The 72,089-nt window shown below is 42.3% G+C and overlaps 1 protein-coding gene across 1 annotated transcript; it reads right to left on the minus strand.

Moving 5' to 3' along the window:
- Positions 1 to 29,448: 29,448 nt before the first annotated feature.
- LOC139380296 (rho-related GTP-binding protein RhoE-like) lies at positions 29,449 to 39,618 on the minus strand. The gene is made up of 5 exons (XM_071122880.1): positions 39,151 to 39,618; positions 38,952 to 39,039; positions 34,046 to 34,155; positions 32,370 to 32,495; positions 29,449 to 32,236 (listed from the first exon to the last, which is right to left on the minus strand). The coding sequence occupies exons 1-5, from the start codon at positions 39,253 to 39,255 to the stop codon at positions 31,994 to 31,996; spliced, it is 672 nt and encodes a 223-aa protein (XP_070978981.1). The 5' UTR covers positions 39,256 to 39,618; the 3' UTR covers positions 29,449 to 31,993.
- Positions 39,619 to 72,089: the final 32,471 nt, after the last annotated feature.

Consider the following 72,089-nt stretch of genomic DNA (forward strand, 5'->3'; position numbering starts at 1 on the left):
TGTGTGTGTGTGTGTGTGTGTGTGTGTGTGTGTGTGTGTGTGTGTGTGTGTGTGAGTGTGTGAGCGTGTGTGTGTATGGGTGTGTTTGTGTGTGTGTGTTTGTGTGCGTGTCTGTGTGTGTGTGTGTGTGTGTGTGTGTGTGTGTGTGAGTGTGTGAGCGTGTGTGTGTATGTGTGTGTTTGTGTGTGTGTGTTTGTGTGCGTGTGTGTGTGTGTGTGTGTGTGTGTGTGTGTGTGTGTGTGTGTGTGTGTGTGTGTGTGTGTGTGTGTGTGTGTGTGTGTGTGGTTGTTTGTGTGTGGTTGTGTGTGTGTGTGTGTGTGTTCTCCGCAAAATCCCCAAAAGGTTTGTGTGAATATTTACTTGACCGTGTTTGTTCTTATAATCTCTATAAAAAACCTAAACAGTAAACATTTAATGCAGCTTTTTATTGTGTTATTGTATATGGCTTCATAGCCTATAGCATTTCAGGTATATTATTACAAAGGTAATGTATGTGGTCCCTGGCCCCATAGTGAGTTCCTGGACCAGCAGTCTTTTATGGCTAATGCATAGCCCAAACAAATAACCCTCCTTTACCATGCCTCCCCAGACCTTGGGGCCTATGTTCAGATTGTGACCTGTAGCAGCCAGACCTGTTGACATGTTTTAATGTCTCGCCTGGCTCTGTCTGTGAGTGTGTGTGTTTTTGGTTGTACTATCATTGTGGGGACCAGAAGTCCTCACAAGGATAGTAAAACAAGGACAATTCAGACAAGTGGGGACATTTTGCTGGTTTCCACTAGGAAAAATGTTATTTTAGGCTTCGGGGGTTAAATGTAAGGTTAGGGTTAGAATTCAGGTTAGATTTAAATATAGAGGTTAGGGGTTAGGTTTAAGGTTAGAGGTTAGGTTTAGAGTTAGGGGTGAGGGGAAAATGGGATTTTGAATGGAAATCATTTGTTTGGTCCTCACAAGGATAGTAAAACAATTATGTGTGTGCATGTGTGTGCATGTGTGTGCATGTGTGAGTGAGTGTGAGCTGTAACAGCCGGCCCTGTTGAAACATTCTAAAGGCTAGCCTACAGGTCTCAGGGGGGGGACTTCCCCATGTGTCCCTGTGCGCTGCAGGAATGTCTTCTGTTTACTGGAGATTGAAATCGCTTGGTTTTTACCAACCAAACGGAACTGAGCAAATGTTAATTTAAGACAGGGTGACAGGGGCCTCCGGTCTTCATTATCTTCTGAGATGGGAGCAGTAGGACAGTTGAATTGTCTCTCTCTCTGGGGGAAGCGACTGGGCGATGTTTAGCAGCTGTGCTTTAGATGTAGAAATGAATCTGGTCTGTTCCAGCGGGAGAGGAAGTGTTGAAGGGCAAATAGTTTCTCCCCAGAGGAGATCTGTAGATTTACTGTATGTGTTGCCTGGACCATGTGGACCAGTGGAGGCTGTTGAGGGGAGGACGGCTCGTACTAACGTCTGAAACACAGTAAATGGAATGGTATCAAACACATGGAAACCATGGAAACCATGTTGGATGTATTTGATAGCGTTCCACCTATTCCACTCCAGCCATTAACACGAGCCCGTCCTCCCCAATTAAGGTGCCACCAACCTCCTGTGGTGGACTAACGTGCAGAGTGTATACTCAAGTGTGTATTCACATATGAAGAACACAGACAGGAAGACACACACATCAAAGTAACGTGATATCTGACAGTGTTAGTGTTTGTCACTGTCCAACAGTGAAATCAATGTTACGATTCAGGTTCTATTCACCCACATGCAAGAATACTGTAGAGGTTAGACAATGGATGTCAGAACTCTTTTTGATTTGGTGGAATGTAATGTAGAGTAGACTATAATCTTCGTATTGTGCAGAATGGATCCTAGGGTAATAAACAATATAAAGAATCTAGGATTCACGCTGTTGTTGTAATTGCCCTATAGCCCTCAAACTCAACTCTAGCCCTCAAGCCAGTACCACTGCATGTTTTCATTGTTCCCTTCTAATCAGGGACTGATTGAGACCTGGGACACCAGGTGGGTGATTCCCCTCTATTCAGGGACTGATTGAGACCTGGGACACCAGGTGGGTGATTCCCCTCTAATCAGGGACTGATTGAGACCTGGGACACCAGGTGGGTGCAATTAATTATCAGGTTGAACAGCAGGCTCTGAACCTTGTAGGGTAAGAGTTGAATACCCCTGCTCTATACACGCTGAGAAAAAAAGGGTCATTTGGCTGTCCCCATAGGAGAACCCTTTGAGGTACCCTTTTTGGTTCCAGGTAGAATCCTATTGGGTTCCATTTAGAACCCTTCCGCCAGAGGGTTCCACATGGAACCCAAAAGGGTTCTACCTGGAAGCAAAAAAGGCTTATCTAATGGGAACAGTCGAACAAGCCTTTTTTCTGAGTGATTTTACTACAGCATGTCCTGAACTCAGTCCGGAGGACCCTAAGAGGTGCACGTCTTGTACTGAACAGCTTATTCAAATAACCAACTCATCATCAAGCTTGAATCAGCTGTGTAGTGCTAGGGCAAAACTCAAAACGTACACCCCCTTGGGGTCCCCAGAACCGAGTTTAGGAAGCGCTGCTGTAGCAGCATTGCTAGATAAAACAGTGTTTTCAGAGTAGGTTGGATCCCCCTCAGGAATCCTTCTTAGCACTGCCTCCACCTGCTTAATGAACTGGGTCATGTTTCGAACACAAACACCTCCTATCAGCAGCTCTGTGAATATGAATGGGCTGTGTTTGAACAGCACAGCTTTGGGACCGCACTAGGCCTCTCTGTAACGATGGTCCCAGTCTTATCATAACGTTTACCTGCCTTACAGCTGAGTCTAGTCACACCTGGGGATGTGTGTCCTGAATATCTCGAACTGGGCGAGGTTTTCTTTCCTTTGGGTGGTGATGGTTTATCATGTTTATATAGACAGGCACCCATTCGCATCAGTTTGCTTGGAGAGGTGTGTTGATTGAGGTATCAACAGTGACACACCAGTCAGAGCACTCATCCCTCTGACCCCATGCGTTTCATCTTCTAAATAGGTTTTAGAGCTCACATCTAGATCAATGAACTACATTCCTGAAGTACATGTCATTTAATAAATATTTCATCCTGTCGTCTGAAATAATCCCATATGGATTGACATTTTCCATTGGGGTCTCTAAATGTTGTTGGGAAGTAAGTAAGCATTTCACTGTTCGTCTACACCTGTTATTTACGAAGCATGTGACAATTTTTGTTTTATTTTATTTGAGTATCTGGTAACCTGTTGGTGGTAACCTGGGAACATACAGTAACAACTCACAGATCTAGTCGTCGGTTGTTGTGGAGCTCCCTGGAGCACATGAATAGCACCCTAAACTAGTTAGTCTGCAAGCCAACTGGAAGGCATGTGGTTTATGATGCATCCTCACTGGGTCACTGGTCTGGAGAGGAAGGGAAAGCCCTCATGAAATGTACGACTTCTCTCATCTCTCTCTGTCTCTCTCTGTCTCTCTCTCTCTCTCTCTCTCGCTCTCTCTCGCTCTCTCTCTCGCTCTCTCTCTCTCTCTCTCTCTCTCTCTCTCGCATTATATGGGTTCATGTTTCTTTTAGTTTTTTTGGGGCCCATCCACAACCCCCCACCCTCTTCGGAGGACAAAAATAAACATAGTCTTTATAGCTTTTTATTTTGTTTTAACATGTACGTTCAACACATTTTACATACATGGCTTGTAACAATTTTTTTGGGCCATTTATGGTCTTTAATAAAGGGCACACAAATAAGTTCCCTACCTTCTCCCCATCCACTTGTCTCCTCCATTTTTGCGGTAATGCTACAATCAGTTTGTCATTTTAGATGGAGCAAACATTTCCATATACGGTTGTTAACATGTGACATAACTCCACCTTTCCTATTCATAACACCATTAACAAAGGTCATTCCTTTTCTTTTTTTTAAGATTATGTATGAATAATTTTTTTTTTTAAAGTATATTAGTATATTTTAATAATAATATTAGTTGCAATATTTTTTCTGTCTTTTCTGGAGGATGAAACTGGAATTGCAACCAGCGATATTTTGAAAAAGGTTCAATTTTCAGTTAACTGAAAGTGAGAGGTTTTAATCTGGATGAAGGGAAATGGGCCATTTTCAGTTAACTGAAAGTGAGAGGTTTTAATCTGGATGAAGGGAAATGGGCCATTTTCAGTTAACTGAAAGTGAGAGGTTTTAATCTGGATGAAGGGAAATGGGCCATTTTCAGTTAACTGAAAGTGAGAGGTTGTAATCTGGATGAAGGGAAAAGGGCCATTTTTGAACAAGGGATGAGTCTTTCTTAATGATCTACTGGAGAACCAGTTTGGGTTTAAGAATAACTTTTGTATGACCGTGTCACGTTCTGACCTTAGTTCTTTTGTTATGTCTTTGTTTTAGTATGGTCAGGGCGTGAGTTGGGTGGGTTGTCTATGTTCCTTTTTCTATGTGGTGATTTTGTGTTTGGCCTGGTATGCTTCCCAATCAGAGGCAGGTGTCGTTAGTTGTCTCTGATTGAGAATCATACTTAGGCAGCCTTTTCCCACCTGTGTGGTGTGGGTGATTATTTTCTGTTCAGTGTTTTTTTCAGCACCATACAGGACTGTTTGTTTGTCGTTTTTATTGGTTTGTTTCAGTGTTCAATTACTTTATTAAAGAATATGGACACTACCCACGCTGCATATTGGTCCTTACCTTCTTCCACCGACGACCGTTACAGACGGATGCTTTTATTGTGAGGTTTAATGCTTTAATATTTAATCATTTTAGCAGCCCAAACTCATAGTCATTATATAAATAAGTATGTTTAATTTTGGCTGGCTTGCCTTTCCAAATAAAGTGAAATATTTTTTGCTCCAATAATTTAAAAACAAATCGTCATGTTTCAGTTTGATAATGTGTTATTGCTTGAGAGGGTTTCAGTTCTCTCCTGGTTTGACATGGTTGTTAAAACCAGTGAAAGACAAGTTGAATGAACTTCTCTCAAGGTGTTGGAGTGTCCCTTCGATACTATGGTGAATATCACCTCCCTAGGGTAGAAATTCTTCCAGTTTTTCCCTTGATCACGAGTAAATTCAAGCATTAACTGGAGTTACAGACTCTTCTTGTCATAGTGTCTTGCTATCTGAGCTGTGACTTTGCTTTCACACTCTGTTCACTCTTCTCTGTTCACATGCAGTAGGATCTGAGGCCAAGGGATGCTTGAGTGACGATGGATACTTCATACAAAGTGTGCTCTACTTAACCAACTTCCGGTATGACTGAAGCCTGTAGAATAATGTATTGATAGAACAGTGATAGGGAATGGATAAGATTCTTGCATGGTATAATCTGTCACACGGTTCTATAGAACATGTGAAATCATGAACACCTCAACACAGGAAAAAAACATTCTAGAATGAATCTGTAAAACAATGTTGTCATTCCCTTTACAAAATGAGAATTGCTGATCTGTAGTCTCTAGCGGTCTCTGTGTCCTGTCTTCCATTTTCGCTCTAGTCAATAGCAGTGTATGATTGACGGCGACCTTCCAACTTCCCTGTTTCTCCCAGAGGCCTTATGGGTACCAGCTGAGTCCCTGCCCTCCCAGTAAGATCACAAGTGACTCTGGATACGTCCCAAATGGCACTCTATTCCGTATATAGGCCACTACTTTTGGCTCAGGGCTCTGGTCAAAAGTAGTGCACTATATAGAGAATAGGGTGCCATTTGGGATGCATATTCTATACTGCCCAAGGCCCTCTGCTACTGCTACCAGCATCTCACTGGAGACCAGTAAAGAATAGTGAATTTCCAACCCACAAACATCCAACACAGTCTTTGATCTGGTGATACCGCAGTCGGGCTAGAATCCTAGCCTTCTCATAAAAAAGACTTAGAGATATGCATCCCCACTGTTGTCCAATATTGTGCATAGTGCCTGTTTAATGAAGGATGGATGCTTTGGGGAATCTTCCAGGGAGAAGGAACAGCGTATTGTCTTGGGGTGACAATGGGATTAGGGCCACATTCTTTTGAATGGATTCTTACAATGGCAATATTCTCCTCTCAATAGACAGAGCCCAGTGAACGGAGAAGAACGTTCCAGAAAAGAATAGAGAATATGAATATCCCAAAGAAACACCGGGATGGTCAAGCTATTAAAGCATGCTAGAAATGGTTAAAAATTGACAAAGAAAAAACATTGTGAAAGGACTGTGCATTTCACAAGATTGTTTTGATGTAAACATATGTAATCCTACCCCTTCAACATTCTTTATCTTTAGGTTTTGAACAGATTTTAAACAGAGTGTGAAACCAACATAGACAGGGCTCTAACTCCTCTAGCTCCACAATGAAATAGGGTGCAGGCCAGGCAGCAGGCTGTTAGCCAGCCTGCCAGCATAGTGGAGTCTGCCACTAGCACAGTCAGTGTAGTCAGCTCAGCTATCACCATTGAGACCGTGTCTGTGCCTCGACCTACGTTGGGCAAAACTAAACATGGCGGTGTTCGCCTTAGCAATCTCACTAGGATAAAGACCTCCCTGTCATTATTGAAAGAGATCATGATACCTCACATCTCAAAATAGGGCTACTTAATGTTAGATCCCTTACTTCAAAGGCAATTATAGTCAATCACTGATCATAATCTTGATGTGATTGGCCTGACTGAAACATGGCTTAAGCCTGATGAATTTACTGTGTTAAATGAGGCCTCACCTCCTGGCTACACTAGTGACCATATCCCCAGTGCATCCCGCAAAGGCGGAGGTGTTGCTAACATTTACGATGGCAAATTTCAATTTACAAAAAAACAATGACGTTTTTGTCTTTTGAGCTTCTAGTCATGAAATCTATGCAGTCTACTCAATCACTTTTTATAGCTACTGTTTACAGGCCTCCTGGGCCATATACAGCGTTCCTCATTGAGTTCCCTGAATTCCTATCGGACCTTGTAGTCATAGCAGATAATATTCTAATCTTTGGTGACTTTAATATTCACATGGAAAAGTCCACAGACCCACTCCAAAAGGCTTTCGGAGCCATCATCGACTCAGTGGGTTTTGTCCAACATGTCTCTGGACCCACTCACTGTCACAGTCATACTCTGGACCTAGTTTTGTCCTATGGAATAAATGTTGTGGATCTTAATGTTTTTCCTCATAATCCTGGACTATCGGACCACCATTTTATTACGTTTGCAATTGCAACAAATAATCTGCTCAAACCCCAACCAAGGAACATCAAAAGTCGTGCTATAAATTCACAGACAACACAAAGATTCCTTGATGTCCTTCCAGATTCCCTCTGTCTACCCAAGGACGCCAGAAGACAAAAATCAGTTAACTACCTAACTGAGGAACTCAATTTAACCTTGCGCAATACCCTAGATACAGTTGCACCCCTAAAAACTAAAAACATTTATCATAAGAAACTAGCTCCCTGGTACACAGAAAATACCCGAGCTCTGAAGCAGGCTTCCATAAAATTGGAACGGAAATGGCGCCACACCAAACTGGAAGTCTTCCGACTAGCTTGGAAAGACAGTACCGTGCAGTACCGAAGAACCCTTACTGCTGCTCGATCATCCTATTTTTCTAACTTAATTGAGGAAAATAAGAACAATCCGAAATTCCTTTTTGATACTGTCGCAAAGCTAACTAAAAAGCAGCATTCCCCAAGAGAGGATGGCTTTTACTTCAGCAGTGATAAATTCATGAACTTCTTTGAGGAAAAGATCATGATTATTAGAAAACAAATTACGGACTCCTCTTTAAATCTGCGATTCCTTCAAAGCTCAGTTGTCCTGATTCTGCACAACTCTGCCAGGACCTAGGATCAAGAGAGACGCTCAAGTGTTTTAGTACTATATATCTTGACACAATGATGAAAATAATCATGGCATCTAAACCTTCAAGCTGCATACTGGACCCTATTCCAACTAAACTACTGAAAGAGCTGCTTCCTGTGCTTGGCTCTCCTATGTTGAACATAATAAACGGCTCTCTATCCACCGGATGTGTACCAAACTCACTAAAAGTGGCAGTAATAAAGCCTCTCTTGAAAAAGCCAAACCTTGACCCAGAAAATATAAAAAACTATCGGCCTATATCGAATCTTCCATTCCTCTCAAACATTTTAGAAAAGGCTGTTGCGCAGCAACTCACTGCCTTCCTGAAGACCAACAATGTATACAAAATGCTTCAGTCTCGTTTTAGACCCCATCATAGCACTGAGACTGCACTTGTGAAGGTGGTAAATTACCTTTTAATGGCATCAGACCGAGGCTCCTCATCTGTCCTCGTGCTCCTAGACCTTAGTGCTGCTTTTGATACCATCGATCACCACATTCTTTTGGAGAGATTGGAAACCCAAATTGGTCTACACGGACAAGTTCTGGCCTGGTTTAGATCTTATCTGTCGGAAAGATATCAGTTTGTCTCTGTGAATGGTTTGTCCTCTGACAAATCAACTGTAAATTTCAGTGTCCTCAAGGTTCCGTTTTAGGACCTTGAGTATTGTTTTCACTATATATTTTACCTCTTGGGATGTCATTCGAAAACATAATGTTAACTTTCACTGCTATGCGGATGACACACAGCTGTACATTTCAATGAAACATGGTGAAGCCCCAAAATTGCCCTCGCTAGAAGCATGTGTTTCAGACATAAGGAAGTGGATGGCTGCAAACTTTCTACTTTTAAACTCGGACAAAACAGAGATGCTTGTTCTAGGTCGCAAGAAACAAAGAGATCTTCTGTTGAATCTGACAATTAATCTTAATGGTTGTACAGTCATCCCAAATAAAACTGTGAACGACCTCGGCGTTGCTCTGGACCCTGATCTCTCTTTTGAAGAACAACCTTTACGTAACATTGCAAAAATCAGAAACTTTCTGTCCAAAAATGATGCAGAAAAATTAATCCATGCTTTTGTCACTTCTAGGTTAGACTACTGCAATGCTCTACTTTCCGGCTACCCGGATAAAGCACTAAATAAACTTCAGTTAGTGCTAAATACGGCTGCTAGAATCCTGACTAGAACCAAAAAAATGGATCATATTACTCCAGTGCTAGCCTCCCTACACTGGCTTCCTGTCAAGGCAAGGGCTGATTTCAAGGTTTTACTGCTAACCTACAAAGCATTACATGGGCTTGCTCCTACCTATCTCTCTGATATGGTCCTGCCGTACATACCTACAAGTACTCTACGGTCACAAGACGCAGGCCTCCTAATTGTCCCTAGAATTTCTAAGCAAACAGCTGGAGGCAGGGCTTTCTCCTATAGAGCTCCATTTTTATGGAATGGTCTGCCTACCCATGTAAGAGACGCAAACTCGGTCTTAACCTTTAAGTCTTTACTGAAGACTCATCTCTTCAGTGGGTCATATGATTGAGTGTAGTCTGGCCCAGGAGTGGGAAGGTGAACGGAAAGGCTCTGGAGCAACGAACCGCCGTTGCTGTCTCTGCCTGGCCGGTTCCCCTCTTTCCACTGGGATTCTCTGCCTCTAACCCTATTACAGGGGCTGAGTCACTGGCTTACTGGGGCTCTTTCATACCGTTCCTGGGAGGGGTGCGTCACTTGAGTGGGTTGAGTCACTGATGTGATCTTCCTGTCTGGGTTGGTGCCGTTGTGCCGTGGCGGAGATCTGGGCTATACTCGGCCTTGTCTCAGGATGGTAAGTTGGTGGTTGAAGATATCCCTCTAGTGGTGTGGGGGCTGTGCTTTGGCAAAGTGGGTGGGGTTATATCCTTCCTGTTTGGCCCTGTCCGGGGGTGTCCTCGGATGGGGCCACAGTGTCTCCTGACCCCTCCTGTCTCAGCCTCCAGTATTTATGCTGCAGTAGTTTGTGTCGGGAGACTAGGGTCAGTTTGTTATATCTGGAGTACTTCTCCTGTCCTATTCGGTGTCCTGTGTGAATTTAAGTGTGCTCTCTCTAATTCTCTCTTTCTCTCTTTCTTTCTCTCTCTCGGAGGACCTGAGCCCTAGGACCATGCCTCAGGACTACCTGACATGATGACTCCTTGCTGTCCCCAGTCCACCTGGCCGTGCTGCTGCTCCAGTTTCAACTGTTCTGCCTTATTATTATTGAACCATGCTGGTCATTTATGAACATTTGAACATCTTGGCCATGTTCTGTTATAATCTCCACCCGGCACAGCCAGAAGAGGACTGGCCACCCCACATAGCCTGGTTCCTCTCTAGGTTTCTTCCTAGGTTTTGGCTATTCTAGGGAGTTTTTCCTAGCCACCGTGCTTCTACACCTGCATTGCTTGCTGTTTGGGGTTTTAGGCTGGGTTTCTGTACAGCACTTTGAGATATCAGCTGATGTACGAAGGGCTATATAAATACATTTGATTTGATTTGATTCGATTTTTTGGTATTTGCTGTTATTCATTAGAGTAAGATCACTATCAAAACCTTCCTGTCTCTGTGAGTACAGTATGCTTGCATTGGCCTTTTCAAGCAACACAAAGAAGCACAGCAGCAAACCCTTACATGTATTCAATACCCTTACATGTCATATTTTGATCAAGAAAACCAAACCATTTGAATTAAATTTAGGTTGGATGCAAAATGTATCATACATTTTCTCCTCACTGTTCTCAGCTTGAATTGGTCTGCAGACGCCCTTTCCTCTGGCTGGGAGACTGGAGTTGAGTCAGACTGCACCAGCCAAGAATCTACAGCTCTATACATACACATGGACACGAACAGAGGTACAGTACAGTACATGAGCTTCAAACTTTCACAGTCAAAGGAGACAAAGTTCTTTGCCTTATTAGAAGCATAACGAAATGTAAAAATACATGTGGAATGCAATGAAATGTTAAGGATTACAGTTATTTTCATCTACAGTGGGGCAAAAAAGTATTTAGTCAGCCACCAATTGTGCAAGTTCTCCCACTTACAATGATTTTTCATCATAGGTACACTTGCACAATTGGTGGCTGACTAAATACTTTTTTGCCCCACTGTACATACTACATATTCTGCCTATCACCATAATGAAACATTGTTATTAACAATGTAGACACACTTGTTTTGACAAATGGAGTTGTTGAGCATTTAACAAATTAGGTTAAGTGTGTCGTCAGCTCGGATATTCGAACCAGCAACCTTTCGGTTACTGGCCCAATGTTTTAATCGCTAGGCTACTTGCCACCCTAGAGGTCAGGCTCCATCAAAGGCAATCTGATTTGTATTAAGGTCGTGGTGGAAAAGTTTGAAACTCTCCTGACCCGGTCAAGTCCTTAGACGGTGCGGCATATCCCATATACTCCAGGGCTGGGCAGGGCCGGTAGTGTGGCCCCAGACTCTCTCTGGCAGAGAGAGGAGCTCAGGTCTGGAGCTCAGTCAAGTCATGTCATATAATGGCATGCATTATGCAGACAACAGTTAAGATATGGAGTGAGATAATGAGCCCAGAGCAGCTGTGGGGACTTGTGGTTGGTTGAGAGACCTGAAGGGTATGGCAAACTCTGAATAACTCACACAGGAATACACACATAATGCAGATTCATTGAGTAAGCAGATAGTCCAGTAGCCAGTCTTTTCAGAGGTTAAAGAGAATATAGCTGCAATGTCATTTTCTTTTAAATATTTACTCAAATTACTCAACTTTTAATGAAGAGTGTCAGCAAATCAAGAACAGACCCCTAATGGATTCGCTAACAGAGAGAGAAACAGAGAGAGGGAGAGAGAAATATATAGAGAGATAAATAGAGGCAGAGGAATGTAGAGAGAGAGAAATATTGAGGGAAATAGAGAGAGAGACAGAAATAGGGAGAAAGAAATAGAGAAAAAAGAGAGAGAGAAAAATATATATAGAGATAAATAGAGGCAGAGGAATATATATAGAGAGAAATATAGAGAGCTAAAATTAGGGAGAGAGAAATAGAGAGAGAGAAATATAGAGAGAAATATAGAGAGAACTAGAGAGAGAGAAATAGAGAGAAATATAGAGAGAACTAGAGAGAGAGAGAACTAGAGAGAGAGAGAACTAGAGAGAGAGAGAACTAGAGAGAGAAATAGAGAGAGAACTAGAGAGAGAGAAATAGAGAGAGAGAATAGAGAGAGAGACATAGAGAGAGAGACATAGAGAAAGAAGGAAAGCAAAGTGCTAGTGAATGACACTCAACCTGTCTTCATCATAAGGGAGGTTTCTGAGTCAAAGGTGAACAAGGTGATTAGCTCACTAAAGAACTCTAAAGCCAAAGATGTGTTTGGGATGGACTCTACCTTTCTTAAAAACTACAAAGAGTCACTCATTGGCCCCATTACTAAGGTCACCAACACATCTATTGGTCTCGGTGTGTTTCCAAGGGTATGGAAGTCGGCCATAATAACGGCCATCTTTAAATCAGACGACCCTGCTGACGTGAGTAACTACAGGCCCATTAGTATACTACCTGTGGTGTCAAAGGTTGTTGAAAAGTGTGTAGCAGAACAACTGATTGCCCACCTCAACAACAGCCCCTTCACATTACACTCCATGCAGTTTGGCTTCAGAGCGAAACACTCCACAGAAACGGCCAACTGCTTTCTTCTGGAAAATGTGAAGTCCAAGATGGACAAAGGGGGTGCTGTTGGGGCTGTGTTTCTGGACCTAAGGAAGGCTTTTGATACTGTTAACCATGAGATTCTCATCACAAAATTGTCCAAGTTCAACTTTTCCCCTGATGCCTTGAGATGGATGAAATCATACCTTGAAGGCAGAACTGTGTGTCAGAGTGAGCAATGAGCTGTCGCCCACTCGTAGCTATGATGTGGGCGTGCCCCAAGGGTCAATACTGGGGCCCCTCCTGTTCAGCCTGTACATTAATGATCTGCCTTCTGTCTGTACTGGGTCTGAAGTTCAAATGTATGCAGATGATACAGTGATATATGTGCATGCAAAGAGCAAACAACAAGCTGCACAAGAACTCACTGCTGTAATGGTCCAGGTTACAAAGTGGCTCAGTGACTCATGTTTGCATCTCAATGTGAAAAAAACTGTTTGCATGTTCTTCACAAAGAGGGCAACAGATGCTACTGAGCCAGATGTCTATGTGTCAGGGGAGAAGCTCCAGGTGGTATCTGATTTTAAGTACCTTGGCATCATACTTGATTCCAACCTCTCTTTTAAAAAGCATGCGAAAAAGGTAATTCAAATAACCAAATTCAACCTAGCTAATTTCCGATTTATACAAAATTGTTTGACTACAGAGGTAGCAAAACTGTACTTCAAATCTATGATACTCCCCCACTTAACATACTGCTTGACTAGTTGGGCCCAAGCTTGCTGTACAACATTAAAACCTATTCAGTCTGTCTACAAACAGGCTCTCAAAGTGCTTGATAGGAAGCCCAATAGCCATCATCATTGTCACATCCTTAGAAAGCATGAGCTCTTGAGTTGGGAAAATCTTGTGTAATACACCGACGCATGTCTTGTATTCAAGATCCTTAATGGCCTGGCTCCCCCTCCACTCAATATTTTTGTTAAACAGAAAACCCAGACATATGGCAGCAGATCCACAAGGTCTGCCATGAGAGGTGACTGTATAGTTCCCCTAAGGAAAAGCACCTTTAGTAAATCTGCATTCTCTGTGAGAGCTTCCCATGTCTGGAATACACTGCCATCAGACACACATAACTGCACCACATATCACACTTTCACAAAATGCTTGAAGACATGGCTAAATGGTCCCTAGCTGTGTGTTGCCGCTTTCCATGTTGTCTGTTGTCTGTAGCTTGTGAGGTGTGGAAACACTTTGTTGCTTTTATGAATTTTGTCTTGCTGCTTTTTGTTTTATGTTGCTCTGTCTGTATGCTACGTCTTGCTTGTCCTATGTTGCTCTGTCTGTATGCTATGTCTTGCTTGTCCTATGTTGCTATGTCTTGCTTGTTCTATGCTGCTATTGTCTATATTGTAATTGTTTTTAATAAACCTGCCCAGGGACTGCGGTTGAAAATTAGCCGGCTGGCTAAAACCGGCACTTTTACTGAAACGTTGATTAATGTGCACTGTCCCTGTAAAAATAAAAAATAAACTCAAACTCAAAGGAACACTAGAGGGAGAAATAGAGAGAGAGAAATACTGAAGAGAGAGAAATAGAGTGAGATAGACAGAGAGAGCGAAATAGAGAGAAATACTGGAGAGAGAGAGAAATCGAGAGAGAAGGAAAGCAAAGGAACATTAAAGAAGGGGAAATGGGTTATTTCTATATTTCACAACTAGCAGTGGACCGGAAGAGAACACTTCTCTTGGAGCAGCATCACTCAAATGAAAACATGACATCTGTAATTGGCCTTTTTACTGTGTTGAAAATTGCAGCCTGTATGAACACTGTGCTGATCTGGAATAAATCTATTCAACTTTTCAAGGAATGCAAATTATTACAGTATTGTAGCCTACTATTCAGTTCATTCCTAAATACTTAATTAATGTTACTGTTCTCCTTAACATTTACATTTACTGTTCTCCTTAACATTTATACATTTACTGTTCTCCTTAACATTTAAATGTACTGTTCTCCTTAACATATAAATGAAAATATAAAAGGTTTCCTGTGGCCAAAGGTTATAATACAAGGGTCTTTAAGAGAGTTGGACATTAATATTTCAGGGTTGATGTCACATTCCACCTTCCTGATGATTTGTACTGTATGATTACTATAGAACCCCTTAGACAGCACACTCTCATTTCCCATAAGCTTCAGATCCTCAGACTCCCATGGTGCTTTGGGGCTTGGCAGAGAGTAGCCTAGACATCTATCTCTCTTCTCCTCCTTAGGATCATCAATACCATGACCCAGAAAATGCCTCGGGGAGGTTCACTGAGGTCGGCGCACACCCACACACACACGCACAAATGCATCACACACACAAACACACGCACACATGCACGAACACACACACGTACGAACACATACACGCACAAACACAAACACACACACTGAAAGAGGTACAGGGCCAATTGGCTAATAATGTTAACAACTGTTAATGTGTTTCCGCTTCCTGTGAATACTTAAATGTATATGCAGATAAGAGCCAAACTGATGATGGTGATTTCCCCTTCTGGTCTGTTGGTCCCAAATGGACCGTATTTAGATCATATCCCACTAAACACAGGCTTATAACCCTATTGGCCACACGTCAAAATACAGTGATTGTGGAAAGTATTCAGACCCCTTGACTTTTTCCACATTTTGTTAAGTTACAGCCTAATTTTCTAAACACAATACCCCATGATGACAAAGCAAAAACAGGTCTTTAGAAATTGTAGCAAATGTATTTAAAAAAAAAAAAAACTGAATTATGACATTTACATAAGTATTCAGACCCTTTACTCAGTACTTTGTTGAAGCACCTTTGGCAGCGATTACAGACTCGAGTCTTCTTGGCTATGACGCTACAAGCTTGGCACACCTGTATTTATGGGATTTTCTCCCATTCTTCTCTGCAGATCAGCTAAATCTCTGTCAGGTTGGATGGGGAGCATTGCTGCACAGCTATTTTCAGGTCTCTTCAGAGATGTTTGATCAGGTTCAAGTCCAGGCACTGTCTGGGCCACTCAAGGACATTCAGAGAATTGTCCCTAAGCCACTTCTGCGTTGTCTTGGCTGTGTGCTTAGGGTCATTGTCCTGTCGGAAGGTGAATCTTCGCCCCTGTCTGAGGTCCTGAGCGCTCTGAAGCAAGTGTTCATCAATGCTCTCTCTGTACTTTTCTCTGTTCATCTTTCCTTCAATCCTGGTTAGTCTCCCAGTCCCTGCCACTGATAAACATCCCCACAGCATGATGCTGCCACCCCCATGCTTCACCGTAGGGATGGTGCCAGGTTTCCTCCAGTCGTAACGCTTGGCATTCAGGCCAAAGAGTTCAATCTTGGTTTAATCAGATCAGAGAATCTTGTTTCTGATGGTCTGAGAGTCTGTAGGTACATTTAGGCAAACTCCAAGTGGGCTGTCATATGCCTTTTACTGCGGAGATACTTCTGTCTGGCCACTCTACCATAAAGGCCTGATTGGTAGAGTGCTGCAGAGATGGTTGTCCTTCTGGAAGGTTCTCCCATCTCCACAGAGGAATTCTGGAGCTCTGTATGAGTGACCATTGGGTTCTTGGTCACCTCCCTGACCAAAGCCCTTCTCCCCCGATTGCTCAGTTTGGCCAGATGGCCAGCTCTAGGAAGAGCCTTGGTGGTTCCAAACTTCTTCCATTTAAGAATGATGGAGGCCATTGTGTTCTTGGGGACTTTCAATGGTGCAGAAATGTTTTGGTACCTTTCCCCAGATCTGTGCCTCGACACAATCTTGTTTCGGAGTTCTACAGATAATTCCTTTGACTTCATGGCTTGATTTTTGCTCTGACATGCACTGTCAACTGTGGGACCTTATATAGACAGGTGTGTGCCTTTCCAAATCATGTCCACTCAATAGAATTTACCACAGGTTGACCCCAGTCAAGTTGTAGAAACATCTCAAGGATGATCAATGGAGTCGAGTCTCATATTAAAAGGGTCTGAATACGTATGTAAATAAGGTATTTCTGTTTTTTATTTTTTATAAATTTGCAAAAATGTTTAAAAAACCTTTTTCACTTTGTCATTATGGTGTATTGTGGGTAGATTGATTGGGAAAGAAGTAATTTAATTAATTTTAGAATAAGGCTTTTTATTTTTCGAATGCACCGTATGCAGTTTGAGGCTTGTGACATGGCTGCACATTGTTTGTACCTCGGATAAGGCCCTAGGGAGCTGAAATGGTTCGCTTACTCAAACAATGTTTATCAATAAATCCAATTTGGATTTCCCCCATTTCAACAATAATGTTGAGGGTGCTATTTATCTACATTTGTCCATGTCAATAATTCCACACTACACACATTAGATTGAACATGGTCTGAACATGGTCTCACTAGAGGTGCTGCTCAGAATACTGCTACACCTCTTTGTGCCATGGAGGAATGCCTCAGTAATTATCATTTGACAGTGGTGGAGATTGATGTCATTACAGTGGTTCTGATGGAACAAGCCCATTCGGATGCCCCCAATGTTACTCTGATGGCATTGTCTCGTGTCAGATTGCGTCACTCCTATGCGATGCTCGTCCCTCAAACAATCTACCTTGTAGGATGTGGAACCCGTCAAAGAATAAATAGATTTTGCTCATCCGCCTAACACTAGTTCCTAATTCTGAAAATCACTCCACTCTCGGTAGCTATGACACACTGGCTACTATGACAAAACATTCTTGATTAGCTGAGCGAACTTGCTCCAGCTCGTTTTCCAACTTGTTGATGAAGTTGTACGGCACCCAAAGTTATCGCACTGGGCACAGATGTCATTTAAACGTTTAGTTCTGATTTACATGCGATTGAGTTCTCAACTAATGTGAATTTAACGTGAAATCAACAACAAAAATGACCATATCATTGGATTTAGGTTAAAAAAATACAATGAAATGCCCTTACATTAATGCCTCTTTGTTAATATAATTCGTTTTACATGTTCTTTTAACATCATCACATATATTTATGTTGTTGAAATGACCCAGAAACAACATTGATTCAACCTGTTTTTGTCCAGTGGGATGGGACTATTCTCAGAAATCAGCCTGTATCTGACACTGACAACTGGCACTGTGCTTCGCTAGTTTGTAACATTTGGCCAACGTGATGACATTGCAGAGAGCAGTCAGCTGTGCTGTACAACTCGGAGCACTAATCACAGCAGAACAGATGTCATGACAACTCATTTGTGCATTAGCTAGAATATCACTGCACTGCTAGTTTTTGTGCATATTTAAAATGTCATAAATACTGATGCTATCACCACAAAACACCTTAGCTAGATGTATAATTAGGTAGTGAAGACTTGCTCATGAAAAAACATAAATATTAGTTACAGGTTTATAGTTTTTGGTAAGATTATCTCAGGTTCAGCGGACGATATCACCTTGGTAACATTTTAGAATTTTAGGAAGGCGTATTGTAGCCAAACTTCTTTTTAGCTATCAAGTGTTTGCTAGTTATCAGACAGATCAGTGCAGACCTATAATGTATACTGTATCTGCGGACTGCGGTTACTGCATTCCCCCCACACTGCATGCCACGCCCACTACGCATCACTACATGCCACGCCCACTACGCATCACTACATGCCGCGCCCACTACGCATCACTACATGCCACGCCCACTACTCATCACTACACGCCACGCCCATTACTCATCACTACACGCCACGTCCACTACGCATGACTACATGCCGCGCCCACTACGCATCACTACATGCCGCGCCCACTACACATCACTACATGCCACGCCCACTACACATCACTACATGCCGCGCCCACTACACATCACTACATGCCACGCCCACTACGCATCACTACATGCCACGCCCACTACGCATCACTACATGCCGCGCCCACTACACATCACTACATGCCGCGCCCACTACACATCACTACATGCCACGCCCACTACGCATCACTACATGCCGCGCCCACTACACATCACTACATGCCACGCCCACTACACATCACTACATGCCGCGCCCACTACACATCACTACATGCCACGCCCACTACGCATCACTACATGCCGCGCCCACTACACACCACTACATGCCGCGCCCACTACGCATCACTACATGCCGCGCCCATACGCATCACTACATGCCACGCCCACTACGCATCACTACATGCCACACCCACTACGCATCACTACATGCCGCGCCCACAACGCATCACTACACGCCACGCCCACTACACACCACTACATGCCGCGCCCACTACGCATCACTACATGCCGCGCCCACTACGCATCACTACATGCCACGCCCACTACGCATCACTACATGCCACGCCCACTACGCATCACTACATGCCGCGCCCACTACGCATCACTACACGCCACGCCCACTACACACCACTACATGCCGCGCCCACTACGCATCACTACATGCCGCGCCCACTACACACCACTACATGCCGCGCCCACTACGCATCACTACATGCCACGCCCACTACACATCACTACATGCCGCGCCCACTACAAATCACTACATGCCGCGCCCACTACACATCACTACATGCCGCGCCCACTACGCATCACTACATGCCACGCCCACTACGCATCACTACATGCCACGCCCACTGCCATCTAGTATTTGTGTCACGGATTCCCCTGGTACTGCTGATCATTCCATGCACCAGCTCCTGAGGTGTACGTTTCCAGCCTCTAGGCATCACTGAACTGGATCATTATGCACACCTGGTTCCCATTCCCCTGATTAGTAATTGTATATATGTGCCCTCTGTTCCTCATTGTCTGGTCGGTTATTGTTGCCAAGTCCGTTGGTCCTGTGAGTACCTGTGTTTTGTTGTTTCGGCTTTTGTGCTGCGTGTGTTGTGTACTTGTGGATGGGAATGTGCTTGACATTAGCAGTTTTAACATATGCTTGAGCACCCCCTTACTCGCTAAACATGTTTTTCTTGGATTGACTTGTATGTAATAAATTGATTCACACTCATTATAATGACATACCAATGGACAACATGTCATTGCATAGCGAATGATTATTGCAATGCGTTGACTGAATTTACTTTTGATAGCATGTGTGGTATGTATTTAAAATCCATAAAGATGTCAGTTGTATTTGTTTATTTTGGACAAGGGGGTTATGGGATTAATTAATCAATAGTCTTTGTCTGAGCTGTATGTTTTAGACTGCTCTGTCAACCTCAAATGCCACGGACCCTTTTGCATTTAAGCAGGCAATTTAGATGGTACTCTAGGGAAAGGACCAAAAGCAGTTTTCGGACCTTCCATTGGTCGTATTCTCGCAGGGCAGAAATCTCAGAGACCAATTGGTACACTCTGATTTACCACCAAGATATTCCTGGACAACTTCTATTTGCGCCCCTACTGGATGGAAACTAAAAATGTAATGGCTGTGCTCAATGCAATGGCACTTATAAATGTAGATCCTTCAAACACCCACAAACAGGGAAATCGATCCCAATAAAAGGTGTTATTACGTGCTCCACTAAGGCAGTTATTTATCTTATAACTTGTCCTTGTGGTAAATTTTTTGGGGTAAAACAAAGCGCGACTTAAAAGTACGTATCTCAGAGCATCGTAGCACCATTAGGTGTAAAAACTTTACTTATCCAGTTGCGGCCCACTTCTTGGAGGCAGGCCACTCGATTTCATCTCTGCGTTATATTGGCATCGAACATGTCACCCTCCCTAGGAGAGGGGGTGACCTTGATAATTTATTGTTAAAACGAGAGGCTGCCTGGATCTTTAACTTAAAGACCCCTGCGCCCTTCGGTCTCAACGTAGACTTTGATCTGAAGCCATTATTGTGACGTTGCCATTGTAGTTGTTTGTAAGCTTTTATCGTCAAATTAATTTATGATCGTATGCTATCCATTTGTTTGTATGCCATTTTAATATTTGATAATTAACCAATGATATTAGGCCACACTTGGCCATGATTACAGACACCTGTGTCTTTTGACAACATAAACGAATCATCCCGCAGTGTTTGTGATTATACCCTGATGAAGACACCTTGGCTGTAGAAACGTTGGTAATAACATTTTTGCATCTGAGCTCCTAGAATGTGCTGCTCTCTTTAATTTTCCAAAAAAAGGACCAAAAGCAAACATACCAATTCTCTGTTTAAGGATGTTCGTCGGTTTAGTCTGAAAACATTCCTGTGAAAACTGCCGTCTCTTGATTTCGATATAGAGCTCTACCTACGTTATGAGTCAGGGAATGTACGTGAGGTTAGTCTATGAAAATGTTGATGATAAAGCTGTAAAAAAATGCTTGATATTTCAACAATTTCTTTCACAATCTCTCATATCTGCGAAATAGGATCTGTTATCCACAAGTCTGTTAGATTCTCGATCTAATGAGCCTCTCAACTATGTCCCTCTAAAAGCACTTTTCTCACAGAATTGTGCACTACTTTTGCTCAAGCGTTCTTGATCTTGTCTGTTCGAGACGCATGGAGAGACCGCTGAATGAAAGATGAATGGCTCTTGACTGGCTTATGATGGCAGTGTGTTTTTTTAATTTTTTAAATTCCAGCAGCAGCCTATAGAAAAGCCTTTCAAACAGACTGCTAATTATATGGGAATGGCAGGTTTGATTGTTTGAGATGGGGCATGAGATCGTGACCAGAATTTCAACCCCCTGTTTCTCAACACAGATATTATGGCCTTATTTCTATTACAGCATATTGGATGACTGTCATTCATATTCCATTCACCCAGTTTAATGTAACATTTAAAGTTTTTTAGGCTACTATACAAAACTCAAATTTTCCCAATAGCCATCATGAGGTTGCTACAACCTAGCCTATGAATGAAAGTTTACAACGTAGGCGCACACAGGTCACAATACCGCCTTGCACACTCTTGCTTGCATCTAGCTGATATAGGGTGTAATCATTAGTCCAACAGTTAGACAAGTGTTTCTATTGGCTAAATTCAGTTATGTTTATCCCCGTTTGCTTCCATTTAAGACAGATTTTTCAACAGAATCGGCAGAATGAATACACCTGATCACACGTAAACACGGTTCACTTTCATAGCAGCCACATTGTATTCCGACTTGCTCTCCTCTCTCTTTTTCCCTTTGCTTGTAGACTTCAATGCGCAACACATCAGATGTCTGTAACTAGGCGTAAAAAAACTTTCCAAGCCAAACCATATAACTGCTGACCGCTATACACAGCCTACGTCATCCTCACCATATTAGCTAAAGTAACGTCTTGGTCAACTTAGTTAATAGATCTAACACATTAGTAGACCCGCTACAATCATGCAGTACAGTGTACAGTCAGTTAGCAGTTTAGCAGTTACAGCAGCGGGCCCCAGTGGCAATACATTTGTAAAACCAATTTCCAGTGTTGGATAGTCATAAAATTTCTTGCTTCATTTTTGAAGAACTTAATTTGTTCAAAACTGTTCAACTATTGACTTTCTCTCTCCTTTGAGTCAACTACTCAACACATTTCATGCATTGTAGTGCTTGCTAGCTCATGCTTTCAGTACTAGATTAATTCTCTGATCCTTTGATTGGGTGGACAACATGTCAGTTCATGCTGCAAGAGCTCTGATAGGTTGGAAGACGTCCTCCGGAAGTTGTGGTAATCACGGAAGTGGGTGAGAACCATGAGCCTCCTACAGTAGGTTTTGTATTGAAGTCAATGTACCCAGAGGACGGAAGCTAACTGTCTCCGACTACATCATGGTGCTACACTACAGAGTGCTGTTGAGGCTACTGTAGACCTTCAATGTAAAAGTGTTTTGAATCAATTATTTGATGACGTGAATATATTTAGTACATCTTTTTTTATGAAGGATACCATTTAAAATGTTTATTTTTGTTGGTATGAAATTCACTGAGGATGGTCCTCCCCTTCCTCCTCTGAGCCCCCACTGATAGACATTTTCTGAATAGCAGAACCTTTATCCACATTGCTTCAACATTATCAGATCAAGTTTCACATGATAGATGTAGATTGTACTTCATCAAATGAGTGAGTTATGTATGAAACATCATCCATTCATTTGGAAACAGATGTAATTATAATTTAGTAATGGTTGTTTTCATTTAGATATTTTAGTAATCGGTGCATAAAATAATAGACATACCATGGATGGTTATACATGTGATGGTTATCCAACACTTAGGATATCATCACACCCATGGTGCATTTCACTGTCACTGTGTTATTTATCTGCAGATCCCAGGACTCCTCTAGCCTGGTCCTAGATGTGTACTGTATGTGCTTTAGCCAACTCTCCTGACTATTGATGTCATACAGATCTGGGACCAGGATAAACCTCAGAACTCCAGAGCATTCCGTAAAAGCTGATTGACTTGTCACCTTCTGTAAACATAAAGACATTCTAAAGAGCACCAACCTGGGAGAATTAGCACCAACCTGGGAGAATTAGCACCAACCTGGGAGAATTAGCACCAACCTGGGAGAATTAGCACCAACCTGGGAGAATTAGCACCAACCTGGGAGAATTGTCCCTTTACTGTTTGCTTGAGTTCTAATGCTGTCCAGTGAGGAAAAATCATATTTTCTTCAACAGATCATGTTTATTTGACATATCTAGGTCTCCACTGTGGAAACATTTCAGAATTATCAACCCTACTAAATTGCTACTGCAAATCTGTATATTCAAACCACCAAATGAAAGGATGTGCTTCTGGAATGTTTTAATCTCAGGCTTTTTTTGTTAGATTTATTGTGCTCGTTTGATACAGTCAAAGGTTTAGCATTTACAAAAAAATGTATATGTACTGTATAGTCCTCTAAAGTATAAAATAAAGGATTATTTAAAAAGATTTCTGATTTAGAAATGTCTGAGCCATCTTTTTTTTATATTTTTTACTTAGAAAATAACTACACTACGTACTGTTTCATCCTAGTCACTCAATTTCCTCCCAGGTCCTCCTAAGACATGTTGATGACAAAGTGGACAGTGATTTAAAAAATATAATTTAAATCTGAGAAGCAGGAATCGAGGTACATGGATTTACATCTAGTGACAGACAGGCAAACCTATTTTGTTCTTTTGATGGTGAATGCTGATGGGATATGGCTTGTCCTTTTGATCCTCCAAGCAAGCATCCCATTTCCCCTAAGCTAATAGGGTCATCATTATAGGCAAACAAAGGGTTACCTCCAATTTGGGGGTCGAGTCAGAGTACATTATTCTTTGTCAACAGATGGGAATAGAGGCTGCCTTGGGCAACGATTCAAAGCAAGCTTGTGTCAATCTTTTAAACAAAGACAATATTTATGCATTCTGGCTAAGAAATGTGTGAGCTAACAAAGCTAATAATGGATATGGAGCAAGCTGGCAGTCACTAGGCTGTGTTTTATTGAACCTTTAGGCAAATCAGTTAAGAACAAATTCATATTTACAACGGTCTACCGCCGACCAAACCATAACCCAGACACTGGGCCAATTGTGCACCGCCCCATGCAACTCAATCACGGCCAGTTGATACAGCCTAGAATCAAACCAGAGTCTGTAGTGACGCCTAATGCACCGAGATGCAGTGCATTAGACTGCTGCGCCACTCGGGAGCCCATTACATGATACAGAACTGAAAACAATGTGGTGACGTTGAGTACCTTTAACTAGGCCAGCCAGTTAAGAAAAATCTTATTTAGGAACACTGGGTTAACTGCCTTGTTCAGGGGCAGAATGACATATTTTTTTTTACCTTGTCAGCTCAGGGATTCAATCTAGTAACCTTTCGGTTACTGTCCCAACGCTCTAACCACTAGGCTACCCGCCAGCCCCTTTACATGCATACTACTAACAATGTAAATGTTTTAAACAAACTACATTAATATGACTGCCACAATTGTATTATTGTGTGCATGTACAGTAAACTGTCACAAACCGGCTCGAAGTTGGTAACAGAAAGGGAGACAACGTGGAGATAATTACTAAAAATAAATGTATTACCTGAAGTAAATGAAATACAATTAACAATTGTGTGTGTGTGTAGTCTAATCAGTAGTGTAAGTGAATGGTTGCGTGCATAAATGTGATGGAGGGGTGTTGAAAGGTGCCAAAGCATACAGATATGCCACAACCAAACTACGTGTTTCTGCATGGAGAGTCTCCTCAATGAATGGGGAAGCGGTGTATTCATCCAGGGACACACCCGGGCCCAGGTGTGTCCCATGTCACTGACGACCCTCCCGGCTCCGCCCACCAACATCCTAATTAGGAAAACAAGAGCAAAGAGAGAGAACACGGCAGACAGAGTAGGAGGGTTGTCACAAACCGTACTCATTATCTTCAAAAACATGCACACATCCACAGAACATGCAGGCATGTACAGATCTATACTGCACACTAGTGTAAGGTGAAGGGACTCCAGAATCTGTGTAGTGGGTAACAGTGGAAAGCAAAGCAACCGATGAACAACCTAACACCATTAAGTTTAATGTAACACATCGTTCATAAAGTTCCTGAGGTATTAGACAACTTGTACGGTATGTTCTGAAACTGATGTCAGCTCTCACGTACAGTTCCTGTATGGCCTCGATGGATTTAGTCTCACAGTAGACTGCAGTACAGAATGTCCTGAACTCACATAAACATATCGTTTTGTTTCAAGTTATGACAGTTCATCTCTACCGGTTTTATACCGTCGGCAGAGCTGGTTTTCAGAAACGCCTGTTTGTTCAGGCAGTTAGTATGGCCATGAATTTCAGACAGTTATGGTTAATCTATATTCAGTATATCTTAATGTGGACAATTTGGCTATGGTTACTGTTTTCCAAATCATAGCACCTCTGCTGGTATTTGAAGACTATTTTGTTGACCACTTAAATTCATGACAAATCCATGATCACATGGCAGCCTGAACCCATACGGCCGTACTGTACGTGGCAGCCTGAACCCATACGGCCGTACTGTACGTGGCAGCCTGAACCCATACGGCCGTACTGTACGTGGCAGCCTGGACCCATACGGCCGTACTGTACGTGGCAGCCTGGACCCATACGGCCGTACTGTACGTGGCAGCCTGGACCCATACGGCCGTACTGTACGTGGCAGCCTGGACCCATACGGCCGTACTGTACGTGGCAGCCTGGACCCATACGGCCGTACTGTACGTGGCAGCCTGGACCCATACGGCCGTACTGTACGTGGCAGCCTGGACCCATACGGCCGTACTGTACGTGGCAGCCTGGACCCATACGGCCGTACTGTACGTGGCAGCCTGGACCCATACGGCCGTACTGTACGTGGCAGCCTGGACCCATACGGCCGTACTGTACGTGGCAGCCTGGACCCATACGGCCGTACTGTACGTGGCAGCCTGGACCCATACGGCCGTACTGTACGTGGCAGCCTGGACCCATACGGCCGTACTGTACGTGGCAGCCTGGACCCATACGGCCGTACTGTACGTGGCAGCCTGGACCCATACGGCCGTACTGTACGTGGCAGCCTGGACCCATACGGCCGTACTGTACGTGGCAGGCTGGACCCATACGGCCGTACTGTACGTGGCAGGCTGGACCCATACGACTGTACGTGGCAGCCTGGACCCATACGGCCGTACTGTACGTGGCAGCCTGGACCCATACGGCCGTACTGTACGTGGCAGCCTGGACCCATACTGCCGTACCATGGCAGTGGGCAAACACAGAAAACAGTTCAAACAAAGGCTAAACAAATGCGTAAAACAGCAACAGACTGGACCAACCAAGCTGAGGCTACAGTCCAGGGGATCTGAGGACCATGACCTCCTGTTAGAAACAAACAGCACACAGGTGATTCACATTCCTCTCACACAATGACTGTTTTAGCTTCCAGTCAGTACGGCAGCAGAGAGTGGCAGGGCGACCATACCAGGAGGACAGAGCACCAGAGGCTCTACATGTCCTATTCAATACACATTCTCAAGGTCATTGGTTCATCTGCTGTAATGATTATTATGATTATGGTTTAACAGGTTGATATTCACAATGATCATGGTGTTATTTTCTCAGTGCTTTGCGCGCAACAATTAGCAACTGTCAGTCTTTGAATAGTTTCTTCCCTTTCTTGGCCTGGTGAAGTTTTTATTCGTTTTTGCAGTGGCATCCCCTGTCACAAAGAGAGACATCTCTATATCGATCATACTCTTATGAGCTGGAGTTTCTTTTATCATTACTTCAACCCGGTGTAATATCTGTTGGTGGTATAAGGAGACACTGTGTTGTCTGCAGATGGCTGCAGAGAGATTCTATTCTTCTGTAGTGTTGCTGTTGATTCCAACAGAGATGAGGAGGATTCCCTACAGAGAGATGCTGACATATAATCACTAACAGACCTTTGTTTTATGACATCAATCCTCTATGAAACAGACTGGGGGGAGGGACGGCTACTCCAGTCAGGACTTTTCAACGTAGTTTGTTCATGTTTTTAAAGACCATTGTCAATTTAATGTACAGAGATTTTGTATGATGTTTTCCCTGACTCTTATCCCTGCAGTTGCAGCCATAAGACAGCAGCAGTTTCGCTCCTACAGTCCCACTCTGAAGTTTGACTGTGGCTTAAGGTACTGTTATGCTTGTGTATCCGTGTGTGTGTGTGTGTGTGTGTGTGTATATGTATGCGTGTGTAATCCGCGTGTGTGTGTGTAATCCTTGTGTGTGTGTGTGTCAGTGGGAGGAGATCTAAGCCACTCTGCTGGTGCAGTCTGATTATACTCCCAGCGAGAGGAAGAGGAGCCTGTAGCCCAATTTAGCCCCGCAGTGGAGAGTCCTGGGAGACTTCACCAAAGCAGGGCAGTAGGGAGGAGGAAATCAAATCTAATTTTATTCGTCACGTGCGCTGAATACAACAGGTGTAGATTTTTCAGTTTAATGCTCACCCACTGGGCACACACTGGTTGAGTCAACGTTGTTTCCAAGTCATTTCAAGGAAATTACAGTGCAAAAAGGGTCAATGTAATAGTCTGGGTAGCCATTTGATGAATTGTTCAGCAGTCTTATGGCTTGGGGGTAAAAGTTGTTCAGATGCATTACAGGCTTGTCGTTCCGGTACCACTTTCTGAGCGGTAGCAAAGTGAACAGTCTATGGCTTGGGTGGCTGAGTCTAACAATTTTTAGGGCCTTCCTCTGACACCGCCTGGTATAGAGGTCCTGGATGGCAGGGAGCTCGGCCCAAGTGATGTACTGGGCTGTTCGCACCATCCTCTGTAGCGCCTTGCGATCGAAGGTGGTGCAGTTGCCATACCAAGCGATGATGCAGCCAGTCAAGATGCTCTCAATGGTGCAGCTGTACAACTTTTTGAGGATCTGAGGGGAAAATCTTTTAAACCTCCTGAGGGGGAAGAGGCGCTGTTCGGCCTTCTTCACGACTGTGCTGGTGTGAGAGGACCATGTTAAGTCCTTGGTGATGTGGACACGATCAGTTCCTTTGTCTTGCTGACATTGAGGGAGAGGTTGTTGTCATGGCACCACACTACCGGGTCTCTGACCTCCTACTTGTAGGCTGTCTCATCGTTGTCGGTGATCAGGCCTATCACCATCGCGTTGACAACGAACTTGATGATGGTGATGGAGTTGTGTGTGTGGCCCCACAGTCGTGGGTGAACAGGAAGTACAGAAGAGGACTAAGCAGAGAAAATGTCCGGAGAGGTACAGTGAAGTGAAAATATGTGATGGGTAGAATATTGCTGTATCAGTGCCAAATACCTATCAAACAAGAGGATATTTTCTCATATTACTTCTTTAATCATAGAGGATATTATGGTTGCTGTCAAGCGCCCGAGGCGGATTACTAGGAAGTTGCTGTGAAATGATGTACCTCCTGCTCTGATTGACAGATTTACTGTAAATGGCAACAGCAATTTGACTGAGATGAGCTAGACTGCAAAAAGCAAGAAGGAAAGTTTATTATATAAATTCACTGTGATCTTTCAAGCAGGTGATGAAATATAAATCCAGCACCAGACATATATGCACTATATTAGGTACACATAATCTTGTTACATAATGTTTTTCATGTCATTTTTTGTGGTTGTTGAGAATTCAGGCTTATGTAAATATCCTATCTCCAGTCTTTGTCATGTCTTGAGAAATCTGGACGTGTCTGTGGGGGATTATTTTCTCAACAGCCCAAACAGAATATTTCCCCATTCACTCAGCCAAGCCTATTCAGAGGAAAGCTCTTTTTTGTCAGAATCCATTCACACATCTCCCCTGATGGAATTTGAGTAGAACTCTAGGTCCGACCCTCTATTCGGCCATTTTGCTGACATTGGTAAAAGCTTTACGAGATGTGGCGTTGTTGTGTGAAACATCTGCTCACCAAGTCTAAGTGCATGGCAGGTGGCCTGTTTATTATACCTTTATTTAACTAGGCAAGTCAGTTGAGAACAAATTCTTATTTTCAATGACGGCCTAGGAACAGTGGGTTAACTGCCTGTTCAGGGGCAGAATGACAGATTTGTACCTTGTCAGCTCAGGGGTTTGAAGTTGCAACCTTTCGGTTACTAGTCCAACGCTCTAACCACTAGGCTACCCTGCCGCACCTGTGAAGCCATATGCATTTATAAGGTTGTTAACACTCAACACAGCTTATGAGGGATGGGTCCAAATCTGACAAAATGGCAAACCCAGAGTGTGACCAATGTATCTTCACATTTAGTGGTATATTCAAATCATATTGTGGAAATTCAGCGTTGTTGAAATTTAAAGGCAATGTTCCCGCGTTTAGTGGAGACTGCGTTCACAGTAAACGCTGCAGATGTCGTCTCAATATGAAATGACCTTTACATTTCTATCGTGTTTTGTGACGCTTCAACGATTCAGATTGAATAGAGCCTCTAGTCATTGTAACACATCAATATCTTTGTAGTGGGATAAATTAGTGTATCAATTTGTATATCCAATTAAATGAGGGCGGTGTAAATATCAGCATTTTTTTTTTTATATGGCTAACAAGCATTTTATCAGTAGGCCGGAATGGTGGCTTAGTGCTTTAATTAATACTGCAATGGGGTGTGCAATTGCAAGCTGGCAGTTTAGGCTCAACGATTTAAAATATTTGATCACCAAAATCCTCTGGATGGCAATTCAGTTTCCATATCATTACCTTTCAAAGTAGGCCTACCATTTTATAATAACATAAAATATGTACGATTTTAATGAGAACTAATATGAAGTTGAACTTGCTGTTAACAGCTATTGTTGTGTGGTTTAGTATCTCTCCACTGCTGAGAAACTACACTGAACAGATACATACCATGTGAAGCAACCAGAGGTTCTTCGGTTTTACATTTTGACACAAGTTAAAGAGTTGGAATTCTGATCAACCAATCAATTGAACTCATTTGGATAAGCTTGTAAAGATAGGCTATTTCCCAATATTACTACAAGTATCACTGCAGTAGAGGAAAACCAGGGTGGTGGAATAAGGCTTGCAATTTAGACAATCTCTTTCTATTACCCCGAATCTAACCACAATGAATACAAAAGAAAGGGTAAATGTATTCTGTTATCACCATAATCTCCATAGCATTAGCTCAACGGCCTGGATTTGTATGCTCACAAAAAGACAAACAGGCCTTTTTATATTTTCAACGAGGCAGAACTTCTATATGGCATTAGGTTTTCTGTGGCATAAAAAATAGCCATCTCTTCCATATTATACAGCACAGATTTCCCTAAGTCACCTTCCATATCACCTTGAATGGGGCACCGTTAAGGGAATTGATTAGACAGGACACCACAACACAGGACCAATCCTGATAAAAATGCAGCGATTCTGTGTTGATGGAGCCACTGATGCATGTTACACACTGAGCAATCATTTACCCAATAGAATTCAATGACACAGACCACTGGTCCCATCTATGGTACTTGTGTCCTGGTTATTGTAAACTGCTATTCCGACAAACAGCACTATATTGTGCAAAAATAGCAACGCTAAGGATATCCCCATCACAATCTCTTAATATGTAGCATCACAGTAGTCACCTGATTTCAGGAGACCGGTTTCATATCCTCATGTATCATTGAGGCATCTATATCGTATTGTTGGACAGAATTTGCCCATGTTTTGACATATTTCAGCACATTAGGCCGCATTTGATGTGATCAAGGCATTCATGTATGTATTGCCTGGGTGTTTTCACTAATTCCTCATTAGGAACAAGAATAATATTGTCAGTCACTACCTTATAAATACAGTTCCCAAACTACATGTCTGGTTTGGCATGGTGAGGGTTTTCAAGCAAATATACATAACTTAAAGAAACACCCAAATGTCAAACAGAAGGAACCCAACTCTTAATGCTCCTAAAAGATTCAGAAGGGCTGGGGCTGGTAGGACAGACAGCCAGCAGGCAGCTGAGGGATAGTTAAGGTTCACCCAGAGTGCGTCATCATGTGACCAGAACTCCTGCAGCGTGCCAACAGAGGAGAGGCGAGAGTGAAAGACTTTAGCAAAGTCACAGCTCTGATAACGAGGCCAGCGTGACAGGCAGAAAGAGCAGGATGTCACTCACAGTAAATGTCTCTCTTCACTAACCAAAGGACAAATCTTATCTACAGTAGTTACTCTTTTCATAGGAAAACCCACAATCCAGAGACGTCGACACTTCCATATATGTCCACAGGAACTGAATGAGCTTCCAAGGCCCTAAATATTTAAAAAATCAAGACCAGTGTCTCGGATAGACCACTAGTTCTTATAAAACTAAACAGGCAAATTCAGAAGGAAAGTATGTACTTCCCATAGGTCAATAAATGCAGCACTGAGGCATTTAATGATGGGCTTATACGTGTATAAGTATAAATTCAAACATGTACCACATTTACATGACTACAGTACATTTAAACATGGCAAATTGACAGTTCTGAAATGAACTATTTTGACATTGTAATGAACAGATTCAGAAAAGGGCAACATTTTAAGAAAAAAGGAAATGTAAATGGTGACAACACGTGACATGCATCAATTCTGCTCAGACATCTTGGTTGTCATCATTGCTTCTCTGTACATTACACAATCTAACTGCTCTCATATCCTTCATTGTCTCTCCTCACAACAATTTCGGTTCATTAGTTAGAAGAACACACAGGATCCTTAAACAGCAGACCCCAAAACACTGGTACCTGCAACACTTCAGAAATGGAAGCTTTTCAATAGTCAGGATTCTTCAACCCTGCCTGTGTTCTAAACCATAGGATTCCAGTTCAAGCTGAGAATAAAAGTAGAGCTCTTTAGTGACGACTGTCTGGGATACATCTAGTTCATGACGTGTTCATTTACGCCTTGTTTTTAATGCTTCCCCTAGCGTGTCAAAAAGCCGGGTATAACGTAGCTGTTTTCACCATCAACACCATCCCTCATTCAGTTGGCACACTAATAGTGCATAAAGCTCTTCATGGTTGTCCAAAATTCAAATGCTCATTAGCATGTTCACAGTGTCTCCCAGTCTCTCTAATGACACCATCCCAGTCACATAACAGCACAGGTCTTAGTTTTAGTCTTCTGGAAGTCTGACACCACGGTGGGCAGGTCCGGTCTGCTGTGTGAGATCCTCTTGGTGCTCCTGGAGGACTTGTTGCGTTTGACGTTCTTGTTGCCCTTGTTGACGCAGGCCAGCGTGGCCACGTGGAAGAGGTCCCTGACGCTGTTCTCAGACTGCAGAGACGAACACTCGATGTACGGAGCACTGATATGCTTGGCCATGTTAGAGCCCTGAGACAGAGAGGGAACAACACTGAAATCAGTCAGGAGCTCTGCCTATTACAAATTGTTCCCAGCGCTTTTAATACTGGATCATGTTTAAGTCCATAATCTTGAATGACATTTAGAAAGACATGACACCCACCTGATCATAGGACACTGGGGTATGGCCAGAGTGAGATTTGGTAAAAAGGTCGGTGCGTAGGTCTGACTTGCACCCCACCAGCAGCATCTTGGTGTTGGGACAGAATTCCTCAATCTCTCCTTTCCACTATACAGAGGAAAGAAAAGGGAAAGCATTAGTCCGAGACTGGGGCCCTACTGAGCGGGGTCCGAGAGCAAAAAAGCTTGGTTGGATTATGTTCTCTCCAGGGGAGGAATCTCTAACTGGACCCTACTCCTCTCAGCTGGCACAATACTGAGCCAGGTCAAAGGGCACTGAGACCCACAATAGCCGTGTCTGGGATCTGGGAGACCATGTGTGAACAAGGCCGGTTTGACTACTACTGAGCCTCACGTGAGTTTGTTTTCACATTCCTCCCCGCCACCTCTCTCAATGGTACAGCCCTAGTTCTAGTCCCCCCTCATTGGTACGGTCCTAGTTCTAGTCCCCCCTCATTGGTACGGTCCTAGTCCCCCCTCATTGGTACGGCCCTAGTCCCCCCTCATTGGTACGGCCCTAGTCCCCCCTCATTGATACGGCCCTAGTCCCCCCTCATTGGTACGGTCCTAGTTCTAGTCCCCCCTCATTGGTACGGTCCTAGTTCTAGTCCCCCCTCATTGGTACGGCCCTAGTCCCCCCTCATTGGTACGGCCCTAGTCCCCCCTCATTGGTACGGCCCTAGTCCCCCCTCATTGGTACGGCCCTAGTCCCCCCTCATTGGTACGGCCCTAGTCCCCCCTCATTGGTACGGTCCTAGTTCCCCCTCATTGGTACGGTCCTAGTTCTAGTCCCCCCTCATTGGTACGGCCCTAGTCCTAGTCCCCCCTCATTGGTACGGCCCTAGCCCCCCCTCATTGGTACGGCCCTAGTCCCCCCTCATTGGTACGGCCCTAGTCCCCCCTCATTGGTACGGCCCTAGTCCCCCCTCATTGGTACGGTCCTAGTTCTAGTCCCCCCTCATTGGTACGGTCCTAGTTCTAGTCCCCCCTCATTGGTATGGTCCTAGTTCTAGTCCCCCCTCATTGGTACGGTCCTAGTCCCCCCCTCATTGGTACGGTCCTAGTCCCCCCCTCATTGGTACGGTCCTAGTCCCCCCTCATTGGTACGGTCCTAGTTCTAGTCCCCCCTCATTGGTACGGTCCTAGTCCCCCCCCGTCATTGGTACGGTCCTAGTTCTAGTCCCCCCCCATTGGTACGGTCCTAGTTCTAGTCCCCCCTCATTGGTACGGTCCTAGTTCTAGTCCCCCTCATTGGTACGGTCCTAGTTCTAGTCCCCCCTCATTGGTACGGTCCTAACCCCCCCTCGGTACGGTTCTAGTTCTAGCCCCCCCTCATTGGTACGGTTCTAGTTCTAGCCCCCCTCCTCGGTACGGTTCTAGTTCTAGCCCCCCCTCATTGGTACGGTTCTAGTTCTAGCCCCCCCCTCATTGGTACGGTTCTAGTTCTAGTCTCCTTTCATTGGTAAAGCTAGTTTTTAGCAGAATTCGTTTTTTCAGAGGTCCCTTGACCCAGAAACACAAATGGAGGCCTTTCTAGAGAGGGTCTAGGGGACTGAATGAAAATTCCATTGGGACAGGCCATTGTTCACCAGTTCAAGAGGAGCCGAGGCAGCTTATCTTCCAGAACAAGAGTCCGCTATATCACCCCAAAACACTCACCTTCTTCAGTACACTGTCCAGGGTCTCTGGTCTGCTGATGTCAAAGCAGATGAGGACTGCATCAGAGTCCGGGTAGGAGAGAGGTCGCACGTTGTCATAGTATGCAGAGCCTGCAATTCAAACACGTCACCATGTTGTTAGTCAAGTAAAAGAGGGTCTGTGGTAACTGGGTCACGGTACTTCCTCAACTAGATGCGTTGATTCAAACAATGACAATGTTATTTGCAGAGACTGATCAAACTGCAGTGGTTCCCATTCCAAACAGGAGTAGAAACAAAGTTACAGAATCCAACTAATACAAAATTCTATGAGGTATTTTACCAGTGAAATATACACTTGTGACGTACATACTGCACACTAAACAATCTGTAACATAACCTCATGTCCTGAAGGTTTCCTTGGGACAAATGTGTGTAGTGTGGAATGCAGATAATCTTCAGAGCTGTTGAAGCTCTGTGGTGGACTGGGTCAGGTTGCATCCCAGGTAAAGAAACCAAACCAACACTAATGTCTGGAAGTTCCCATCTCCCCATTATGCCTCTGTGAAAAATGGTGGGGATTTTCTAGTTTCCCACAGTAGGGTGGTCGTTGAGTTACAACATGAGGGGGCTCCTCTCCTCATACAGGTTATATATTACCTTTAATCCAAACTGGCTGCGCAAAAACACCATATCTCACACATACAGCCTCTACTGTAGGAAACAGCTTCTCATTTTCAGAAAGGAGATTTGTGTAATTGTCTAAGGGTTCCATGCCAAAGGCCTTTCTCCTTTAGAATACAAAGCCATGTAGAATAACCTAGGTTCCTGAATTGTGCCATTGAATTCTAAAGAATGTGGGGTTAAAGTATGCATTTTCACATCATGACTTGAAGTCATAACAATCACTCAAAACCTGATCCATTACTTCTGAAGCTGGCTTTACAACGCCTGCCCCCACCCAAACCAGAAATGTTTTGATTCACAAATGGAATCCAGATGGTCCCAGTCTGGACCAACACACGGACCAAAACACCAATGGCACCATCACCATCTGTCTTTTTCAATTTTCACTCTAATTTACCTCAACACAATTAAACTCAGTTTGAATTCTCAGGAGTAAACTTCTGTACCAGTGGGCCCGTTTGAATATTTGGACATGGTAGAGTGCCTATAAATCATATGCTGTGGTATGACATGGATTCCCCTCCCGGCACGTTTCTCCACCAACAGATTCACACCAGCAGATGTAAACAATGCAGAAATATTTTAGAGTCTGGCGAGTCAGATTCCTTATGTTAAACAAACAGCCTTGAGGCCCCTATTTTCATAGCCCACCTTAAGGTTTGATAAATGGCTCGACCAGAACACGTGTGGGATTTGGAATGTTTAAAACTCTGGTATGAAGGATTTTCCATGGGAACATTAAAATAGAGTTGTAGGATTTGAGTTGATTTTTAAAAAATGGGGTAAATCTAACCGACTGTAAGAAATTGCAATTTTAGGCTCAAAGTACAGTAAATGTATCTGTCGCTGTGAGACGTGATAAAGTGTACATGATAAAACAACGACATCAAACTAATCTAAGGCATCTTTCCTCATTCAACGTACAGCTCATCGATCAGATAGGTGGGTTAGGGGCTACAGAAATACAGGACACCAACCCAAGTCAATGCACATAACTATTACATACAGTAATAAGTAATAGTTGTGCTTATAGGAGAGAGACGGGAAATCTCCAGGAGGATATTTCTCACAGGGGTGGATATAACCACTTCCCTGACCAATGACATGGTCCGACCAATTCCTCTACTAAACACATTGATCCACATACAGAATCTAGAACACTGGAGTCCCATGCATTTCTAATGACCTTTCAGCTAACTGTGTTAAGAGTTATTCTCAGGTGCTATTCTTCATGCAGGTTGCTCCAGAAAGCTCTGAAATAATGAGTATGGTACTATGTGATGAGAAGGGAACTAGACAAGATCATCTGGGTAACCCTATATTTCAGTGAACTCACCAACTGATGTAGGATCTTAATTTGAGCTAGCTTTCTACAGCAGAAAAAATGATCAATTGGCAGCAGGAAATGTGAATAATTATGTAGATTATAATCAATGGATATTTTTGTAGTGGTTGATACAGTTTTCGTAAATCAAGTCTGACATTTCAAAGTGGAAATTAAACTTCAGAAGCATTTTTGCTACACGTTTTAAATTTCCTGCATTGCAGGAAAGTTCTCCTGCAAAAGGGTGATCAAATTAAGATCCAGCATCTTTACTGATATCCCTAAGAGAGAAACTACTGTACATGGCATGTGCAGTATAATGAGGCTACCATGATATGGGACGACGTTCAATTAATCACTAGAATAGATGTCTACTCTTTTTAAGAAAACTAGCACGAGTCTAAGTGGACTACATGTGCATTATAAAGTAGAGAGAGAGAGAAGGTGGCAAACTGTTGGAGGCTCTTTACCCATTATACGTAGTTGCGGTACTCCAATTTCCACATGAGACTCGTTTGTGATAACAATAAACAACACTATCATGTGGATAGGGTGACGCGTTTCGAGATACAAGGTTATCAAAACAATTCCACCATATCTACGTTATCACACCATCATGTTGTGATGAGAGGGAGGGGATTGCTGGTCCAGTGGAACTCCTTAGATGTGTGTCAGCCCTGGTGTGTGTGTGGTGAGGGCTGGTGTGTGTGGTGAGGGCTCGTGTGTGGTGAGGGCTGCCCTGGTGTATCAGCCCTGGTGTGTCAGCTCTTCCTGAAACTGTGGTGTAATCACTGAGTCGTGTCCTGGGCAGACCCAAGGGACGCCACAATCAGCTTAAGGTCAGAGAGCAGAGGAGAGGCAGCCCAACACACTCCCTCACCCCTCTCTACACACCCCCCTTCACCTCGCCCAAAGCACTCCCTCAACCCCTTACTACCCCCTCTCTACACACACACACACACACACACACACACACACACACACACGTCTCCACCCAGCCCAGAGGACTCCCTGACCGGCAGGTAGCCTGGTGGGTAGGACTGTTGGACCAGTAACTGAAAGGTTACTGGATCAAATCCCCGAGCTGACAAGGTAAAAATCTTATGTTCTGAGCAAAGCAGTTAACCCACTGTTCCCCAGGTGCTGATGATGTGGCTGGCAATTAAGGCAGCCCCCCCCCCCGCACCTCTCGGATTCAGAGGGGTTGGCTAAATGAGTAAGACATATTTCAGTTGAATGCATTCAGTTTTACAACTGTCTAGGTATCCCCCTTTCTCTTTCCCACTACTACTCCATCTCCTCCCAGAGCAGTACACAGACCCAGGGAGGCAGAGCAGCCCAAACACCCAACCAGTCCAGGCTGGAGGCATCCACAACTGTAGTTTAGCAGGTAATTAACTCCAGACCTGGGGCTGGGTTAAGGTTACATCCCCTCCAGACCTGGGGCTGGGTTAAGGTTACATCCCCTCCAGACCTGGGGCTGGGTTAAGGTTACATCCCCTCCAGACCTGGGGCTGGGTTAAAACCTCTTAAGGATCCGCCCCTTTTTTTCAATTTTCGCCTAAAATGACATATTCAAATCTAACTGCCTGTAGCTCGGGACCTGAAGCAAGGATATGCATATTCTTGGTACTATTTGAAAGGAAACACTTTCAAGTTTGTGGAAATGTGAAAGGAATGTAGGAGAATAACACAATAGATCTGGTAAAAGAAAATACAAAAAACCAACTGTTCTTTTGAATTTTTTTAAACCATAATCTTTGAAATGCAAGAGAAATGCCATAATGTATTATTCCAGCCCAGGTGCAATTTAGATTTTGGCCACTAGATGGCAGCAGTGTATGTGCAGAGTATTAGACTGATCCAATGAACCATTGTATTTCTGTTAAATGTTGTATCAAGACTGCCCAAATGTGTCTAATTTGTTTATACATTTTCATGTTCAAAATTGTGCACTCTCCTCAAACAGTAGCATGGTATTATTTCACTGTAATAGCTACTGTAAATTGGAAAGTGCAGTTAGATTAACAAGAATGTAAGCTTTCTGACAATATCAGATATGTCTATGTCCTGGGAAATGTTCTTGTTACTTACAACCTCATGCTAATCGCATTAGCCTACGTTAGCTTAACCGTCCCATGGATGGGACATCGACCCCCCCCCCCCAGACCTGGGGCTGGGTTAGATTGTGCAGACCTGGGGCTGTGTTTGGGTTAGATCCCCCAGGGACATTTATATGGGATTCCTGTTGAGTGTGTGAGGCTGTGAGGGGGAGCGGCTTTATAAAACAAATAATGCAAGAGGACCGGCCAGGCCAAGCTCTCTGAGTAAAAATGTGTGTATGTTGGCCAGGGGAAAATAAGTGTCTCTAATTTCGTTACCGCCCTTTAGATTTTCTCTCCTCATAGACAGCTGAAAGAAATTAAGTACAAATCTACTCCTACAGACCGAGGGATACAAAACAGGTACCAATGCAAGGTTTGCATTTATTTCAGAGTGCACAGGACAAAAACGTATGTCAGTAAGTAGCCTATGTTGATTTCACAAGACTGATGTACAATTCTATACAGAGGCAACACCAGTGTTTGAGTTCCCACATTGTCAGGTGTTCAAGGGTGTGAGGGTCGTTTCAGATGTAGGCTAATGCTGGTGGTGTACAAAAGGTTTCCATAACTGTTATCCGACTCCTATCTACCCCTTTCCCACATTCCAGAGATGCAGCGTCAGACCATTCCTCTCAAAGGGGCTGGCTGTTACTGTAAAGCACATAATGTGGCCAATACTGCATATCAGGATTTCATGCTTGTCTTCGGTTGTAGAACACTCTAGATGTTTCATGCCTGGTTTATATTAGCTACAGCATGTATGACAGTGACGCAGGCTTTCAGAAGGGTAATAACGTGCAGTGGGTCCTCACCTGAAGTGTCCCACAGACGGAGTTCAACTCTCTGCGTATCGATTTCAAAACTTGCCGTGTAGTTCTCAAACACCGTGGGAATGTAGCCCTACAGATGAAATAAAATGGTGATATCCATGTTTAGACATAGAAAAGTTGCAAGCTGATTGATAACTCATAATAATCATGTTTACAAAATGACATATCACATAAAACTCACCTCAGGAAATGAATCTTTTGCAAACACATTTAGTAGAGCGGTTTTCCCACATTCACTATCCCCAACGACAACTATTTTACATTTTACGCTTGGATTTAAATCCATTTTGTAACGAATTGTGATATTGTCCTCCGTCTTTCCATAAAATAGAAAGTGTCCTAAAGAAGAATAAAGTCGGGATCAACAGAACATCCGAACGTTCTAGATTCCCAAGTATGATGATGGGCGGACTGCAGCAGCCAGCTGCACATAATGAGAATGTCGCGACGGGAAAGTAACTTAAAAAATGTAAAAATAGAAAACCTTTAAATAATTAATATGATCCCTTAGGAGAGTGAAAGACTGTGACATCCAAGTAGCGTCCCATATAGCCAGTCCCGTATCCGAGAGCTCCAGACCCTTTATAAGACTCAACGGTCCTCAGCTTGGAGTTTGCAGGACTTTGAGGATTCACTCCAATTTCTAGTCAGAGAGCGAGGGCGTTGCGCAAGTAGGTCGAGCACGCATGTATCAGACCAGTTAGTCATTTGAGGAGCTGTAATACATATTTGGTTGACAGTGAATTACACAATTTCTGATAAATAATATTAAAGGTCCTATAGTAATTATGTTATTGCAATAAAACATTATATTATTTTGCAGTAGGTATAAATCAGAATATAATCTACAAACATAATTAATAATTATGTCATCCTTTGGAACCTGGAATGTATTCCCATTAGTTTTATTGGTGTTTATTGGACTTTGAATGAACAGTCTGGAATGAAGTCTCAATATTTGTATTTATTTGCTTTTTATATTTATAACCACTTTAAAGGGGTTGAAACTAGTGCACTCTCCTTTAACGACTGTAGTACTGAAGCCAATGAGATGTTTGTCTGCAATGAATATCAATAACCTTGAGAGTGATGAAAACAGCTGGAGTTATGCATAGAGGTGCTGAGAGGGGAGAGCCTCCCCCACTATGCTGCCATATTGTCCTGAAGCAAACACCACAGGAAACTCAGTAGACTCACCTTAATTCTGACTTGAGAGGAGTTACAATCAGCGCTGCGGTATCTTTGGTAGCAGGTATTTAAGATGATATCTCTCCTTGAAGAAGTGGACCATGCAGGGCAAGTGGAGTACATTGTTTTCAACACAGCTTCATAATGTAGAATTATGAGTCCTTTCGACTCACCGCTCACCACGAAGTAACACTCAATAACACTGTTGTTGTGTGTTGATGGAGTGTTGCTGTATTGTGGTATGTGATGAGGACCTAACGCTGTAAAATATCCTTTCTATGGTGGGCTTCACTGTAAAGGAACATGGTCTTGCATAGTAATGAAGTGATTTGAAGCAGTCAGCTTTTCCTCCGAGGAAAGCTATGACTCAAGCCTCTTTCACACTCTGATTGCTTTTCTGTCAGGTTACATACGAGGCCTTGCTAAGAATCAGCACTTTTTGATGACAATTTTTTTCCTCCCTGAGAGCCTCCATTGTGTGGTCTGAACACATTCTGTGGAACACAAAGGGATTTTGACACAGTACAGCCTTTGTTGTTATCGGTAACCTACCAAGATAGAGGACACCATTGTAGTTTACTGAATTAATGGCAAACTCTCTCTCTCTCTCTCTGATAGTGTGCTAAAATGTGAGTTTACTACACACAGATTCAGTGCCATGGATGAAATAAGCATTTCCATGTTTGTCACAAGGTATCTTTTGTGAAATAGACAAAACATCCAACACTCACTGACCTTTCGACTTGGCTCTTACATAAGTCATGAAACTTTCAGTTAATATGTAGGTCCTATAATGTGAATACGGATGTGAGCCTCTACTGTCCACAAGTTCATTGACAACTATCTTTGGCCCAGATCACAGGTCTCACAAGATGGACTCCTTTGCTTTATCAGCTGGAAGTCTGAACTTGGGGTGAAAGTTTTCCAGGATTTGGGGATAAACTGTACTCCAAATAAGTCATTCATATGACAACAGTGAATACTTACAACCAGAAATGTAAAATAAATTCATAAAACTGAACAATTACAAATGTTCTTGTCATCAATCAATGCCAATGACTTTCAAATGTATATGCTTTGTAAACAACTACAAGTATATTGTCCAGGTTCATGTTGTTGCCAGCACTGCACACACCTCTATGAAAACAAAACCTCACACTCCAGCCACAACTCTGTCTGGGAATGATCCGGGGGCTGAGCTTGACCCAAGGCAGCAGCCTCCCTGTACTCACACTGAACATAAATACAACGTCAACATGCAACAATTTCAAAGATTTTACTTAGTTAAGGTTCATACTGTATAAGAAATCAGTCAATTGAGAAAAAAATGTATTAGGCCCTAATCTATGGCACAGGAGGTTGGTGGCACCTTAATTGGGGAGAACAGGGTTGTGGGTAATGACTGGAAGGGAATGAGAATAATATAATCAAACACATCAAACACATGGTTTGATGCCATTCCATTTTCTACGTTTCAGCTATTATTATGAGCCGTTCTCCCCACGACAGCCTACTGTGATCTATGGATTTCACATGACTGGGAATACAGATATGCATCTGTTGGTCACAGATACTTTAAAAAAAAAGTAGGGGCGTGGATCAGAAAACCAGTCAGTATCTGGTGTGACAACCATTTGCCTCATGCAGCGTGACACATCTTCTGCGGCATAGAGATGATCAGGCTGTTGATTGTGGCCTGTGGAGTGTTGTCCCACTCCTCTTCAATGGCTGTGTGAAGTTGCTGGATATTGGCGGGAGCATCCGAAACATGGTCAATAGGTGGTGACATGTCTGGTGAGTATGCAGGCCATGGAAGAACTGGAACATTTTCAGCTTCCAGGAATTGTGTACAGATCCTTGCGACATGGGGCCATGATTTATCATGCTGAAACGTGAGGTGAAGGCGCCAGATGAATGGCACAACAATGGGACTCAAGATAACATCACGTTAACTCTGTGCATTAAAATGATCATCAATAAAATGCAATTGTGTTTATTGTCCATAGCTTATTCCTCCCCATACTATAACCCCACCGCCACCATGGGGCACTCTGTTCACAATGTTGACATCAGCAAACCGCTCTGAGAAAAATACATTTTTGTTGCGTATTGAACATTTCTGGGACCAACGCTTCACATGTTGCATCTATATTTTTGTTCAGTATACATATTACGAGCCAATAACTCTCCTGTATACTTTACCAAGCACCAGGGCCTGTTCTGGATAGTTTAGAAAGTCCATGTCCTGTTGGGTGGGAGGTCAGTAAAAAACCCTGCCATTGGAATTACACAGCGTGGCCCTAAACGCCAGGCCCTTAAAACTCAGTGTCATGTATTCATGCATGCCAGGGGGAAGTATTTATTTGACAAATAACAAAAATGAAATTATAAAATAACGTATATTTGATTTATTGATGCCAGCAAGCAGTTGGCCTCCATTGATTAAAAAAATATATAAAATAATTAACCAATCAGCATTGAGCTGTGCTCAACTGTGGGTTGTCCCCCCCCCCCCAGCAACATTGATTGGATTGAATCGTTTTTGGTATTTTTAAGTTTGTTTTCAGTGCATTAAACTAAGCATATATACAGTTGAAGTCAGAAGTTTACATACACCTTAGCCAAATACATTTAAACTCAGTTTTTCACACGCACACGCACACTCTTTTTCAGTTCTGCCCACAAATTTTCTAGAGGGTTGAGGTCAGGGCTTTGTGATGGCCACTCCAATACCTTGACTTGTTGTCCTTAAGTCATTTTGCCACGACTTTGGAAGTATGCTTGGGGTCATTGTCCATTTGGAAGACCCATTTGCGACCAAGCTTTAACTTCCTGACTGATGTCTTGAGATTTTGCTTCAATATGTCCACATAATTTCCCTACCTTATGATGCCATCTATTTTGTGAAGTGCACCAGTCCCTCCTGTAGCAATGCACCCCCACAACATGATGCTGCCACCCCCGTGCTTCACGGTTGGGATGGTTTTCGTAGGCTTGCAAGCCTCCCCATTTTCCTCCAAACATAACAATGGTCATTATGGCCAAACAGTTCCATTTTTGTTTCATCAGATCAGAGGACATTGCTCCAAACAGTACAATCTTTGTCCCCATGTGCAGTTACAAACCGTAGTCTGGCTTTTTTAATGGTGGTTTTGGAGCAGTGGCTTCTTCCTTGCTGAGCGGCTATTCAGGTTATGTCGATCATAGGACTCGTTTTACTATGGATATAGATACTTTTGTACCGGTTTCCTCCAGCATCTTCACAAGGTCCTTTGCTGTTGTTCTGGGATTGATTTCCACTTTTCGCACCAAAGTACGTTTATCTCTAGGAGACAGAACGCGTCTCCTTCCTGACCGGTATGACGGCTGCGTGGTCCCAAGGTGTTTATACTTGCGTACTATTGTTTGTACAGGTGAACATGGTACCTTCAGGCACTTGGAAATTGCTCTCAAGGATGAACCAGACTACAATTATTTTTCTGAGGTCTTGGCTGATTTATTTAGATTTTCCCCAAGATGTCAAGCTAAGAGGCACTGAGTTTGAAGGTAGGCCTTGAAATACATCCACAGGTACACCTCCAATTGACTCAAATTATGTCAATTAGCCTATGAGAAGCTTCTAAAGCCATGACATCATTTTCCGGAATTTTCCAAGCTGTTTAAAGGCACAGTCAACTTAGTGCACAAACCTCCAAGTGGGGCTCAAGCGGCAGAGGCGATATCCGCGCTTATAAACCCAGGGTCGTTACATTACTCCCTCCTTTCAAAGAGCGCGTCCGTTTCTTACAGAAACGCGCTCACCGGCCAAGCACACGCACTGTCGTGGATGCAAGGTCCGATCCCTTCCGACACCAATGTAATGAAACGAACCCTCGACCTTCTAGCCTGAAGTCCAGCGCGCTATCGACTGTTGCCAAAAGCATGCTCGAGCGTTAGTCGATATCCGCGCTTATAAACCCAGGGTCCTTAAAATATATTTAAAAAATTCCAGAGCAAGTCTTTACATCTTTTACATATAGCTAAGGAGTTATGTGCTTGAAGATGGATTTTTTTGGTAGGTTGGATAATGTGCACTAGCTAATTAGTTAGCAAGATAACGTTAGCTAGCTAGCTAACTGAGCCAGGCAGTCACACACACTTCATATGAAACGAATGGAGTGGTAAGTGCAGCACAATGTACACAACACATGCTTTACCAAGCTAGCTATCTGGCCACTGTAGCTAGTAACATTATAATTCATTCACAATGGATTTATTTACATGAAGCAGCTGCCTGTATCTGGCTGTCGAGAGTCAATGCAGTGTCTTTACTTTACCTAGCTAGCACAACAGCTAGCTAGTGAATCATGCTAACGTTAGCCAGCTAGCTTAAAATGTATCTATGGGCTATATTCGATTATGGAGAGTGAATAAAAACATTTCTTTGTCATCTTGCTAGCTAGTTATATAGCGGCGGCCATCCGGCTTGTATCAAGGGCTTTCTACAGAAAAAGCAGCATTAGCACAGCTAGCCAGCGAACATTGACTAGACCATAAAGCAACACACACGGACATGCATTGCCAAACAATGCTACTGCCACTTTCTGGTTTGGAGTCAGTGTTGCCAACTCCTCAGTAAGGAAAGTAGCTATTGGCTGTCCTATTTTTTTTTATGTCACAATTCCAGCCCTCCTCCTTTACCCGACCAGCAAAAGTGACACTCGTCGGAGTTATTTAGTTTTTTTATTTTTATATATATTTTTCTTAATTTACTATTATTATTTTTAAATTTAGTTTAGTTTTCTTAATTTGGTTTGGTTTTTAACCTTATGGTCCACTTAGGAGCCTACAACAAGTCACAGTAAAACATGAATATTTTTAACCATAACATTTTTTGTATTTTTTTTGTTGTATACAATCTACATTAACAATCTAAATGGACCAACAAGAGACAATAGAAAAAAACTGGCAATGGCAATGTGAGAAAATTATGGTAACTAGTCTGGCCCTAAGGTTAATTGTTTTTTCTTAAGCCAGGGTGGGATCAGCCAGCGGCTGCTTCCCACATGCTCGATTTATAATTATTTGTAGGTTTGTAATTTTCACTTTAGAATGTCAGATTTGAGTTTTACATTGAAAAATGTATCAAATCCTACAAAAATGTCCATTAATTATAATTCAAATAATTATTCACATTTCCTGTTGCTGCAGGATTATTTTCCTGCAGCAAACTGGCTCAAATTATGATCCTATATCTGTACACATATGGCTTTGATAATACTGGTATCAGGAATTGTTCCCACCCTGTATTGCAGCCGACCTGTTTCCAATGTCAGCCAGCTAAATCTGCAATAATAAAACCGCAGAGGCAGAAGAATGTCAAAAGCAAAGTCGAATGTGAGCATGTGCCTCCTTTGTGGACATAGCTTTCTTCCCATGAAGAAACTTCTGTCAGTTTGGATTTTGCAGGTATCTGTTCAATAGATTTCCCAGCAGTCAATTCTTCAGACAAGTGAGGTCCTTTCTTTGCATGTGTCCCAAATGGTACCCTATTCCCTATATAATGCCACTACCTCTGATTCAGACAGGTTGGGTTAAATGCGGAAAATACATTTTGGTTGAATGCATTCAGCTGAGCAACTCACTAGGTATCCTCTTTCCCTTTCCCTACCTTTGACCAGAGCCCTATGTGCCCTTGTCAAAACACTGTCACGACACATATATTTAGACCTTTTGTGACATACAGTGTATTGCATTATGTTATGACTGGTTATGACCTACATAATAGTGTCAAAACCTACCACACAAGGCAAACCATTCCATTACACCATAGCCTACGATTATGTTATACAGGACCTTTGGAAAGTATTCTGACCCCTTGACTTTTTCCTCTTTTTGTTACGTTACAGCCTTATTATAAAATGGATTAAATAGTTTTTTCCCTCATCAATCTACACACAATACACAATAATGACAAAGAAAAACAGGTTTTTAGAAAAACTGAAATGACTCACTTACATAAGTATTCAGACCCTTTACTCAGTACTTCGTTAAAGAACCTTTGTCAACCTTTGTCAGCTATTACAGCCTTACAGCCGAGCTAAAGGCTAGAGCTGGCGCTTTCAAGGAGCGGGACACTAATCTGGGCGCTTATAAGAAATCCCGCTGCGCCCTCAAACGAACCATCAAACAGGCAACATGTCAATACAGTGCTAAGATTGAATCCAACTACAACGGCTCTGACGCTCGTCAGATGTGGCAGGGCTTGAAAACAATTACGGACTATAAAGGTAAACCCAGCAGAGATATAGCCTCCACATTGACTCTGTACCGGTACCCCCTGTATATAGTCTCCACATTGACTCTGTACCGGTACCCCCTGTATATAGCCTCCACATTGACTCTGTACCGGTACCCCCTGTATATAGCCTCCACATTGACTCTGTACCGGTACCCCCTGTATATAGCCTCCACATTGACTCTGTACCGATACCCCCTGTATATAGTCTCCACATTGACTCTGTACCGGTACCCCCTGTATATAGTCTCCACATTGACTCTGTACCGGTACCCCCTGTATATAGCCTCCACATTGACTCTGTACCGGTACCCCCTGTATATAGCCTCCACATAGACTCTGTACCGGTACCCCCTGTATATAGCCTCCACATTGACTCTGTACCGGTACCCCCTGTATATAGTCTCCACATTGACTCTGTACCGGTACCCCCTGTATATAAAGCCTCACTACTGTTATTTTACAGCTGCTCTTAAATTATTTTTTATATTTTCAATTTTTTTACTTAACACATTTTTATTAACTGCATTGTTGTTTAAGGGGTTGTAAGTTAGCATTTCACTGTTGTATTTTGCGCATGTGACATAATATTTGTTTTGATTTGACGCGGGCCTACCAGATGAGCTCAATGCCTTTTTATGCTCACTTCGAGGCAAGCAACACTGAACCATAAAGGCCTGATTGGTGGAGTGCTGCAGAGATGGTTGTCCTTCTGGAAGGTTCTCCCATCTCCACAGAGGAACTCTGGAGCTCTGTCAGTGACCATTGGGTTCTTGGTCACATCCCTGACCAAGGCCCTTGTCCCCTGAGAGTCTTGGTGGTTCGAAACATCTTCCATTTAAGCTTTCTTGGGGATCTTCAATGCTGCATAAATGTTTTGGTACCCTTTCCCAGATCTGTGCATAACAGAAGATCCCTGTGACTCAACCGACACATGAAAACTGCGGTCATGACTCATGACTGCCGGTGTGGCGGCAACAGCCCTACCCTGGACAACACCCTATCATTCTCTTTAAACATCAAATCAGTGACTTGCTCCAGCAGGTTCACGCTGTACACCATCCATAGAGTACAACCATTCCTCACACAGGAAACAGCACAGAGCCCAATCTAGGCACTTGTCATCTCCCATCTAGACTACTGCAACTCTCTGTTGGCTAATCTCCCGACCTAGAATACCTCACAATCAAATACCGACCGTATTATCTCCCAAGAGAATTCTCTTCGGTTATAGTCACAGCCATGTATATCCCCCCTCAAGCCGATACCACGACGGCCCTCAAAGAACTTCACTGGGCGTCATGGAAACTGGAAACCACATATCCTGAGGCCTCATTTATTGTAGCAGGGAATTTTAACAAAGTAATTCAGAGAAAAAGGCTGCAGAAGTTCTATCAACACATTGACTGTAGTACTCACACTGCTAAAATACTTGACCACTGCTACTTCGGACAAGCTAAACACCTTCTTTGCCCGCTTTGAGGATAACACAGTGCCACCGACACAGCCCGCTACCAAGGACTTTGGGCTCTTCTTCTTTGGCCAACATGAGTGTTATGAAGCTAAGTGTCAAATAGTGTTACTGACAATTACAGCCAATCACAGTTCTGATTGTACAATATCATGATTATTTCCTCATCAGGCATTGTTGAATGGGGATAAATACAGACTTTGTAATGAAGGTTTGGTTCCACTGACTTGAAATACTTGGTTTGAAAAGAAAATGTCACATCCAACTAAGGGCACATGCTGCCTTTTTTTCAAAGAGGGATCCTGCAGTAGTATGTATGTTAATGTTGTATTCAAAGGTCATTTGAATTGAATTATTATGAATTTTTGTTGTAAAAGTAGCTTTCTTTATACAAGCTCTTCATGCAGTATTCTTCAAGAATAAAATGTCAACACCAGTCTGAGAAGTTATTAATTATATGATAATGTTTTGGGACTTTTGTAGCACCTGAAGCATCAACTGTACTGACAGGCTATGAGGTCTGTGGGTGTCAGAGTGTTGAAGAGACATCAGTGGAAGCTGACAGTGTATTTTCTCGCTTCCATTTGACTTGTGGAACACCTCAAGGATTTTACCTCACTGGACTGTGAGCAAAAAAAGAATGTTAACAGCACAGTAAAGGACACGTATGTGCATTGTACAAACTGTAAATACACAATTGAACTTATTAATTCGATGTAGTAGCTGATGCTCAAACTGATCAGTCCACATGAATTCACTCAGTTACAGAACCATGCAAACATTTTCAGAAGACTAACAGCTTGTTAGGGGAGAATAAGTGGCAACATGTGTTTGTGTGGTCATGCATTTTAATTGGTGAATTAAACATTGACTTGTGTTTGGACACGGCACTGTTGTGAGAAAAGGAGAACTACTCTCTGCCTTTCCCTTTATTGACTTTTCATGGAACCGCTGAGAATGTAGGTAATTACAATGTGCCATTGAATCCTAACCTGATAGTTGGAGCAAAGTCATTTTCACAGTATGACATTCAATGATCTTAACCGTATTCTAGAGACTGTCACTGTACCCATGCCCCCACCCCCCATCGCTCTCTCTCTTTGTTTGTCTCTTCATGTGTTTCCAGCACCACTGTCACCCCTCGCCATCACAGTGGCACGCAAAGTCAGCTGACAAAGCCTTGCTGGCGGCCAACCCAACCAACCCAAGCGAGGCTGAGAAGTTAAAGAGGGAAAAAAAAGGGAGAAAATGGGATGAAAAATAAAAAGGACATTTTTGTGGCCACCAATTCTAAGATTCCCACCACGCTGTCAGGCTGCATTACCGTCATTCAGCCCCAGTTAAGGATGTGAAGTCACGGTATACTGCAGAGGCGCTGGGCACAGGCACAGCAAGACCTTAGGCGTAACTTCTGTCACCTCGTGTGCCCTGCACCGTGCCCCTATGGTGAATTCACAGCCAGAGAGTGTTATAGTGGAAGGGGATGCAACACTAAATGGTTTAAAATCGTTGGGAGGTGGACCGGTTTTGAACGATAGTGTGAATTTGTGGGTGGTCTCTTGTGGCATTTGCTTGTTGTTTCATATAATCATGAGTGACCATATTGCTATTTCCAGCTCCGTTCAATTGGTTATAAAGGTTAATAATGTTAATGAATTCAAAAATAAATACACAGCAATAATTATTTACCATTTCATGTCCTTGAGCATTATATTTGCTGTTACAAAAATAGCAAACCTGCTCACTGGAGGTGAAATATCACACCAACCATTTTAGTAACAACATGTTAACATAAATCTAAATGACAATACATTATAGTAAACAGGTACATGTCAGCTTGTATTTAATGCCCAAAGCTCTGAGGTGATGCATTTATGTGTTACTCCAATGACTCCCTGTGACCTCAGCGTGACGTTGTGGCAGGTCCTGAGACACCATCAGTGATGGGAGTGTCGTGTGTCCCGGTAGGTACCAATGGGCTCATGTTATCTGTCACCTCCGCTGTGGGTCACGGTCCATTGAACAAACCAACATGCACCACCATCTTCCTAACACCAAGCCATACCCAACACCGCTCCGTAGAAAGGTTTCCGTGGTACTCTTGACATTTTAATAAAAGCAGTAGTCAGGAGAAATGGTTGAGTTTCACCTAGCTGCTTTTACAGGACCATTTAAACATAAAACCTCAGCTGCATGCACACCAGGTCAATAAAATATGCAACACACACGCATGGGCCATTAAAAATGGGCCAAAAAAAATGTCTACTATAGTAAAAATGTAGTGGTGGCTGCTTATCACTGGCCGCATAGCATTTACTGTATTCCTCCATATAACACGTTTCGCAATCTTGTCGTAATTTGTTTATTTTCATTACTGCTAATAATTGTAGCTTATTTCCGGAAGAGGCAGAGACGACTCGTTAAGTTGAAATACGGCTCAACCCTTTCATAGTAGAGTAGACAATGCAGTCTGAGGGTTCGTTTCCCAATCCACTTATCACCCAGGGCTCCATCCCGCTCATCAGGTTTCCTTTTTCCAGAAAGCTGTGTAAATAGATTAACTGGCTGTCTCCTCTCACGGCTCTATTCATCTTTTACTCGTTTATGGGACAACGAGATTGTGATTAAGCCAGTTCTCCTGTTCAACTACTACAGCAGCACATCTGGAATCACTTCCATTTACTTGCAAATCATTCTGTGTCAGTCACACAGTATTAAGGTTTTTGAAAAATTAAGTGAAGAAAAGCTACCGCAAAATTATCATGTAAGAAGCATGTTTCTTCAATGAGGTAAATGTGTGTCACGGTCTTCCTCCTCTTCATCTGAAGAGGAGAGGCGAGAAGGATCGGAGGACCAATATGCGGCGTGGTTTGTGTTCATCTTGAATTTTAATAAAGAAAACACTGAACACTGCAACACACTATACAAAACCAATAAACGAAATAACGACCGTGAAGCTAATGAGAACTGTGCTGACACAAGCAATCAACATAGACAATCACCCACAAACAAACAGTGAAACCCAGGCTACCTAAGTATGATTCTCAATCAGAGGCAACTAATGACACCTGCCTCTGATTGAGAACCATACTAGGCCGAAACATACAAATCCCCAAATCATAGAAAAACAAACAGACTGCCCACCCCAACTCACGCCCTGACCATACTAAATAATGACAAAACAAAGGAAATAAAGGTCAGAACGTGACAATGTGTTGATGTGTCATGCCCAAAGGAAGCACAAGGGCACGTGCAGCATCAGATTTTTTTAAAAATGTCATTTAAAATATATATTATATATATATTTTTCTAGATATTCAATGAATTACTAAACTTCATTTTTAAGCCCACGTTTGATCACCATTATTTATAAAAATATCTGTCAGCTGTATTTTGAGGGGTCACAATGACTGGACAAGTCAAAGACAATGCCGGTGATGGGCAGGACTCTCAAGAGGTATGTTTGTAAATTAATTTGATAAAGCTATGTAGGCTATGGATTATTTCTTGATGAATAAATAAAACTGAATCCTTTTGTTGTTTCTCTGTAATACTAGCCACCTAGCAATTTTATTAAGTTGGCTTTAGCATAAATGACAAAAAGGACAGTCCAAAAGTAAATCACAAGGAGCAAGGTTTTGAAGTGTCTGTCCTATGAGATATAGGAAATATATATAATACTGCATTTAACCCCTTTTTTGGGTGGGCACAAAACTACCTTCATAATTACATTTGTTTTTTTTTAAAACCAGTACCAGACGAGTCCCGTGATACTTGTTGTGGAAGTAAATCAATACGGAGAAGACCTTCGTGTTTGTGAGAATCTCCCCTTTCCACAGTAGGGTCCTTTTTAAAATAATGGATGCATGACGCCCCTGTCTAGCAGTACCCTGGGACCTTGTCTTGTCGGTCTTTGAAGAGGCATGAGCGATCAGAGCCAGGTTAATAGTCAGGCATGCTGCTCCTCGAGCATTGATCCTTCTGTACCGGAGAGGCCATTAAAAATCACCTCCAAGCAACACTCTTAGTTATCTTGCTCACATGAATGAGTTCCTGATAGGGATATTTCACTTCTTCAACTGATTTCTAATTTTGTAGAGGGAAGAGTCAACATCCTCAGTGCTCGTTCTTGCCATATCAAAGCCTCCTCCCAGGCAAATTCTGACCTTCAATCAATACCAAGGGGAATTTATCCTGTCCTGTCATGGTTGGCCTGCTGTCGAGTCAGCCTCTCGGGTCACTCAGTGGGAAAATACTGTGACAAATCAATAGGGAGAGAAATCTTCTAAACAAAATGGTTGACAGAAACTCACTATAGGATTGTCTCCTTGGCAACAAAGATATCATATCCCTCCCATTGCTGTGGTGTGGGTTAATCAAACATGAACATTGACTGGTGTAAAGGGCACAGGTCCAGCACGGTGATGGCACTGTCATTGGTACATTCTTGGAGTGTTCCCCCTACAATCATTTCAGACAACAACAGGGTGTTCTGTTGATTATGGGCAATACATCACGTCCGCCATGCTATATCCTCAGAGATAGTCTCAGAGGTAACAGACGGTAAGCTGCTCTCCATCCAGCTGTTGGTACCGGCCAATTACAATAGTTAGTATCCTGTTGTGATGGAAACCTAACTTATCCTGCCAAGATTATCCTGGGAGAACGGTAAATTACAACGTAGTGGTCAGCCTTTTGGTTTGCTGGGTGAACCCACACCAGTCCTACCGCCACACTCAATTTGTCGCAACATTACCGTGACAATGCTCTCTCTCTCTGTCTCGCTCTCTGGATATAGAGTGGGCTAGCCTATCTAGACGGGCCAAATATACATGTTCAGTCATGGGACAATGTATTAATACTATAGAGTAGGCCTCCAGTAAATTACCGGCAAGTCTAACAGAGTTATCACAGGCCTTCCAGACCAGCTTCATCACCACTATGGGCTCGTCCCAAATGGTACCCTATTCCCGAAACCCTGTTACTTGTGTGGTGCACTACTTTACTTTTGACCAGAGCCATAGGGAATAGGGTGCCATTTGGGACTCAATCTCTGTCAGCACATTCCCATCAAGCTGCCGAGTCCACTGTTTAATCAAACACATGGGATGACTGTCCTCCGTCGTTAAAATGAAATGACGCTGGTGATGATTTGCTATTGAATGGTAGAGCACATTTAGAGGTGTCAGAATCTATAAGTAGGTTAGGCTACCACGGCTTTTTCTATGTATCTGACGTTGTATATTTATGAGACGAATGAAGCTTAGCATGGAGCTAAGATTGAGATCGTGAACTGGTTTGTTCATTGTCCAGAAATCTTACATGTATTTGTACAGTACAAACTCCACAGATCCAGTGATGCTGACTGTGATTTTCAGGAGAGTTGATGTCCCGTACGCCCGCCATTGTAAATTATATTGCAGGTGTGTGTGGCGTCTTGAGAAGTGGCGGTTATGGACCAATTATTTATCACGTTCTGTCTATATGGGTTATTAGCAATGAGGCAGACACGTTGTCATGTAATTTGGCATTGTCACACACCAGTTTTTCATAATTATTATCTACGACTAGGAAGACGACCAATTACATATTCTAAAAGGAGTAAAAAAAAATGTTTATTTGCCTCTCAAGGACCATGTGCTTTATCAGATGTACAACAGAAGTTTAATTCACCTCGTTTTTCCCCCATTTTTTTATATATTTTTATACGCTGCCTTAAAGGCTTATGGTGTACCTTAGATTTCACATTCATGTAAACATCCATTTACTGAAAACCAACGGAATTTTCTGTTATTTATGCGAAAATGTACAAATAAACTCTTTTGAAGATTTGTTAACCATTAAATAATGAGTTTCCAGCACCAGAGGCAGACATTGAGTGGGAAACTATGTGGAGTAACATAAGTTGGGCATCTCGGAACCCTAATCACTAAACAATTCATTTCAACTTCATTCATAGAACATCCACATAAAAATATATGAAATGTTTTTAGTACCCTCCCTTTTATGTACCTTCTGTTCACAGAAGGCCATTGGCTCATTTATGCATGTAATGTGGAATTGGCCTCAGGTTTTTTGATTGTGGAAAAAGATATCCAAAATGCGAGTCGATGAATCTTGCGCTCCTGTTCTGTTGCTTTTGAATGACAAGGCAGCTATGCACAAAAAGGGTGTGGGTTGCAGGCCTAACCTTGTCTTAAGTGGATGCCCCCACAAACACTGGCTTGGCTCCAATGGGGCTTCACTGGCATTGTTCCAATGGGCTTCACTGGCATGGTTCCAATGGGTCTTCATTGGCTTGGTTCCAATGGGACTTCAATGGCTTGGTTCCAATGGGTCTTCATTGGCTTGGTTCCAATGGGTCTTCATTGGCTTGGTTCCAATGGGTCTTCACTGGCTTGGTTCCAATGGGTCTTCATTGGCTTGGTTCCAATGGAACTTCACTGGCTTGGTTCCAATGGGTCTTCATTGGCTTGGTTCCAATGGATCTTCACTGGCATGGTTCCAATGGGACTTCACTGGCATGGCTCCAAAGGGACTTCTCATTTTTAGATATTGTTATTTTGGAATTTTCCACTGCCTGGATGGTGCCAATGAAAGAACTATGAATGTGGTCAAATGCAGCTGAACGTATACAATCTATTGATATGACTATTTATAAGAGTCACTCGGGTGGGAGGGGTGAGTTTTATTTTGGGTTTATTTTCTAATTCATCGTGTTTATTGTTTAACTTGTAATGGTGGAATCAATTAGCGTAGTATTTATTGTTGCTCGGTAGGTGCATGCGCTATGAATGTACCTTATGTTATTGATAAGCATGTAATGACTATCATGTGATATGGATGTGCACTGACAAGGTATTTGTGATTGGTCCAATGCTGCTTATTCTGCCGAGTAATTGAATACATAATAATAATAATGTGGTGGTTGAGCATCTCTGAGGATGCATAATGTCTTTCTGAAGTGCAAATTAACGTTCTTTGTTTTCTTACACGGTTAGTGAACCAGTATCAAAAGGCTGCCTGGTACATGCATACACTTTGATTTGCCTCCTCATCTCTGGCTTCCTGCTGGGTGCTTTCTAGTGTAGTCATCTGTTCAATAACATCTGAGACTTTCATCAGGAAGACAATTAGGAAAGACCCGCAATAGCTTTAGTACAGGTCATGTACTTTAGAGACAGCCTTGCTGTAGTGAGAGTCTTGTTTCTACAGTTGCTGTGTAAATAGGAATATCGAATGCATTTTCTGCCTAAACCCTGGTTTCCTCTTGCCTCCAGGTCGTCGAGAGAGAGAGCGAGAGAGAGAGACATGCATAAAGTTGTCTGTTTTGGGTCTGACAATTCTGAATGGCAGTGAGTTTTCTTTAAAACATTTATTTTACAGAAGGCTGAATGGAAATAGTTAGCAGGCCAGTTAAGTAATTTAGGAAGTGTAGAAGTTGTTGCTTTCAGTGCAGTTATTCACTACAATAACATCTGCTAAATATGGTGTATGTGACCAGTAAAATGTGATTGTATTTGATATGATGTGCTTGACAGCTCCTAAATAAAAGACATGCCCTAATGGTCAGCAGCTCACAGTCTTGGGAAACTAAAGTGCAACTTTGGAGTCTAGACTCTAGACTGCTCAAAGACAGTTTCAACTTTAATATGAGCTGACAGTGGAGGCTGCAGTAGCTTTGACATAACTTGTCCCAGGGGAAAATGTATTGGATGAAATCATTTTTTGATGCAGCTGTGAACAAATTCAATCAATCCCGTCAATCTCTGAGAAACGAGTCAGCGACCGACCTCATATGCTGCCCCTGATTGAATGTATAGAATTTCTACACTTTAAAGTGATGTTCCCTTTGACAAGTTCAATCAAATGCACTTGCATATAGAATGGAATTTGAGGGAGTGCTGTGAAGATGAAACTTGTGATAACAGTTGAGTGAAACAAATGGTTAGTAATGAGCAGACACATATGGTTAGTAATGAGCAGAAACATATGGTTAGTAATGAGCAGACACATATGGTTAGTAATGAGCAGAAACATACGGTTAGTAATGAGCAGACATATGGTTAGTAATGAGCAGAAACATATGGTTAGTAATGAGCAGACACATATGGTTAGTAATGAGCAGAAACATACGGTTAGTAATGAGAAGACACATATGGTTAGTAATGAGCAGAAACATATGGTTAGTAATGAGCAGACACATATGGTTAGTAATGAGCAGAAACATATGGTTAGTAATTAGTAGAAACATATGGTTAGTAATGAGCAGAAACATATGGTTAGTAATGAGCAGACATATGGTTAGTAATGAGCAGACATATGGTTAGTAATGAGCAGAAACATATGGTTAGTAATGAGCAGAAACATATGGTTAGTAATGAGCAGACACATATGGTTAGTAATGAGCAGACACATACTGTTAGTAATGAGCAGAAACATATGGTTAGTAATGAGCAGAAACATATGGTTAGTAATGAGCAGAAACATATGGTTAGTAATGAGCAGACACATATGGTTAGTAATGAGCAGACACATATGGTTAGTAATGAGCAGAAACATATGGTTAGTAATGAGCAGAAACATGGTTAGTAATGAGCAGACACATACGGTTAGTAATGAGCAGAAACATATGGTTAGTAATGAGCAGAAACATATGGTTAGTAATGAGCAGACACATATGGTTAGAAATGAGCAGAAACATATGGTTAGTAATGAGCAGACACATATGGTTAGTAATGAGCAGAAACATATGGTTAGTAATGAGCAGACACATATGGTTAGTAATGAGCAGACACATACTGTTAGTAATGAGCAGACACATACTGTTAGTAATGAGCAGAAACATATGGTTAGTAATGAGCAGAAACATATGGTTAGTAATGAGCAGAAACATATGGTTAGTAATGAGCAGACACATATGGTTAGTAATGAGCAGACACATATGGTTAGTAATGAGCAGAAACATATGGTTAGTAATGAGCAGAAACATGGTTAGTAATGAGCAGACACATACGGTTAGTAATGAGCAGAAACATATGGTTAGTAATGAGCAGAAACATATGGTTAGTAATGAGCAGACACATATGGTTAGAAATGAGCAGAAACATATGGTTAGTAATGAGCAGACACATATGGTTAGTAATGAGCAGAAACATATGGTTAGTAATGAGCAGACACATATGGTTAGTAATGAGCAGACACATACTGTTAGTAATGAGCAGACACATACTGTTAGTAATGAGCAGAAACATATGGTTAGTAATTAGTAGAAACATATGGTTAGTAATGAGCAGACACATATGGTTAGTAATGAGCAGACACATATGGTTAGTAATGAGCAGACACATACTGTTAGTAATGAGCAGAAACATATGGTTAGTAATTAGTATAAACATATGGTTAGTAATGAGCAGAAACATATGGTTAGTAATGAGAAGACACATGGTTAGTAATGAGCAGAAACATATGGTTAGTAATGAGCAGACACATATGGTTAGTAATGAGCAGACACATACTGTTAGTAATGAGCAGAAACATACGGTTAGTAATTAGTAGAAACATATGGTTAGTAATGAGCAGAAACATATGGTTAGTAATGTGAAGACACATGGTTAGTAATGAGCAGAAACATATGGTTAGTAATGAGCAGAAACATACGGTTAGTAATGAGCAGAAACATGGTTAGTAATTAGTAGAAACATATGGTTAGTAATGAGCAGAAACATATGGTTAGTAATTAGCAGAAACATATGGTTAGTAATTAGCAGAAACATATGGTTAGTAATGAGCAGAAACATATGGTTAGTAATGAGCAGAAACATATGGTTAGTAATGAGCAGAAACATATGGTTAGTAATGAGCAGAAACATATGGTTAGTAATGAGCAGAAACATATGGTTAGTAATGAGCAGAAACATATGGTTAGTAATGAGCAGACACATATGGTTAGTAATGAGCAGAAACATATGGTTAGTAATGAGCAGAAACATATGGTTAGTAATGAGCAGACACATATGGTTAGTAATGAGCAGACACATACTGTTAGTAATGAGCAGAAACATATGGTTAGTAATGAGCAGAAACATATGGTTAGTAATGAGCAGAAACATATGATTAGTAATGAGCAGAAACATATGGTTAGTAATGAGCAGAAACATATGGTTAGTAATGAGCAGAAACATATGGTTAGTAATGAGCAGAAACATGGTTAGTAATTAGTAGAACATAAAATAATAATGTCCTTTCAATTGTCAAGGGCATGGTTGTTTATCTTTCTCTCTCTCCCTCTCCCCCTCTCTCCATCTCTCACCCTCTCTCCCTCTCTAAGAGACAATTTGTTAGAGGACCGAGAGGGGGGCAGACTTGTACGATAACATAAACTGGCTTTATAATTCTTCACTAGCTTATACTGTATGCTCACCCAATGAATAAGTTAACATGCTACCATCCCACTGGGCACACCACGTCATTTCAACATGGAGAATTGGGTAATATTTGGTTGAGACGTTGATCAATGAGATTCCAACCTATTATCACCCACTCAAAAAGACAGCCAGAAGTTTGAATTTCCAATGTGTTGTCACTATGCTTTCAACCATCTAAAAGCTCAACCAAATTCCAATGGAAAATCTGTCAGATTTTTGATTTGTTGTCACCTAAATGTGTTATCACTACGATTTCAACCAAAAGCACAAATTTAAAATGGAATACAATGTCATATTTAGTTCATTTATACAACAACTTAACATGTTATTACTGTGCTTTATGTAATAGCACAATCGAATGACCCGGATTGCAGTTAGTTGAGATAACATTAAAGTACATGGTGCAAGTAATCAATGTCGTTTGAGATTCTGTGCAGAATATTATGAGAATTGAGAAGATTTCCACAGACCTGCGACCCTGAACACTTTATATGATTACATAAGAAGACATGTATTATGACAGTGTTTGCTTGTCAACAACCTGTACCATTGATGCTGGCTTTCATTCCAGTTTGTCTACAAATGAATCATTTATGTTGGATTCACATCTCCATTTCAACCAAAAATCTAAGTTAAAGAATAGGACTAAAATAAATCCAACTTTGAATACAGTATGATTTAATTTAATCCTATTCTTTAACTTTTATTTTTGCTTGAGATGTAGAATCCAACATATTTATTTGCATACTTGTAGATGTTTGAAATCAACCAAAGCTTGAAACCTTTGGCCCATAGACAGGCTGGCTGACAACGTCATGAAAATGATGCTTGCTCATCAATGTGGCCGTAGGCAGGGCGTTGTTGGTATTTTGCACGGGCACATAGATAGCAACAATGACAAGAAGCTGCAGTGTGGGGAATCGTAGGTGGCTCGTTTCAGCTCGTTGTATCTTGTTATTGATACCATGTCTTGCTTTGAGGTGTTTTGACTGATTTCATGTCAATGCTAATATGGCAAAACATTTGCTAACTAGCTAACCAACAAATGTAATGATGAATTTTAGAGACAACAACTGGTCATTGTGATAATGTATTTATGTTCTTAATAAATATTTGGATACTAAATATAGTTTACATGCTGTCAACAATCTAAGCCAACCCTGTCTGTTATGCCCCATAGTTGCACACATGCCAGTTTTTTTGCTAAACAACCAACCAGCCTATATGTATTGTCAAATTTTTGTTGAATCCTGGGCTGTTGCGCCTTTGAGTGAAGGCGCAACAGCGCCTCTTCAACCTCAGGAGGCTGAAGAAATTCGGCCTGTCACCTAAAACCCTCACTAACTTTTACAGGTGCACAATTGAGAGCATCCTGTTGGGCTGTATCACCGCCTGGTACGGCAACTGCACCGCCCACAACTGCAGGGCTCTCCAGAGGGTGGTGTGGTCTGCACAACGCATCACCTGTGGCAAACTACCTGCCCTCCAAGACATCTACAACACCCGTCACAGGAAGGCAAGAAACCCAAGCCATTACCTGTTCACCCTGCTATCATCCAGAATGCCAGGTCAGTACAGGTGCTTCAAAGCGAGGACAAGGAGATTGAAAAACAGCTTCTATCTCAAGGCCATCAGAGTGTTAAACAGCCATCACTACCACAGAGAGGTGGCTGCCTACCTACAAACTTAATATCATTGGCCACTTTAATAAATGGAACACTATTCACTTTAATAATGCCACTTTAAGAATGTTTACATATCTCGCATTTCTCATCTCATGTGTATACTGTATCCTTCATTATCTATTCTTTACTATCTATTGCATCTTAGCCGCTCTGTCACTGCTCATCCATATTTGTTATACTTATATATTGTCATCCCATTCCTTTACTAGACTGTGTGTATTAGGTTTTGTTGTGGAATTGTTAGATATTACCTGTTAGATACTGCTGTACTGTCGGATCTAAAAGCATAAGCATTTCGCTACACTGTCAATAGCATCTGTTAACTATGTGCATGTGAACAATACAATTTGTTTTGATTTTAATTGCAATCCGTACAATATATCATGACAAGCAATTCATACAATATGTTAAGAATTCGCAAAACGTATGATATGTTACGAATTCCAATGGGTTGGGGGCGCCAACCCAGACAGGATGACCACATCAGTGAATCAACCCACTCAGGTGACGCACCCCCTCCAGGGACGGCATGAGAGAGCCCCAGTAAGCCAGTGACTCAGCCCCTGTAATAGGGTTAGAGGCAGAGAATGAGACCAACCTGCAACTATGGGTGGTGCCTATTTGCATTTATATTGTGTACAGGTTGGCTTGGCAGGCTAAAGCAGGCATTCTGTTTCTTCATAGCTCTGTGTAAGCTGGTTTGTCAAACTATATACCTGACTCAACCCTGCCGTGTTTGACAGCGTCAGCAGTTAGGTAGCGATAAAGATATTTTGATTAGATTCAAATGCCTTTAAATAAGCTGATATTTCATTTTCAAAATGAGGGGTTCTGATTTGTGTGTTCTCTTTATTAAATGTGATTATTTCAGCGAGGCAATTTTAGCCTAATGACACGTACAAAGACTTAAAAGTGTGCAAAACACTAACTATGTGATGTGGAAATGGATAAGTTCAACAGAGCAGTAATAATTATATTTTTCCAGAGAGGAACTCTGGCATTTTGGATTCTCTGTATCAGATCCAAACAAGTACATAGGGACAAACACAGGACACTGAGCAGAAGGAAGACGCTGAAGACAATGAAGACAAGAAGAGACTGAAGACAATAAAGAGACTGAAGAGAATGCCAAAGTTAATTACCATTTGTTCAAAACATGAGAATGTGCTTGTTATACACATTCCCAGCAAACATGCCCAATTTGGCACGATGTGGGCCCATTGCGAGCTAAAATATTGGCCCCATGTAAGGTGCCCACAATGTGCCAATGTGGCAGAAATGTATTTATTAATTTTGACAATGTATCATGATGGATAAATTGTATTACTATCAAGCCTTAAAGATATTTAGTGAATCTGTTACATTGTATCAGAAAGACAACAAAGTTTTTGCTATCATACATATATTTTTATAGAATAAGTTTCTCATATGTCACAGACACTTATTTAAGATAAAGAAAATTTGGCATCAAACAGAACACTTGGAATGTGGAATGACAATAACAGTAGCACAATAACTATGCAAACCCCGCCCAGAAATATTCTAATAAGCATCCGCCTCTACATTATGCCATAGCTGAGTTTGGCGTGGGCTGGTCCGTGTTGGGCTGGCCCGTGTTGGGCTTGGCGTGGACCGGCCCGTGTTGGGCTTGGCGTGGACCGGCCCGTGTTGGGCTTGGCGTGGACCGGCCCGTGTTGGGCTTGGCGTGGACCGGCCCGTGTTGGGCTTGGCGTAGGCTATCCTGTGATGGGCTAGCCTGTGTTGGACTGATGTCAGCTTGGTGTAGGCTAGCCCATGTTGGGCTGATGTGGGCTTGGTGTGGGCTAGCCTGTGTTGGACTGATGTCAGCTTGGTGTGGGCTAGCCTGTATTGAAAATAGGCATTATTCCCATAGCTGGGCATCTAGTCCCCTCAGACAGACACCACGGCAGTGTTGTTTAGAGTCAGTTAAGCCCGGGCTGGGAATACAAAGCGGTGTTGTTTGTGGATCTCGAAACCCAATGATATGAATCTAATCATATCTTTTGGACAGCTCTTAAAGTTTTGTTCTGTGTCTCTGCCAACGGACAGGCAATAAGACCAGGAACAGAAGAGACAGGGGAAAATTGGCTTTCCACTTTTTATTGTATTTACTGCAGTTCTGTGTGTGTGTGTGTGTGTGTGTGTGTGTTTGTGCGCTGCATGCGTGTGTACTTCTGTGCCAGTGCGTATATGTTTGTGTATTTTTCCTCAGACAGTCTGCAGGTCATATAACTGAGCAAACAAGGTTTTCGATTCAGTCTTTTTACACTTCTATACTCTTCTACAAACCAGTCTGAATTTATTTGTGTTATATTTTTGTTCAGTGTAGTCTGAATAGGACACAGTACACTATCTCAGGGTGCTACATGAGAGGAAAACACAGGATGTTATTCATTGATATGTATGCCATACACACACCAATAAAAACAAAAACATGCAGTCAATTCAGAATTCCCCAGAATTAATTATGCCAAAGTCCTAGATTTGAATCAAAAACACATGACTGAGTAGCAAATGATCCAACAAAAAAAATCTCAGGCAATAATGCAAAAATAAAATATTTACCCATGAATTTTCTGTTGAAATGTGAGCCATAGGCCTACTTTAGTGGCAAATCAGAAAACATTTCCTGTCTGTGAGTTGTGGTTTTCCTTGATACACATTTTAGGATTAGCATAGAGGACGGATTGTATTTTTCCAGTCTAGTAATATTCTTGGCGTGCTTCAAGGACCAGGTTTTTGAGCTCTGTCAAGTGCTGTTAAGCAGCAGGGATTTACATAACGTTTCTCAACTTCACCTAGTTGAAATATAAAATACAAAAAACACACAAAAATGTTGTCACATACACCGGATAGGTTCAGTGAAATGTTTTTTTTTTTTTAAATATTTTTTTTACAGGCTAAGCCATAGTTGTACAGCACAAATTAGAGTTAAGTGACCTGCTCAAGGGCACTTCAACAGATTTCTCACCTTGTGTATTCGAACCAGTGATGCTCTAACCGTTAGGCTACCTGCCAGTATATTTACACTGTCATGCAGAACCACTCAACACCCCAGGTGTTATTGTGAGCTGGCTAATTGATAGTTGCACACAATTCTCCTCTCCTTTCAGTGAACTAGCCTATTCTAATCCTTTTAAACTTTTCTTTTGCTAAAAGTTTGATGAGGGACTTAAACATTTATTTGGTATGTTTAGAAATATTAAATATAAAGAAATGAATCAATGCAAACCCTTAAGTATCTCCAAATTAAAAAGGGTCATACTGATATGCAAAACATGAATCTTTATTTTTGCTATCCCAGCCCCAACACCAGTCACATGTTTATCAGCTATTTATACAGCACCAACCACGTGTGCTGAACACTTTGCCAATGTGTTGCCAGTGCTGCTCTAGAAATATTTTCCTTTTATTACAGGATCAAGTGAGTTTAATCCATGAGTCCTTTTCCCCCTACAGCAGCTGACTAATCTTCAGATGAAAGAACAGGATCCGTATCAGTAACACTGAAGTGTTAACAGACACCAAAAACAATAATTATACGCTTAGCTTAAAGTCAACTTTCCATTCCTGGTTTATGAGGCTGTAGAAACTCACTAAGCACTTGTTTTGGAGGCTGAGAAAGGAGTTAATTCTCGCCGAGCAGGTCATCAGGCTAATTCGTTACACACACACACAGTTTTCACATACTTGGAAACAAACAAACCTCAAAGTTTTTAGAGATGTCAGGGCAAGCAATGCATATTACAGCATCACAAGCAGTAGGTAAAACTACATTCAGTTTTCCCTCTCTTACAGTCTGAACTTTTGAGAGGAATACGTCTCTGCAAGGTCTGAAAAAAGTCTTACTGTAACGTTTGTCGTCGGAAGGAGAACAAGGTGCAGCGTGGTAAGTGTTCACGATTCTTTATTTACTCAGCACACCAAACAAAATAATCACGAACATCACGTTCTGCAGGCTTCACAGAGCTAACAAAAAAACAAGATCCCACAAACACCGAAAGGAAAATGACAACTTCTATGTGATCCCCAATCAGAGACAATGATAAACAGCTGCCTCTGATTGGGAACCACACTCGGCAAAAAAAAAAGAAATAGAAAACATAGACGTAAAGAAACTAGAATGTCCACCCTAGTCACACCCTGGCCTAACCAAATTAGAGAATAAAAGCCTCTCTATGGCCAGGGCGTGACACTTACACTACCAACAGTCATTTACAGTCAACTATTAATATGCTATGTACTATGTTGGCTTCAGACTTCCATAGGCCCCTCAGAACCTACAGTAAGTTATATTTCCAGAGGGGATGGAGGGAAGGAAGGGGAGTAACTACAGTACATTCCGATCCTAAAGAAGTTAAAACACTTCAGAGAATTTTCACCATGGATGAAAGGCAACCCCCTTCCCCTCTCCTCTTTTTGGCTTGAAGTATGGTTTTGATATTTACAGTATATCACAGCTTTACACAGAGTTCAGTAACAGGAAGCATCCTTCCAGGAAACACTTGAGAAACATATTGCTGTATTTAAAAACCAATATGGTGGTCAGTGACTGAGTCTCAACTACACTGAACAAAAATATAAACACAACATACAACCATTTAAACGATTGTACAGGTCATATAAGCAAATCGAACAATTGAAATAAATGTATGGGGCCCTAATCTATGGATTTCACATGACTGGGCAGGGGTGCAGCCATGGGTGGGCCTGGGAGGGCATAAGTCCACCAAATTGGAAGCCAGGCCCAGCCAATCAGAATGAGTTTAGCCCCACAAAAGGGCTTTCCCGCAGGTGAAGAAGCCGGATGTGGAGGTCCTGGGCTGGCATGGCTTGGTCTGCAGTTGTAAGGCCAGTTGGATGTACTACCAAATTCTCTAAAACTACGTTGGAGGCGGCTTATGGTAGAGAAATTAACATTTAATTATCTGGCAACAGCTCTGGTGGACATTCCTGCAGTTAGCAGGCCAATTGAGACAATTGTGGCATTGTGTTGTGTGACAAAACGGCACATTTTAGAGTGGCCTTTTATTGTCCCCAGCACAAGGTGCAACTGTGTAATGATCATGCTGTTTGATCAGATTCTTAATATGCCACACATGTCAGGTGGATGGATTATCCTGGCATAGGAGAAATGCTCACTAACAGGGATGTAAACAGATTTGTGCACAACATTTGAGAGAAATAAGCTTTTTGTGCGTGGGCCACGTTTCTGGGAACATGGGACCAACACTTTACATGTTGCATTATTTTGTTGAGTATAATAAAAGGTTTTTAATACCACCTTGAAGTCAGTTGAGTGGGATCCTCTCTCTCCAGGAGGAAGAAGTGGTTTCCTCTCTCTGGAGCTGCTGATTGGCCAGGATCAGGCACGTCCTGTGAGGTCATGGGGACCAAATATTAAAGGAAGGAAGGAAGTGGAGCTTCATCACTTCCTGTCATTACAAAGGTCTTACGTGCGGTGACACACAGCCCATCTGTCGTCGCTCTATAGAAGGAATGTCCTCTCTGTCCCAGAGCACCTTTGCTCTCTAATTAAACTGTAATCTAACAATTCCTCTGTGTACAGGAGGAAGCCAGAAAGCATACATTAATTTAAAAAGAGTTTCCATAATAACACTCAGCAGTATCAAAATAGCCTGCAATGAAATTACAATCAATTTTGTCCACCCATAAGCTACATATAAAGGGACTTACATAAGAAGGCATGGGAACCAAAGGAGTGTTATAGGATGCTGTGATGTGATGACCCGTCACACAGACATACCCTCGCTGTCTCCTTAACTTCAGAACCCTGTGTTTGGCACCGCACAGAGTGGGAGTGAAGCTTTAGAATTACAGAGTGAGCAGAGTGAGCGTGCTCCACAGCGACTGCTGTGACTTTGACCTCCGGGGAGGTCATTCATTTCAACACATCTGACCTGACTGATGATCGCCGCAGGCCCGGGCTGCTGCGAGAACCTCTGCTCTGAAGGCCTGGAGTAAAAATGGAATAGAGCTTTATGAACCATTCTTTAATGTGAGTTTTGGGGGACAATGTATTTTATTTGGAGTAGATTGAAGTGAAACTTTATGAAGGAATTGGGTTTTACTGGATGTGTCACTTCTGATGCTGTGACTGAAATAGTATGCTGTTATCTATTAGAGTTAAAGGTGCCTCAGAGTTATTAACTCATTATATCATCCCCCCTGGCATCTCGGTGCTGTGTTTGACACTGTGATGCCTTCATTTTAACAATGGGAAACATTGGGTTTGCAAATCTGTTGGCCTTCCACTTAAGACTGTGTCTGGACATTTCCACAGTAACTACTGTAAGTCTTCATACATTTCACGTATCTGTAGTAAAAGGGAACCAGGAAAGAGTGACCAGCCCAGGTTGGGTTGAGGAGAGGGACGGAAGTAACACTGTTGCATGTGGTTGTTTTAGATGTAGAATGTTTGGACAAGCTGACTCAAAATAACTGCACATAGGGCTGTTGCAGTGACCGTATTACCACCACACTGGTGGTCACGAGTCAAGGAAGCAGTCAAATTCCACATGACTGTTGAGTCAAGGTAAATGGTAACTGTAGGGAAAACACTAGATCACTGCTACTCGTCTTTTCGAGATGCCTACAAGGCCCTCCCCCGCCCTCCCTTCGGCAAATCTGATCACGACTCCATCTTGCTCCTCCCTTCCTAAAGACAGAAAGTCAAACAGGAAGTACCCGTGCAAAGGTCTATTCAACGCTGGTCTAACCAATCAAAATCCATGCTTCAAGATTGTTCTGATCAACCGGACTGGGATATGTTCTGGGCAGCCTCTGATAATAACATTGACGCTTACATGGACACGGTGACTGAGTTCTTCAGGAAGTGTATAGCAGATGTTGTTCCAACTGTGACTATTAAAAACTACCCAAACCAGAAACCGTGGATAGATGGCAGCATTCGCGCAAAACTGAAAGCGCACGATTGCATTTAGCCATGGCAAGGTGACTGGTAATATGGTTGAATACAAACAGTGTAGTTATTCCCTCTGTAAGGCAATCTAACAGGAAACAATTATTATGCGGCAGGGTCTATAGACAATCACAGATTACAAAGGGAAAACCAGCAACATCGCGGACACCGAAGTCTTGCTCCCGGACAAGCTAAACACCTTATTCGCCTGCTTTGAGGATAACACAGTGCCACCGATGCGGCCCGCTCCCAAGGACTGTGGGCTCTCGTTCTCCGTGGCCGATGTGAGTAAGACATTTAAGCGTGTTAACCCTTGAAAGGCTGCATCCCTAGCAGCGTCCTCAGAACATGCACAGACCAGCTGGATGGAGTGTTTACGGACATATTCAATATCTCCCTGTCCCAGTCTGCTGTCCACACTTGCTTCAAGATGTCCACCATTGTTCCTGTACACAAGAAAGCAAAGGTAACTGAACTAAATGACTATTGCCCCGTAGCACTCAATTCTGTCACTTCAATCTGCTTACCGCCCCAACAAATCCACAGACGATGCAATCACCATTGCACTGCACACTGCCCTATCCCATCTGGACAAGAGGGATACCTACGTCAGAATGTGGTTCATTGTCTACAACTCAGCCTTTAACACCATAGTACCCTCCAAGTTCATCATTAATCTTGGGGCCCTGGGTCTGAACCCCACAATGTGCAATTGGGTCCCGGACTATCTGATGGATTGCCCCCAGGTGGTGAAGGTAGGAAACAACACCCCCACTTCACTGATCCTCAACACAGGGGTCCCACAAGGGTGCGTGCTCAGCCCCCTCCTGTTCACCCACGACTGCGTGGCCACGCACGCCTTCAACTCAATCATCAGGTTTGCAGACGACGCAACAGTAGTAGGCCAGATTACCAACAATGGCGAGACAGCCTACAGGGAGGAGGTGAGAGCCCTGGCAGAGTGGGACCAGGAAAATAACCTCTCTCTCTCAACGTCAACAAAACAAAGGAGCTGATCGTGGACTTCAGGAAACAGCAGAGGGAGCATGCCCCTATTCACATTTAGAGCCTAACTGGCATACATAAGCAGCGTGTGAGTTTCAAGTTTGGGGAAGATCATTTTCACCATAAAAATTCACCTTTATAATAAAAGCATTACATGCATAATCACATTTTCGGTCACTTTTGATAATGGTGTTATCTATTAATGGAACGCTTATAGCCTACTACCATGTGCGCATTGCTGTGCTTATAATATGAAGAAATAGCCTAATAGTTTATTAACATTAAGATAAATGTTCTGATCTGTTGCGTCAGCGTAAAAAAAAATGTTTTGATGCTAGTGGTTGTATTAAATCTATTGCATCCCACAACTGTCCCAGACTGTTTGGAATATTTATTTCTCGCACATAATAGGTCAACTTTTGTATTATGGGGGATAGTAGATTGACATAGGCTAGTGCTTGTGCTGTTCTTTTGGCCTACCCATCTTGTTGGCTGACAAAAAGTAAATTTGGACCTTTATTCCAATATCTTCAATAGGCACCTTGGAATTGGATAAGGACGTTTGCAGTTGCGACCCCGATGTGTCTGTCTTCACTTGTAGTCTGTGAAAAAGACCCGATCACGTGATGGAGAGGTGCATCGGAGTGCACAGCGGTGGAAAAAGTACCCAATTGTCATACTTGAGTAAAAGTAAAGATATCTTAATAGAAAATGACTCAAGTAAACATGAAAGTCACCCAGTAAAATACTACTTTAGTAAAAATCTAAAAGTATTTGGTTTTAAATGTACTTTAGTATCAAAAGTAAATGTAATCACAAAAATATACTTAAGTATCAACAATTTCTTTAAGTATAAATAATTAAAAATTCCTTATATTAAGCAAACCAGGCAGAACGATTTTCTTGTTTTTTAAAATTTACGGATAGCCAGGGGCACACTTCAACACTCAGACATAATTTACAAACGAAGCATTGTGTTTAGTGAGTCTGCTAGATGAGAGGCAGTAGGGATGACCAGGGATGTTCTCTTGATAAGTGCGAGAATTAGAAAATTTTCCTGTCCTGCTAAGCATTAAAAATGTAACGAGTACATTATTACATTATTTTATAAGTACATTATAAGTAAGTAAATTATTTTCTTTAGTAATGTAGTGAAGTGAAAGTTGTACAGATACCCCAAAATACGACTTAAGTAGTATGAGTTAACGCTGGGAGCGCATTATAAAGTGCTTGTCAAATTGTGAAGGAGAAACAAATGAAGTGTGTATAGACTGCGCAAAAAACAAAGTAGAGATCGTGCCTTTCAAGCGACTTTTTTCAAATCATCATTAGAGTCTCATCATGCAGCCTTACAATGTATTAAACATCTAAACACATAGCCCGACGTTTGTAGAACAACTAAAGTTACATTGATAACTCTAATTTAAGCATATAGGAGTACCTATTTCTTTAATTCATTTAGGAGACAATATTTGCTGTGAATTCCATGGCATTATTTTATAATATGAAGAATACAAACGATTTGAGGAAGTGCACATATGCGGCTATTCTGTGTTGAGCGGTTAACAGTGAAGCCTACAGCCATTTGTCATAGCCAGATCAGGACCTAACATAAGAACAACTCAGTTTGCTATTCTGTGTTGAGCGGTTAACAGTGTAGCCTACAGCCATTTGTCATAGCCAGATCAGGACCTAACATAAGAACAACTCAGTTTGCTATTCTGTGTTGAGCGGTTAACAGTGTAGCCTACAGCCATTTGTCATAGCCAGATCAGGACCTAACATAAGAACAACTCAGTTTGCTATTCTGTGTTGAGCGGTTAACAGTGTAGCCTACAGCCAATTGTCATAGCCAGATCAGGACCTAACATAAGAACAACTCAGTTTGCTATTCTGTGTTGAGCGTTTAACAGTGTAGCCTACAGCCATTTGTCATAGCCAGATCAGGACCTAACATAAGAACAACTCAGTTTGCTATTCTGTGTTGAGCAGTTAACAGTGTAGCCTACAGCCATTTGCCATAGCCAGATCAGGACCTAACATAAGAACAACTCAGTTTGCTATTCTGTGTTGAGCGGTTAACAGTGTAGCCTACAGCCATTTGTCATAGCCAGATCAGGACCTAACATAAGAACAACTCAGTTTGCTATTCTGTGTTGAGCGGTTAACAGTGTAGCCTACAGCCAATTGTCATAGCCAGATCAGGACCTAACATAAGAACAACTCAGTTTGCTATTCTGTGTTGAGCGGTTAACAGTGTGGCCTACAGCCATTTATTTATTATTTATTATTTATTTATGTACCTTTATTTAACCAGGTAGGCAAGTTGAGAACAAGTTCTCATTTACAATTGCGACCTGGCCAAGATAAAGCAAAGCAGTTCGACAGATACAACAACACAGAGTTACACATGGAGTAAAACAAACATACAGTCAATAATAAAGTATAAACAAGTCTATATACAATGTGAGCAAATGAGGTGAGAAGGGAGGTAAAGGCAAAAAAGGCCTTGGTGGCAAGGTAAATACAATATAGCAAGTAAAACACTGGAATGGTAGTTTTGCAATGGAAGAATGTGCAAAGTAGAAATAAAAATAATGGGGTGCAAAGGAGCAAAATAAATAAATAAATTAAATACAGTTGGGAAAGAGGTAGTTGATAGGGCTAAATTATAGGTGGGCTATGTACAGGTGCAGTAATCTGTGAGCTGCTCTGACAGTTGGTGCTTAAAGCTAGTGAGGGAGATAAGTGTTTCCAGTTTCAGAGATTTTTGTAGTTCGTTCCAGTCATTGGCAGCAGAGAACTGGAAAGAGAGGCGGCCAAAGAAAGAATTGGTTTTGGGGGTGACTAGAGAGATATACCTGCTGGAGCGTGTGCTACAGGTGGGAGATGCTATGGTGACCAGCGAGCTGAGATAAGGGGGGACTTTACCTAGCAGGGTCTTGTAGATGACATGGAGCAAGTGGGTTTGACGACGAGTATGAAGCGAGGGCCAGCCAACGAGAGCGTACAGGTCGCAATGGTGGGTAGTATATGGGGCTTTGGTGACAAAACGGATTGCACTGTGATAGACTGCATCCAATTTGTTGAGTAGGGTATTGGAGGCTATTTTGTAAATGACATCGCCAAAGTCGAGGATTGGTAGGATGGTCAGTTTTACAAGGGTATGTTTGGCAGCATGAGTGAAGGATGCTTTGTTGCGAAATAGGAAGCCAATTCTAGATTTAACTTTGGATTGGAGATGTTTGATATGGGTCTGGAAGGAGAGTTTACAGTCTAACCAGACACCTAAGTATTTGTAGTTGTCCACATATTCTAAGTCAGAGCCGTCCAGAGTAGTGATGTTGGACAGGCGGGTAGGTGCAGGTAGCGATCGGTTGAAGAGCATGCATTTAGTTTTACTTGTATTTAAGAGCAATTGGAGGCCACGGAAGGAGAGTTGTATGGCATTGAAGCTTGCCTGGAGGGTTGTTAACACAGTGTCCAAAGAAGGGCCGGAAGTATACAGAATGGTGTCGTCTGCGTAGAGGTGGATCAGAGACTCACCAGCAGCAAGAGCGACCTCATTGATGTATACAGAGAAGAGAGTCGGTCCAAGAATTGAACCCTGTGGCACCCCCATAGAGACTGCCAGAGGTCCGGACAACAGACCCTCCGATTTGACACACTGAACTTTATCAGAGAAGTAGTTGGTGAACCAGGCGAGGCAATCATTTGAGAAACCAAGGCTGTTGAGTCTGCCGATGAGGATGTGGTGATTGACAGAGTCGAAAGCCTTGGCCAGATCAATGAATACGGCTGCACAGTAATGTTTCTTATCGATGGCGGTTAAGATATCGTTTAGGACCTTGAGCGTGGCTGAGGTGCACCCATGACCAGCTCTGAAACCAGATTGCATAGCAGAGAAGGTATGGTGAGATTCAAAATGGTCGGTAATCTGTTTGTTGACTTGGCTTTCGAAGACCTTAGAAAGGCATGGTAGGATAGATATAGGTCTGTAGCAGTTTGGGTCAAGAGTGTCCCCCCCTTTGAAGAGGGGGATGACCGCAGCTGCTTTCCAATCTATGGGAATCTCAGACGACACGAAAGAGAGGTTGAACAGG

The sequence above is a fragment of the Oncorhynchus clarkii genome, chromosome 22 (genome assembly GCF_045791955.1).
Source record: "Oncorhynchus clarkii lewisi isolate Uvic-CL-2024 chromosome 22, UVic_Ocla_1.0, whole genome shotgun sequence".
Taxonomy (NCBI): Eukaryota; Metazoa; Chordata; class Actinopteri; order Salmoniformes; family Salmonidae; genus Oncorhynchus; species Oncorhynchus clarkii.

Excerpts from the sequence above, each read along its gene's own strand:
- LOC139380296 (XM_071122880.1), bottom strand. The coding sequence starts at position 39,255 with ATGGATTTAAATCCAAGCGTAAAATGTAAAATAGTTGTCGTTGGGGAT. Across the intron at positions 34,156-38,951 it reads CCGTCTGTGGGACACTTCAG|GCTCTGCATACTATGACAAC; the intron begins GTGAGGACCCAC and ends TTTGAATTGCAG. Across the intron at positions 32,496-34,045 it reads TGGACAGTGTACTGAAGAAG|TGGAAAGGAGAGATTGAGGA; the intron begins GTGAGTGTTTTG and ends TCCTCTGTATAG.